At 40.2% G+C, this 72,089-nt stretch overlaps 1 pseudogene, besides 2 other annotated features; it reads left to right on the forward strand.

Annotated features, from left to right (window-relative positions):
• DSTNP5 (DSTN pseudogene 5) lies at positions 16,240 to 17,015 on the forward strand (annotated as a pseudogene).
• Positions 31,108 to 32,307: an enhancer, noted in NCBI's record as "MED14-independent group 3 enhancer chr2:205186360-205187559 (GRCh37/hg19 assembly coordinates)". NCBI's record gives its function as "activates an origin of replication core promoter dependent on BRD2, BRD4, P300/CBP and CDK7 cofactors, and independent of MED14, by STARR-seq in HCT116 cells {active_cell/tissue: HCT116}" and the evidence as "EXISTENCE:reporter gene assay evidence [ECO:0000049][PMID:35650434]".
• Positions 55,752 to 56,295: an enhancer, noted in NCBI's record as "NANOG hESC enhancer chr2:205211004-205211547 (GRCh37/hg19 assembly coordinates)". NCBI's record gives its function as "activates a minimal SCP1, AML or CMV promoter by ChIP-STARR-seq in naive H9 embryonic stem cells {active_cell/tissue: H9 hESC(naive)}" and the evidence as "EXISTENCE:reporter gene assay evidence [ECO:0000049][PMID:30033119]".

Consider the following 72,089-nt stretch of genomic DNA (forward strand, 5'->3'; position numbering starts at 1 on the left):
GAGACGTGATTAGTTTTGGGCTCATCTAGTAAATAGATAGAGAATGTATTGCTGGGAACCAGAGTGGGTGTGGGGAGGTTACAGTATTATTCTGAGCTAGGTAGCTTAGACCAGAGAGTAGCTGTGAAGATGGAGGAAAGTAAATGTCTTCGTGCATAGGAGGTAATATATTGGATATTGGGGAAATAAGATTAAGACTTAACTGGATGTATGATGGCCTTATGCAACCTAAACAGTCAACTTTGAAAGAGGACAAGGTGGCTGGGTGCAGTGGCTCTCACCTGTAATCCCAGCACTTTGGAAGGCTGAGGCAGGTGGATCACCTGAGGTCAGGAGTTGGAGACCAGCCTGGCCAACTTGATGAAACCCCGTCTCTACTAAAAATACAAAAATTAGCCACGCATGGTGGTGGGTGCCCGTAATCCCAGCTACACAGGAGGCTGAGGCAGGAGAATCGCTTGCATCCGGGAGGCGGAGGTTGCAGTGAGCCAAGATTGTGCCACTGCATTTCATCCTGGGCAACGGAGCAAGACTCCATCACAAAAAACAAACAAACAAGCAAGCAAACAAACAAACAAACAGAAAACAAGGTTTGAGGGAGGTGAGAAGGGAAGATCATGAGTTCATATATAAAACTGTTAGATTTGAGTTGCCTTTGAAACATCCTAGTGATAAACATCAGCAGCTTGTTTCCTAAGTCTGAAGCCCAAAGATAGGACATAGCCTGGAAATGTATATTTGTAAATTATCTGCTAAGCTGGTAATTGAAGGCTTGTGCCTGAATAGGGTAATCTAGGAAGAAAATACGGAGTGAGAAGAGAATTTAGGAACTAGCCTCTAAACCCAGCTCTTACTGGCCAGGTAGAGCATGATGAACATCCAAAAGAAATGGAGTGAAGCAATCAGACATTTAAAAAGAAAATATGCAGTGATCAGAAGCTATTTATGACTGATACGAATGGTGAGTGCAGAAATATTGGTTGAATGAATGCATGAAGAAATCTCTGAACTTTTTTTTTTTAGCCTCCTTAGGTAAGATGCCTGTTAGCTAGTTAACTAACCTCAAATCCATTCTCAACCTCCTCCCTTGGCTGCCTCTACTACAGTGGATAGTATAGAGGAGAAAACAAAATTTCTTTCCTTTTCCTTTTTAGGTTCTTAATTGATACACTTTCCTGAAAACAAGTTAGACTAATAAAAGAAAAACAAGTGGAAGTTTGTGTGTGTGTGTTTGTTTGCTTGTTTTTGAGAGAGTCTCAGTCCATCATCTAGGCTGGAGTGCAGTGGTGTGATCATGGCTCATTGTGGTCTTGACCTCCTGGACTCAAGAGAACCTCCCACCTCAGCCTCCCAAGCAGCTGGGACCACAGGCATGTGCCACCATACCTGGCTAATTTTTAAATTTTTTGTAGAGCCAGGCTCTCCCTATGTTGCCTAGGCTAGTCTTGAACTCCTGGGGTTAAGCAATCCTTCCTTCTTGGCTTCCCAAAGTGCTGGGATTACAGGTGTGAGCCACTGAGCCCGGCCCAAGCAGAAATTTATTAACGCATGATGTACCCATCACAAGGGAGAGGACTCAGTTCAAAAGTGTTTCTCAAGGTAGTGGCTTAGAGGTCTTGCTTGTATTTTAATAGAGAACCATAAATCTTACATAGGGACAAGACAAATGGGACAGCTTCCAGTCTTTTAAAAGGCAAGAAAATGGGAAAGATGGTAAGATCTGCTCCCAGATTACTCTGGTGCCAGCTGGTGCCTTCTCTGGGCTGATAAGCAAGTGCTGTCTCTAGTAAAGAAGGATTTATATCCCGCCATTAGGCAAATACAGCCTGAGGCAGAGTGCTCACTGGAGTTTTCAGTGTCTTTAACAATCCTCAATGTTTTGGGGAGAAATATTTTGGTTTCTGTCAATAGTAAAATCAGTCCCACTTGCTTGTAGTGGCCCACATGGTCCAGTAGGTTCAGTGAGAGGTAAGCACAAGTCTGCTGGGAGACTTTGAGACTTTGAAGGCATTTGCTTCTGGGTAAGGAGGGGCGTGGCAGGTGCTCGCTCTGCCCATCTTCCGTCCTTTACATGTAGACATGTTGGTTAAAGGCACAGCAGCCATCTTGTGATTATCAAGCACTAAACATGAGGACAAAATGGACGTTTGCTGAAGATGAACAGAGTCTGTTTAGATGATGTTGGGGAGTAATTGCCTTGGTCATCCACCACCACCAGACTTGTGGTTACATGAGAAAAACAGACCCTTATTTGGTTAAGCCACTCTTCATTAGGTTTTCTGTTACTTGTACCAAACATATTTCTAACAATTCAGACCCCTTTCAAAAAAAGGTTAACTGATATCCAACAAGAATCTTTGATACTCTTGTTAGTAAAATTTAACATTTACTTTAGCATTTGTTTTATTGTAGAAATAAATGTCATGGGCATTTGAGCTAGATGGGCCAGTTTCCCCCTTGGTCTGATTACCAAGGAAATGAATGATTGGCTGAGCATGTCTTGCTATGGGACTCCAGTGCCTGGATCCCTCCCACCAAGGTGTCACACCATGTGATGATGTGTGGGCCTCTACCCACCCACATTACTATTTTCTTCTCACAGACACCCCTACTTACAAATATACTGAGTTCATTTACAAAGGAGGAAAATGGCTGCTTCAAAACAGAGCAATGAATTACCTGTCACATCCCTGAGATCTTTTGCTTACCCATATTGAGATTACTTGATTTATCTTCTCAGCCCAACGTTTCGAATTCGTGACGATGTTTTTACTTCTTGCTCCTGTGATATGACACCTTTAGGATTCTGCTAGCTACCTCATGGTATACACAGTGGGCATGGAGTTTTAAAACAGTGCTTCCTAGCTATCACCAATGGAACAAAAGTGCTTCCCGTTTGTGGTAGAAATCACCCCATGTCGTCATTTGTCAGCTAGTTGCAAAGGAGCTAAAAAATTCTGAAATCCTGTTGTAAAAGACAATCCTCTCCAGACTTGTCCAGCACTTCCACTTTGCAGCCAAACTGCAAATGCCATCCCAAAGGTATTAGGTGGCTCTTTTTCTATGTTCATGACAAGAAACAAGAAAATGAAAAGTTGCACGAAGCTGGGAAAATTGCAGAAACCTGGCAGGGGATGACTTTCACCTGAGCAATTTGTCAGTTCCAAAGGGACATGTAAAGCAAGTTTTAAGAATAAGAGGCATCCGGTTCTCATTCTGACTGGTTTGCCTGGCCATAATTATTGCAATGTGGGCTAACATCCCCAGCCCTGCAATGCACCTGTGTAGGCTCAATAAACACAACTGACCTGCAGTATTAGTTAACGTTGATGACAAAACTCAGAAAGATCTTTATTTATTACAGTATATTCTCTTTTTAACTGTGAACATATTGTATTTTCCCCACTCCAGTCTGTCAAAATATGCTTACATATTTTCTCCTCTCACCTCAAGGGAAGGAGCTCAGTGCCCTCTGACTCCATTACTAGGCTTCCTTCCCCAGGACCATGAGGGAACTAGCCCAGCAATGGTGCAAAGTGGTGCAACCACTCCGACATATGAATCTCCTGGGAGTCAAGTCTCTTGGTAAATATATGCCTTAGACTTGAGAAGTCTAATTTTAATTCTCTCCTGCCCAGTCCCCTGGTCCTGCTAGATTTGTAAGGACCTAATAGTCTAAGATAATACCCAAAGTGAAAGGTCAACTTTTTTTTTAAGTAGTAGATTTGTAAAGAATTCAGGGTCAAGAACTGTAGATACTAATCCTTATTCAATCACTAGTTTGCAGGCCTCTTCAAGCCTCTTAATTGTTGTGCCTTTGTGTGTGGAAGAACTGGGACTGCCCTACCTTACGCTAATGCTGTGAGGATTAGTAAGTGTCGGAAAATCCCTCTGCAAATACGAAATGCTTTGTAAATAATAACAAGCTACTTGAGCAGTTATTATTAAAGAGATCTTGAACAAGCTGCCCCTATGCATACACATACACACACTCAGACACACAGGCACACACACACACACAAACACTGTGGATGCTAAAAGATTTATTGATGATGATTCTCATGTGGATAAATGGCTTGAATGCAGGCTTACCTCATGGTTGCAGCAAACACTGGTTGACCTCCTGAGGTCCTTTCTTGACCTATTAACCTGTTGTTTCATGTTGATGATGCTAAACCTAATGAATTTAGAGTGGGAGCCATTTCTAAATGTACCCTCAGCAGTAAGGACAATATTTATCAGTATTACTGAGCTTTAGGCTTCATTTATAAAGTGTATTAACATCAATCATTTTACAAGTATGTATTTCTCAGAATGGCTGCACTTTGCAAAACAAACAAAAGAACTCTGGAAGAATCAGTGGATATTATAATATATGGCACAGTGCTGAGGTAACAAAACAGTTGTATAATTATTCCCAGCATGACATGTTGATGTACAAAAACTTTGGTTTCCTTTAAACAGTGTCTGTCAATTTTCCCACATCAGTGCAGGAATCACTGACATGCACAATTTTCCCCATCAGTATGATGCCCAATTACTTGAAAAGGGTGAAAACTTTATGCCACTTTCCAGCATGATGGACATAACCTTTAAATATTGGCAATTGCTGAGATGTTTCATGTTGTAAATTTTCTGAACATAATTGTGAGTTTTCCCTTGCCATCAGCTTTATTTTCTATTCAAATTAGGAAGTATTAACAAAGTTTTGCTTGTCTCTCTTAAGATTCAAATTTATAGCCACAAAGTATGCTTAACTCTACTAGAATGGTTAAATGAATGCTAAAGGAGATTGTGGAGTCAGCTTTGGGGATATTTTAAAACAAGAGTTTTCCTTCCTGAGCATTTTATGTGGAGAATAGCCTGAACACAGAGTAGAGTTTTGCATCAACTCTTATGGTCTGATCTGGATATATTATCCAACATATAATTCCCATTTAAAACTCAGACCTAGTCACACATAAAATCATTAGATACTTTTGGCTTCATGTTGACCTGAAAGAGTGAATAGTCTTCCTTAAATGGAACATCAGTTTTTCAAAATGTGAATTTGTATAGCAAATAATTACAGCTGCGCATTGTGTATTTCAATAAATGTGTATTACGTTTTGAGTATTTATGTAAATGAAATTTAGAAACATTCCAGGGCATGGATGACCTCCTAACTACAATGCCCAATGACCTTTTTTATTTCTCTTCTTTGGTATTTTCCCATTTCCTTTATATCAAATAAACATTTGACACTCTTCTCTTGGAAATTCTTTTTGTTTTTTTTGAGACAGAGTCTTGCTCTGTCACCAGGCTGGAGTGCAATGGCATGATCTTGGCTTACTGCAACCTCCACCACCTGGGTTCAAGCAATTCTCCTGCCTCAGCCTCCCTGAGTAGCTGGGACTGCAGGCACACACCACCATGCCCGCCCAGCTAATTTGTGTGTGTGTGTGTGTGTATTTTTAGTAGAGACGGGGTTTCACTGTGTTGGCCAGGATGGTCTCAATCTCTTGACCTCATGATCTGCCCGCCTCAGCCTCCCAAAGTGCTGGGATTACAGGCATGAGCCACTGCGCCCAGCTGGAAATTCTATTTACTCTTAGTGGCCCTGCACAAGCATGGCTTCCTCTATGACTCTATGACAGGCATTGGTTGGATTTTTTTGACGAACTAATATCTAAATTCCCTTTCTAACTGGGGGGCACCCACTGCAGGAGTAGAGAAGCCCAGATAATTGTTCTCCAAGAGCCCTGGCAGCCAGGGGAGGGCTCATGACCTAAGCTTAGCAGATCAGATGATCCATCCAGAACTCTGTTCCTGGAGCACGGAAAGCAAGAAACCGTTTAACATCCACTGTAGTCGGGGAAGTGGGTCTATAACCGGTGTCTGGAACAGTGGCGGCCATGGAGTCAGGAAACCAGCAGCGCCCACTGGGGAGGTCGTCATAGGGGTTTCTGATCAGACAATTCCTGCAGCACAATCAGCTGTGTTCTCAACATCTTTCATTGCTCACTGCCCAAGGCTGTTTCTCAGTCTTCTTGTGGATTCTCTGAGTGACCAAGTCAACGTCCAATAAGGGCCTTTACAACTTAAGTGAATCAAGTTTTTGTTTGCAAACAAACAAATAAAAAAATCCAAACTCACCTGCACAAAATCACACGCCACCTCATGTGCTGAAAGAAATACCTCCTTATTAGAGCAATTTGGGCGTCTTCAATGTCTTTCTCAATTATCTTCCATCTACATTTTCTACTCTCCAGCCAGATTGAACTAGTCAACATTCTCTGATCACACTTTTTCCCATCCAGGTGCCTCAATTTGAATCAATTTTCTTGTTTATAAGAAGTCCACCTATCATTCACATCTACATTATCTGGCTGGGAGTGGAGCCATGTTTAATATCTGCTGTAGCGACAGGTACGAGAGGTTTCAAATTCCTCCAGATGCCAGCTCCACTCCCCCCCAATCAGACTTTCCTGTTTTCCTGATTGCCCCAAACCCCAGAAAACAGATGTGACCTTGATCTTCTTTGACCTCTCATAACATTTTGCATCTTTCTTATGTCAAATACCACATTCCACATTGGAAAAAAATGGTCATTTGTTTTTGTATTCAATCTATTCTAGATTGTGAGTTCTTAGTAATATAGTAAAGGTTATAACTTGTTTTATATCTATATATTTTTTAGCAGTGATCTTGCATGTTGGTTGAAAAACAAAATGGATATGCATAGATCTTTCTTGCTGAAATGAAGATTATTATAATGCTTCTAATATACAACTTCCTATGTCTCTAAAATTCTACCTACCCACTGTTTAACTTAAAAAAAATGAATTATTATGCAATCAAAAATTATGTTCTATGATCTCTACTTTAAAAAGAAAATAATACATTACACAGTCAAACATTTAATAATTAGGTTTTTTAGGAAGTGAATAAGTAAATTAATTACTTTATTGTGGCATATTTAACTGGATATTTCAGATATTTAGCAAACAATTAATGTGTCTGGATATGGTTTTGGGTGCAGACAGTCTATGTAAATAGAAAAGCATTGTTTTTCATGGCAAACATTCCTCATTATAAGTTTGTTCCTAGACAGAAAATGTAATACATTCTTTGATGTACACAGAGTTTCAGAGAAAGGAATAAAGGAATTTAGATAAAACTTACGGGGGAAAGTCAGTTATTTATACTTCTGTGTTTTATTTCTCAAGGAAATAGATTTGAAGAAAGCATAGTTTTACACCATTAACAGCTGATACGGATAAGATAGAGTTGCTTGATAGCAAAGAACAGATAGGAAAAGAATCCATCTGTCTAGAAAGATCTTCATGGAAATGGATAAGTAGTGCCTATTCGGGAAAAAATTACTACACATATAATATATTTCTGGAAGGTTTATGTGAAAAACATATTTCCTGTCAGTTTCTTGTTTTCTTTTTAAAAAAGAAGCTTCTTTTGGGCCGGGCACGGTGGCTTACGCCTGTAATCCCAGCACTTTGGGAGACCTAGGCAGGTGGATCACCTGAGGTTAGGAGTTCGAGACCGAGCTGACCAACATGGAGAAACACCGTCTCTACTAAAAATACAAAATTAGCCGGGCGTGGTGGAGCATGCCTGTAATCCCAGCTACTTGGGAGGCTGAGGCAGGAGAATCACTTGAACCTGGGAGGCAGAGGTTGCGGTGAGCCAAGTTTGTGCCATTGCACTCCAGCCTGGGCAACGAGAGTGAAACTCTGTCTCAAAAAAAAAGCTTCTTTCTTCAGTTTTTTTTTCTTCCATGACTGCATTTAGAAAACAGTGACAGGGTAAGTGCATTTGGGCTCTTTAGATAGAATCAATTCTGGATTTCTTTTATTACTTTGTCACAGTGCTTCAATGATGGTTCTAGATTAGATAAATTGATCACATTTGAGGAGGGTTTCCTGCAATTCACATATGAACACACACGCACACATATGCTCACACATACACATACTCACACATACATGCTCTCACACACTCCAAACATTCTAACCCAAAGCTGTCTTTGCTCTTTGCTTTCAGCATGGCTTCCATCCAGAGCCAATTACAGAAAACAACAGCTCCTCAGCACTATTGCCAACAGTAATCTCAGGGAAAGAATTGCACCTACTCAAGCCTGAGAACATATTCAAGAAGTTAATTATTTTCCTAGTGTAGTCCTTGGAGTAGCCTTTTTTTTTTTTTTTTAACTTTTTCCCTATAAAGTGCCATGGGGTATTATTCCTGTGGAACATATGGGGTACTATATAAAACCAAGTTGTTGCTGATTTTACTTGAAATCAGTTTTTATTTCCTGTTTTATGTCTACTTGTTTACAGCACCTTGAAACATCTTCTGTGTGTTTGCCCGGTGCTGAGGGCTTCGCAGTCAGAGCTGAGTCTCCCTGGTTCCTGGTTAGCTCACTTTGGAGGGCTGCGTGTCCCTGCGTGTCGAGGGAAGGAAAGAGGTAATGCCAGAAACTAATTTTCAAATAAAATGGCAACATGATTGAAACGTATTCCTCTAAATTCAGTATCAATTAAGTTTAATGGTCACAAGTCTTTCATCGATTTATAGAGCTGTGTATATCATGATTTTTAGAGAGAACATTACTCCCTCGACAGCTTTCTAATTGAGAAAAGGATTCTATAGCACAGAGACCTTCGATTAATGTTCTATAGAGATAATTTGTAGCTTTTTGTTCTGCTGGTCACTGCGCCAGTCATACACCGACTTCACTTAGCAGGTTTGGGAAATTTAGTTGCAGCCACAGCAAACAAAGCCCAATAACTGTGTTCTCCATGACAGCAGAAATCTAAAGAAATAGTTAGTAACTGATGGGGCTTTTGTTCTTGTCTCATTTCCCATTATGGCAGATCCTCAAGGTAGTATGGAAATAGCAAATTTCTAGTTGCTATTTACACAGATAACTGCCCCCAAAAGACCAAGTAGAAAAAGTAGCCAATGGATTGTGCCATTGGTTTTATTCAGGAGCATGTTTCTAGAAATGAACAGGTTTAGGACTTACATAGGCCTGGGTTCCATTGCTGGCTCAGTGATACACTCGATGTGGACAACGTGACATAATATTGATTATTCATTATTGGCTTTGGAAGTCATGGTGAGTAACTTACATACAGTTGCACAAATCAGTGTCCTTACGTGGTAAGCACTTATCAAAGGAGACTTCCCGCTCTACTTCCTAACATCTGAGGGTCAACGTTTACTACACTTATGGGATGCAGTGACTTCCATGTGAAGGGTAACCAGTTAGAAATCTCAAGAAATGGGTGAGAGTGGCATGGGAGTGTCCCTACACCACCCGCAGATGATTACATTCTAGTTGCCTTCTGGCTTTTCTGTTTTTTATTGATTGTTGGCAGCATACCATTGCTGGACTTAGTGATTGCTTACAAACTCAGCTTCTCCTAAGAACTAACAAGCAAATTTGAGCTTCCCAAGAATGCAGGGTGGTGACTAAAATGCCAAAGGCATGAACCAGTTAAGCTCTAAAGAAGTCCAAAGACAGAAAGCAAAAAAAAAAAAAATAAATAAATAAATAAATAAAATAAAACTGAGAAAGATGGAAAATCTAGTGACACCTCAGGACTTCACATACTTCCTTGGGCAAGGCAGTGTCCCAAAATTCATGCTGGCTCTGATGGAGGGAGGGGAGAGCTGGGACAGCAGCCACCACATGGCACTCTTGGAGTTCCATGCCTTGGTGCATCACACAGAACTGGATTTGGACCTCATCTCTGCCACTGGCAAGCTGTGTGAGCTTGAGGAAGTTATTTAACCTCTCTGGGACTTGGTTTCTATCTCTAAAAGGAGTACTTTCTTCATAGAATTGCTTTGGGGATTAGGTAAGAAAATGCATTGAAAACAAAAGGCCTAATGATGTGAAAAGTATTACAATTAAGACTACTGGCTTAGAGAGCTTCAGAAAATCTCTCCAAGGTTCTATCTCCTCTCTAAAATGATTATGATAATGGTTCCCACCTTTTCAGGCTGTTGGAAGGATTATGAGCTAGCTCATGACTAGCATTTACAAATATTCCCTGGCATATATTAGGTTCTGCATAAATATTAGAAATTTATGTCCCCCCTATTTTCCCATTCCCTGGACCATTTGCTTTTTTCTCTACATACCCACCCCCTAGCACCATGCTTGAACTCCTGTATATGTCTCTCCTCTTATGTCCAGCTAGTCTTCTACAAAGAGCCTTAGAAACCAGACTTCAAATGGACACCATGGCTTCCTAGTGGGGTAATTCTCCTATCTCTGCCCCGATAGTCATGATCAGCCATTTTTAGGCTAATTTCAGCTTTTCCTAGGAGCAATAGCCATTAGCCAAGTAAATGTGACATCTCACTCTCTTTTATAAAAGTGAGAAGAGTGCTAAAAATATTGCTGGTTATTTCACAGTTAATCGGCTTCCCTTGAAGAGGTGGTATGCCTCTGTCCTTGTGGGGAGTCTCATGTTCACTTCTGGTCACCTTGTTTCAAGAGAAGTGGGAGTGAGATTGAAAAGTGCTGGAGAAGGGTATGAGCTTGCTTAGAGGTGGAGGACGATTTACGTACTATGATAGGCAACAAAGAAGAGGATTAGCAGAAGCTTAGGATGAATTTGATAGCAGGGCTTAATATTACAAGGGTTTAATAAAAACTTATCAGTCCCCCTTTGTCAACATAACAGCAAAATATGAGTGCAAGTCAATGCTCAACAATATCAAAAGGCGGCAAATGAGAATCCACACTGGAAAATAGTTATTCACACAAAATGTTTACTTGTGCAAATCTCCGATGTCAAAGACATTTCTATAACCAGGATTCTGTCCCTACACTTTAAAAGACTGAACAATTTTGTGCAATAAAAATATGTGATTATGCAAGTATGTCCAATATGGGTAATTAAATTTCATGCTTCAGGAGACAAATTAGTTGTTGAGGGATATCTGGAAGACAGTTCTTCTGCATGTATGTCATTTCACAGCTAGCCAGCCTTCCCAATGGGACTTTGCTGTCCTACTAGGAAAAGAATAGGGGCACTGTCTAGAGAAACATTTAACAAAGCAAATTCCTTTTCATTTACTCTCAACATTTCTTACCCTCAATTTGAGTGTTGATTAGCCCTTGGAGTTTGAGCTTATGTTAGGCAGATCCCAAACTAAAGGACCTTGAAGAGACCAGGTTTGTTGTTGTGTGTAGTTTCCCAGAGTGGCCTGGAAAATCTATTTGCAGGTTCTTAACCAAATTCTTAAGATGACCCCAGGCAAACTCCATCTTCCATTAAAGTTCTTTAGGCCCAAATGAATAAGGTAGAAACCATCACTGTGGAGCTTTAGTTTGCAAGAATGGAGGCCCAGGAAAAGAGTTGATGATTCCTGGATTGTGGGCTTTCCAGAGTCCTAGTTAACTGCATCAGTGAAGAATGCACATTTGTATTTAGTTACCCATTCCTGGAAAAATATAATTCTTCGTTAAAAGTGGAAAGTGGATTGGGAGGAATTGGCAATAAAATTTTACCTCTCATGAAAGAAAACTGTATCTTCTGAGAAAAAAATGAATTTTTTTGAGAAAATTTTCTCAAAAATGATTTGAGAAGTGTCAAAAGAAAGGCTCCTCGTCAGAGAGATGTAGCACAGCCCCCAAATAGATGATGTTTGGCCCAATAGACAGCATTTTCATACGAACTTACACGTGTCAAACAGAAAGATTAAAAAGTAAGAAAACTTTTTAGATCATGACACTATTTGGATAAATTGCTTCTTTCTTACGTCTATGTTTTCACATTATTTTACACATTATTTTGGGAAGGATCGAACCATTGTCAATTTTAAGCTAACTTTTGTATTAAAGTTAGTACTAACATAAACTTAGTTCCCAGCATTTCATGTGTCCCTTCACTTATCAATTAGGTGACAACCTACTGACTTCAGTTAAAAGCTCTATAGATCTAAAGGGCACTGGGTCCTGTCTGCTAATGGTCAGATTCCCGTTCTGGACTTACTCATAGCAGGGGTTACACTCTATGCCCTAATGTTCGGGGAGAAATTGTGGCCATAACTCCAACCACCATAAATAACTCAAGAACACCCTCGAAGGCATATGTGGGAGGATAGAAAAGATTACTACACTCTGTTGGGTTAGGATCTTTATCAAAATCATCTCTTTTAATTTTCACAACTGTGAAAAATACACACCATAATGTGTATTTGCATTCCCATTTTGTGGATAAAGAAACTAAGGCTCAGAAAGGCTGAAAAAATTAGCTGAATTTATTGTTCTATTATTAACATCTGCCGCCTTCCTCCAAGTAAGACTTCAGAGGCCTTTGAGCTGACACTTCTTGGAACAGAGATGAACTATAACTACCAGGCCCAAATTGCAGATTTGCTAGCAAAAAAAACAAAAACAAAACAAAAAACATTGCCATTGTTTTAAGCCACCACATTTTGGGATAATTTGTTATGTACCCATAGTAATAGTGACAGTCACAGAAAATATTAACTCCATACTTAGAATCATGATTTTAGCACAATAGGTTGGATCATGCTAATATACATGTATGCATGTATATGCTTGTATGCATAAATGTGAATACATACATGTGGACACCCTGAACATGGCACTAGCAGAGCTCATGACAAGGAATCATAAGCATATACCTCGCCTGCCTGCTCTATTCCCTCCCTACCTCCCCGCATTTCAGAGACACTTCCAGAGGAGTCAAGGAGTAGTGACCAATTTGCATGTGATTGTTCAGACAGTTATTCTTACAGTGAACAGTGGCAGCTATGGCTCCTATCCACTAAGTCTGCTTTTTCATGTCCCTTTTTCTTGTTCCTCTGGAGAGCTCTTCCTGCACTCCATGTCGTCCCCAGGAGCTATCAATTCTAATGCCCTGTTGTCCATCATTAACAGCACTTCCATAGAATGCACTGGATCACTCAGGCGGGCAATTCAGTTCCCCACTTGCATCCTAGAGATTGGTTCAAGGATGGGCATGTTACTCAACCAAGGCGGCCCATTTGCATGTAAGCTGAGATTGATAGCTGGATTCCGGAAAAGAGATGTCTTCTGTGGATGACTGATTAGTCCCAGCTCTTTACTCTTCCTTCTATCTACACTCTTTGGCCTGTAACTTTGCAGTTCTTCCAATTAAAATGTAAGACATATCTCCTTGCCCCTTGGCTTTGGACTGGGCTACATGGCTTATTTGGTCAATGGGATATTAGTAAACATAATGTGAGCAAGGGCTTGAAATTTGCTTGTGCTTTGGGATTTGTACCTCTGCTTTTGACTTGAGAAAAGCTTCCTCAGGGGAGCTTTATTCCTTCATCGTTGGCCCAAGAATGAACACAAATGGAACAAAGCTACTCTGGCTGCCTTAGAATGAAGTAAAGCCTCCCTACAGTCAACCTTCAAATTGATTAAATAAATTCTTCCTACACTATTGAGATTTTGTGGTTGTTACCTAGCATTTCTGAAAAACAATGAGTAACATACACTTTCTTTCTGTGCAGCTGCTAAGCCAGAGAAAACGTAAATTCAAGTTACAGTGTCTGTCTTGTGGAGACAGCTCAGATGACAATAAGGCTAGGTAGAGGTTAGCAGAGTCACGAGATAGAGAGAAAAACAAATCCATTTTGTTTGGCCCACGGACCCAGCTGCCTAAAGCGGTTGAATCTTCCTTTGTAGCTTCCAGTTACAGGGGTAACAAATCCCTTTTAAAATTAGTTATTTATTTATTTACTTATTTAACTTCCTTGAGGTCAGTTTGAATACAGCTTCTGTCACTTGATACAAGAATAGCCTAGACTAATGTGTCGTGTAAACCATCTCTGATGCCTTCCCTGCCTCTAGATTGCACTCTTCGCTGCTACCCACAGAGCTGTTTCTGGCACCTGAATAACTGGCTTTCAGCCAGATACTGTGTTGGAGGGTATAAAAGATTTTCCACTTGAAGTTTTCTCTATGAATTGTCCCATCGGCCCACCCTTCCTCCTGCACAGGCTGCAACAGAGCGGGGCCTACAGAGGACATGGCTTGGTTTCCATCAGCTGTGGCAGGGTTTCGCTGTCATTTGAAAAGACTAACTAGATTTTGACTCTCTTCAGGGTCTTGGAAGGACAGGAAGCTGTGGTTGAATGCAGGAGACTTCAGCTTTCTCTTTCTTCCTAGGGGCGGGCAGTATCTAGCCAAATTTGGTGCATGGGGTTGGTAGCTTCATGCTTGAGTTATAGGTTCTAATCCTAGAAGGTTGATTTATGTCCCAATGATACAAGATTCACGCCAGAAATAGAGACCCCCCACCCCCACCATATGTATACATATGTATTTTTCTGCTGTTTCCCAGCTCTTGGGGTATTTCAGAAATGTAAGCCGTAAGATACTGTGAATATGTCCTACTCTGTGTGAATAGCATGTGAATGCCTGAAGGGCTCCATTTTTCTTACCAGTGTGTGAGATCCTAGTTTTGTGTCTTTCTCAGGTTATTCTCTTCTTGCAAGTCTCTTCCCGCTCCCCGCTCTTCCATCACAGGGCTTCTATCCTACAACTCGCCAGCAAGAGCAAAAAAACGGCACCTCATGCACACACATTTGCTTGATAAGAAATTGGAGGAGGTTGAATCGCCATGGTGAACAAAGGCCCCGGGCTCCTGCCAGCATGTGGGGCCAGACCTAGAAATCAAACATGACGTCCCTTCCGTGGCAGCCACTCCACATGCTAATGACAGGTCCAGTGGGCTTGTGTTCTTTCAATTTTAATTATGAAGCAGAAGTGTAAAAAGATCGTGTGGCAGGGAACGCTGTGGAGCTTGACAAGGTATTTTATCAACATATTATTATATTCAGAATTAGGCAAGCCCAGAGGATGGTGCAGGGCTCTGAAACCAGCCGAGGTCTTGGCAGACCCACTGTTTCCTCACCTGTGGGAGTGGCTTCAGGGACAGAGGCTTAACCACCCTGAACATGAGTCTCCTCAGGCCTGGGAATTCAGGTCAAGAGTGTTGACAGAAGGTGTCATAGTCCCCTGTGGAATCCTTCAGTGTGGATTTGGTTTTCTTCCTGAACATCCACACTCATGGCCACGTGAGGGATGTGGTCCCATCAAAGTCGTGTTGTGAAGCGACCTGTTAACAAGCTCCTTGGATGCATTAAGCATTCTACATAAATGTCTCATGTAATGCTCACAATGATGCTGTGAAGTAGACCGATGTAAACACTGCCATGGCCTCCAGGATCCGTTTTCCCGTTTATCCTCCCAAATGCATAGCAGCCTGCTTTTGTTCAGATGGACAATATCCCAACTAAACAAATTTGATTTCTTGGGCTTCCTCAGAGCTTCGGGAGACCCTGTGCTTCAACTCAGGCCAATGAGTAGTAAGTGTGAATTCCCTGGGGAAGGCTCTCTGGAAAGCTATTGCTTTCAGACAAGAAATGACAGATTCAGTTGGCTTGTGCCCTTTACCTGCTACCTACCATCTTCCTTTTTGTCTGTGTGAAAGATCAAGATGCCTGGAAGGACAGCAGTCTCCTCACAGTCATGCATGACAGGACAGAAGAGGGAGGAAGAGAGAAGGAATCCAGAATCCTGACCAGTACATCCGTATCATCATCTCCATTTTACAGATGGGGACACTGAGGCTCAGAAAGGTGAAGCCGTTTGTATAAAGTCACAAATTCAAACCTCCATATCTCTAAATCCAAATTCCATGCTCTTTCCATAAGTTCTGATTAGAGTATAGTCTTAAGATCAGAGATGTTAAAGAATATATGTGTGCATTTATTTTTATTTTTATTTTTTTTTAAACAGAGTCTTGCTCTGTTGCCCAGGCTGGAGTGCAGTGGCATGATTATGGCTCACCGCAGCCTCCTTCTCCCAGGTTCAAGCAATTCTTCTGCCTCAGCCTCCCCAGTAGCTGGGGTTAGAGGCACCTGCCACCATGCCCGGCTAATTCTCCCATTTTTAATAGAGATGGGGTTTCACTATGTTGGCTAGGCTGGTCTCAAACTCCTGACCTCAGGTGATCCACCCGCCCCAGCCTCCCAAACTGCTGGGATTACAGGTGCGAGCCACTGCGCCTGGCTGCATTTATTCTTAACTCTAAAACATACTGTTGGTTTTAGGTGGGGCTAAATTCCTGGGATAGGGAAGCTACTTAACAGGCAGGCATGGATGAGAGGTCAGTGACCATGGAGGGCTCAGAAAATTCTTTCGTGGTAAGATTTGGTCCACAGCCCTGAGGAGGATGCTCAGTGCCCACTGGCTCTCTCGTCCTGCGACCCTGCAACTACTGCAGAGAAGATGGCCTCAGGAGTGCAAGTTAGTGATGATGTTGCATTTTTTATGACATGAAAGTTTGGAAATGCTCCACACCAGAAGAAATCAAGAAAAGGAAGAAGGCTGTCATTTTTATTTTTATTTTTTTTTGTTTCAGTGCAGGCAAAAAGTGCTTCATGGTAGAAGAAGGCACAGAGATCTTGGTGGAGATGTTGGCGTAACCACAACTGGTCCTTTCAAACATTTTGTGGGAATGCTTCCTGAAAACGATTGCTGCTATGCTTTGTATGATGCACACTTTGAAACTAAGGAATCCAGAAAAGAAGAGTTGATGGGTTTTTGTGGGGTTTTTAAAATTTTTTTTGTGTGTGTGGGCACCCAACTAGAACCTATGAAAAGTAAACTGAGCTATGCAAGCTCCAAAGATGCAATCTAAAAGGAATTTTAAGGCATAAACATGAATGGGCCAGAAGATCTCAATCGGGCTTGTATTGCTGAAAAGCTAGGTGGGTCCTTAATTGCAACCTTTGAAGGATGCCCTGTGTAGATCATCATTCAGTGCCATACATTGAGAGCTTCCGTGTTTAATGTTATTCTTTCACTATATAAATAAAGCATATATATTTAGGCCAGGGTCTCACTGAGGGGGAGCTGTCTTGTCATTTTTTAGAGTAAATATTCTAGAAACACATGCAAACAGTCCTAAATAAATCTAAAGTCTAAAGTTAAAAAAAAAAGATTGGGAATTTCTGGGTATAGCCTTGTATATACTAACAGCAAGGCGATAGAATTAAATAAAAACTACCATGAAGAAAGAAAGAGGGAATATCACTAAGTGGAAGTTGTATGTAAATTCGAAGGAAGCAAATGAATTCCTATGGTGTTCTAGTGATAACACACAGGATTTTTACTGTCTTCTCTACCCCTTTCTTCACGCCAGTAAAATAGATTTCAGAAGCACTGTTACGCCAGAAAGGAAATGAAAGAGATTGCATTTGAGTTTAAGACACTGGATTTTAAAATTTTTGCTATTCAAAAGGTTCTGTGCCCTTTACACCCAAGTAGGGGTGAAATTACACTGAAAAATCACTTTTTTATTATCTTTAAAATGGGGTTTTTACAAAAGGGTGGCAGGAGGGAATCTTGTCATGGACTTCTTTTTCTTTAATGAGCTCTGGTTTCTTAATGTATCATGGATCTGCCTTAAAAGCCTCTTTATTCACATGTAGTTTAACTTAGGGAGAATTAAGCAGGTCAAACCCAAACACGTTTTTCACTTGTACCAAGAATAAATGATTTTCCCCTGGAAATGCCTGAAGAAGAAAATTATAAAGAGAGATTTGATTCTAAAGTCCAGAACCCTTGAGCCCTGAACTTCAGGGATATTGTTCTTGCTTTGATCACAGATACAGAAAAGAAGAAACAAAACCTCATATGTTCTTATCTGTTTCTTGCCTTTAGAAGGGAAAGACCACACTGGGTTTCTCCCAAGAAGTGAGAAAAGATATGCATAATTTAAAGGTAATTTCTGGAGGGATATATGGTTTAGGACCAACTTTCCCCCAGTCAGCTGACTTAGGACTGCATTGTCCCCAATCAGATGGCTTAGTACCATCCCTTCTAAATCATCAAAACTGCCCACAGATGTCTGGGAGTATCCAGCAGATATTTATCTAATTACTACAGTGTAGTGAGAATAAATTCGATGCTAAAGGAAGGGAGAGATAATGGAAGATGTGGCGTCGTATGTCAGGACTTCTAAGCCAATCTGACAGCCATGGTTATGCCAAGGGCATGTGCGGTCCAGAGCAGGCCACTGCATGCACTCCCTTCTCCATGCTGCAGAATGTTTATTCAGGTGAATCCAGGTAAAAAATGAATACACCCTTAAATGGTGAAATCGTAAGCAATGGCTGTAAGCAGAAGTGGTTCAGGGCCAAAGAAGCTGTTTGAGGTAAAGGCACCTCCCAAAGACAAGGGACAGGAACAGGAAGGCAATTGATGCTCAGAAGATAATGCCATTTCCATTCATACTGGCTGGGAGAGCTGGATGAGGTGTGCAAAGGAAAGAAGGCATGGCTAAGGCTGACACATGCTCATTTGTACAGATATTTTAATAATAATAGCAAACAGTGAGCCTTTACTTGTGCTAGGCAGTGTGCTAAGAACCTTTACATGGAGAGCCTCATTTTATTTTCACAAACAAACTCTATGGAATTCTTTCTAGATCCTTTAATAGAGAGGAAGATGAGGCTTAGAAAAGTTAAGTAACTTGGGCATTACCTTGGCTTCACTATGGTAGTTAGGGTAGTTAAACCATGATTCAAACGTGAGCAGCCAGATCCTCGACTTGACCTCTTAACCCTCACTAAAGTCATGATTTTTACTTTGTGCTAGTCAATACCTTGAGCCCTGGGAATACCAACGTGATTGAGACATTTGCCTGTGTCTTGGAGCTGATTATATTTTAACTTATAGATTTGTAACATTAAATAGTTCTGCCATGATAATTATCTTTCTTTTGAGGACTACACATATAATCTACCTGATACATTTGGATTCTTTCTAGTCACTTTTCACTAATTACCAGATTTATTCCCTGCCTGACTTAGCATCTTGTCCCAAATCAGATAGGGAGGAGAGGGGAAGAAATGGAGGTTAGAAGCCTCAATTCACCTCACCATATGGACACGTACAGAGAATCAGAAGCGAACAGAACTTCTAGAATAAAAGCAAAGCCCATGTGTTATAGATAGGAGGCTGGAGGAAGGGGAGATTAATTCTAAGTGGGGGAGATGGGGAAAGCATCCTAGGAACAGTGACATTGGGCTGGGTATTGAAGCCTGGTACTGTCACCTGAGCACCTGTTTATCCAGCCACCTAGACCCTGAAGCAGATTCATTTAAACTTTGTGGCCTGGAGATGGTACTGCTTGCCACATAGACTTACCCCACCAAAACTGCCCAAACTTCCTTCATGTCCTGGGAGGAAAGGAAGAAAAAGAGGAAGGAAGGAAAGAAGGAAGTTAGGAGGGAAGGAAGGAAAGAAGGAAGGAAGAAGAGGGGGAAAGGAGAGAGGGAGAGAGGGCAAAGGAGGGCAAAAGGATGGAGGGAGGGAGATGGCATATAATGAGAAGAACAAAGGACAAGTAGAGAAAGAGCCTAGTTATTTCTTGAGCTCTCTCAGTACTTAAGGGCTCTCTCTGCCTCCAAATCCTAAATTTTGGAGCCACCTTAAAGAATCCCCTTGACACTGATTGTCTCATTAGTCAGTCTCAACCTTGGCTTCAAGGAAATCTTGATCATTTTCAGGAGACATTGTCCAGGGATGCATTATTTTTGTAAATTCCCAGGTGATCTAATGTCCAGCCAACATCAAAGACCTTTGCAATGGACCGCACAGGGCAGACAATCCCCTCTTGTGATTGTACTTCTGCGACTCTGCCAGGCTTTTGGCCTCACTTGGATGCTGTGTGGCAGGTGAGCCTTGTCCATGTTCAGATCATCCTCAATGCTGAATTGGAAACTGCCTTGCTCTCTGTTAAGTACCAGGGCCCTGTAGCCATATAAAAGGGTTGAAGTCTGGAAGAATTCATGAGGCCCAGTTCTCTTTTTTTTTTTTTTTTTTTGAGACAGCGTCTGGCTCTGTCGCCCAGGCTGGAGTGCAGTGGCGCGATCTCGGCTCACTGCAAGCTCCGCCTCCTGGGTTCACGCCATTCTCCTGCCTCAGCCTCTCAAGTAGCTGGGACTACAGGAGCCCGCCACCGCTCCCGGCTAATTTTTTGTATTTTTAGTAGAGACGGGGTTTCACTGTGTTAGCCAGGATGGTCTCGATCTCCTGACCTCATGATCCACCCGCCTCGGCCTCCCAAAGTGCTGGGATTACAGGCGTAAGCCACCACCCCCGGCCGAGGCCCAGTTCTCACAATCTGGTTCCGCTTAGTTAGTCTTAAGCAGGAGTGGGGAATAAAATTTCCAGTTAATAGCAACCTCAGGGTTTTACTTCTTGTTGAACTCCCCTGGAAAGCACCAAAGAACCAGTAGAAAAGACATGACACTGTTTGAAGAGGGTCATTTGGTCCTAATGAAGAAGATAAACAAAGTGGGTTAGTTGTTTCCTGCTTAGAGAAAGGTCACTGGGGTGACCCTGTGAACGGGTCTTGTGAATTGATATTTTTAAAACCTCCATCTTATCTTCCTTATCAATCACTTTTCACAATAAACAATACAATTTTATGTAGCACATGTTATTTCCTCTTTTCAAATGGCTCTCAGTAACCCTATTTGGCTAAACAAATAAATAAAAAGTCTTTGGGAGGGCATGTTGATGTAAATTACCACCAACTAATGAGGCCAGCTGGGATCATTCTGACCAGGAATCTTTAGACCTTCTACAGTGCATTTACTTTTCTTCAATCCTCCACCAAACACTGTGCCAATGGTCTTCAGGCTTTAGCTTATTGACTAAAGTTGTCATAAAGGTGCCAACTTGAGCCCTATCATGGTTGTTATGTGGCTGTTGACAGTCACTGAATTAAAGACCCCTAGACCTGCTGCTCACCCAGCCAACACTAGATGTGTAACAGATGCCCAGCATGCTTAGGAGCTACCTTGAATGGATTCATTTCTATCACCACATCCTCCGTGTGACACTCTGACCTTGTTCAAGGAACACCTGTAGCTATTTCTCAAGGCATTCAGCAAGAACATGAAATGGTCTCAAGTTCAAAGGTATCCCATAGTTTTTGTTCTTTTATTTAAAGCTTCTTGATGTCTTAGTCCTATTCACTGTGTGATTTTTTATAATAATTACATACTAAGTCAATGGCCAAATATAAAATGCAGGAGAAAAATCATGGAGCTATATAAAGCCCGTGACTTAGTGGACTCATTTTGTATTATAGTAAAGATGTCAGGAACATGGGAAATGTTAACTAACTAATGGTGTTCTGGAATCTTCCAACCCAAAAGATTCTCCAGCGAGTCATTTTCAAAGAGCTCTTGAAATAGTTTTAGAGACTTTCGCAGGCTAAAGAAGTGGGTACACTGAATAGGAATAAAGATATTCGAGAAGGCTTTTGCCAAATACCCTGTTGTTATTCAGGAGGCATTTTGGCATTTAATTTACTAATTAATTACCCGTCCAATTCCTTGAGAATGTCAGATTTCTGAGTGCCAGTGCGAGGACATCATCAGCACTCGGAGGGGGAGTGAGTGCTGGCCTAATGAGGTTTGGTGCTTTCCTCCCTTTACCAGAATCCCCCACCCCAAGAACAAAGGGCCTCTTCTCTCCAGCCCAATATCTCAACAGAAACTTTGAGTTATGTGGGAGAAGGCAGAGAGACGATTAAAGGCCTGGAAAATGAGACCTATGAGAAATAGTGAAAGGAGTGGGGATTACTGAACCTGTGGAAGAGAAGGCGGAGGAATGACTTAACAGTCTTTCCCTACTCTTTGAAAAGCTCTCACGTCGAGGAACGCAGCCAGCTGTTCAGCATCTCCGCAAAGACCAACTGGGAGGAAGCCGATTCAAGCTGCAGCATTAGGGATTTAGAACACAAGAAAGAATTTCCTAGCTTTGAGAAATGTTAAACATCAGGAAAAGTTACCCATAGGGGTTGAAGAATCTCCTTCTCTTGGGGTATTTAAAAATAGATGTTCTTAGCTGTCTCGAATGATTTAAAGGTCCTACCTAACACTTGGGGGAGGGGGTGGAGGAGATACAACCAGATAATCTCATTCTGAGTATCTTTTGGTTTTAAGAACTAAGAAGGTATTTAAAAAAAAATTTCAAGACATTTAAATTAGACTTACACACAACTGTATGAAGAAGCATTAAAAAAGGAGGAAACACCAGGATTAACGGCAAAACAAATCTCAATTATAATTCCATCTTTTTAAGCTATTTGTTCTTGAGAAGATAAAGACCTCCACCTCAGTTTCCTCACCCATAAATTGGAGCCCAAACTACCTGTATTACTGACCTCAGTTGCTATGAATATCAAAGAAAACATGAAAATACTTTCAACAGTGCAAACAATTATATAAGTGGAAAACATCATTATGGGGAGGTATTTTTTTTACATAAACCCCTCAATATTTCTCTGTTTATTTCATTTCTGTAGGAGCTAAGAGTCAGGCCTGACAAAGTACAGCTACGCTCTCCGTATCTCTAACACACTGTCAAGAATGAAGTGGAGAGGATTTTACTTTGAAATCTGGCCTTGGAATATTTCCTGATCGTCTGACAAACCCAAGGACTTCCAACTAGAATTTCAAACTTGGGCACACATCAGAGCTCCCAATCGAGCATTTGGCGCAGTGGGATCCAGGTGAACAAGCTATGATCCTGTTCCAACCCTTCTCAGATAATTTTCATAAGAAAAGGAGTTGGAGGGGATTCATATGGCTTCAAAAAGCAGTCAGGGAAAGTTGCAAAGAGACCCTGACACAAGTTCTGAGGAATGAGTCCTTACAACATGCTGTAGGAAACTCAGCCTCCTCCTCTCTCTTCCTGCAAGGTCTCTTTAATTTGGTGAGTGTCTGTTTGGAAAAGTGTTGATTAAGAAACCACATCACTACTCCAGAGCCAGTTCCCAAGGGGCCTGGGTTTCACACAGAGGGGAAGCCATTGTCCTGCCACTGTGTGTGTTCCCGCCACCCTCCAAGTTTCCCTGTCATTTTCTTTTTTCAAAACTGCCTCCCATGGTGAGACAACTTCCTGGAGTCCTGGAGTTGGTCATTTCCAAGGTATTGGTGTTGTTTTACTAGAGAAACTGCATTGGGATTCTACTCCAGAAAAAATCCAGTTGTGGCTATAGTCAGGCTTTCCCTCTTGCTAATGTAAAAGTGGATTTATCCCAAAAATACTAGGCAAAGAAAAGAAGGAGAAAAGAATTTCTTGATGGAAGGAGTGAGTGAATAGCTAGAGAATCAAGATAGGAATTACCATGAAAGCTTCAAACTCAGGGAAAGCCTGCTCCCGAAAAGGCAGAGGAAAGAATAACAGGATGGCCTTTATTCTGCAGTGATCTCTACATAAACCTCTGGAGTTCAACATACCAGCAATCCCGGCAGCAAAAGCAGTCCAAGAGAGGCAGAGGACCCCCAGATTCACCCAACTGCCTCACAGTTGGAACCTGCGTTTGCAGCAAACAACAAAATCTCAAAAGGGAATACCACTGAGCATTTTCATTTTTATTTTCAGAATAGTTCAACTTTTTCTAGGGCCTGACTCTTGAAGGCATATATATATATATATATATATATATATATATATATATATATATATTTTTTTTTTTTTTTTCTCTCTTCCTGCTGGTCCTCTGGAAATTTCGCAGGTGAGAGAAGGAAAACAAGAGTGATAACAAATGCTGCTTCGGGGGTGAAGTCACATTCCAGGTGAATTCCTGTTACTTAGTTCATTCCCATTTTGTCTTTTTTCCTAAGGGGAGAGGAGTGTTTTTATGGAACGTTTTTTAGCCCACTCTACATGCTATGGGGTATTTCTTGCCATAGTGAAGCTCACACCACATCAAATGTGCAGGGGGCCACTGAACCATGATTTCTTGAGTCATGCAGTTTTAGCCTTCAAACAAATACCTGTAGGGAAAAATGGGAGGGTCCCCCCAATATAGTTAACTACCATAGCAGGTTGTTGGAAGGAAGTTGCATTGATGAAACAATTAGACAGTGATTAATATGCACCATAACTCATGGCGATATTCCTGTTTCAGCATTCGCGCCTTCACAGAATGATGTCCAATTACTCACTATTGATCAGCAATTGCATTGCACAGAATAGAATGGCAGCATCAATCCATTTTGTCCTATTGAGTTTCAGCCAATAACAATTGATATTTGGCACATGTTTCCCAGAGACATTTGTCTGCCATCAGGGAGTTGATTAACAGGTTGGCAGTTTGTATGTTTGTGAAAAAGGGAGGAAAAGTGTAAATCCTGCTTATGAATTTGTTCTCATACCTGATGTGGAGAATAAGGCAGTCGTTACAATCAGCTGTTTGCCCTGCCAACCTGTTCACATTCAAGACTGTTCGGCCCTTATTTTTTATTGATAATCATGTGAATAATTAAAGTCCAACTACATGAAACCCACATAAATCATCTTCAGTAGGCACGTAATGGACCTGGGCTCACCCATTGCTCACAGCATAAATTAAGGCCAAAATATTCACAGTGTAAACTAGGCATGTCATTGCCTCCCGCAGAATTCACAGTAACCTGCTTGTCACTCAAAACCTGTCACCTTCAAGGGAGTCAGTATGCAAAGGACTCTTCTCTCTCTAACTATCACAGGGACCACTGGCTACCTTTTGCCTTTCATTTGCCTCAACCATCGATGTTACATAAGCAGATGACATGCTATTTGTTTTGAAAATTCCACTTGCTTCATTTGGCCATTCCTGCTGCAACCCTCGCATTTGTTCTGTGCTTACTTTCAAAACGTCCAAGCCGCACCGTCCAGAGCTATTAACCTCTCCCAAGAATGTCATCAATCATGCTTGGCACGTGGGCTTTGCTAGACAAATCTAACAACATCTGCCATGCATTCTGCAACTTCCTTTTGATTCCTCACACTTTATTTTCACTTTCATCTCTGTGTGCTGGTGAGATTTATGTCTGATCCCTTTCAGATGCCAAGGAGTTGGTAACGTGCCATTCCTCCAAAGGGCAGTGTGCCGTGCGAGAAACTGGGACGACCGCTAGTTTGGGGCTGGCAGGCATCCCGGTTGCCAACATCCAATGGCCACTGAAGCGTTTTGCCAGGAAACCTCCTGGATTCAGTGGCCACTGCACCTGAGAAACCACTCATACGTGTACACATGAACAGCTGGCACATTAAAGGCATGCCTGGAAAAAATCATTTTATTTAGAAAACAGGCTATACACATCTTCTGCCTAGACCTAGGCATCATCCAAGAGCACAGTGTTAGCCCAAACCCTGCTCTTTGTTCATCTGAACCTCCCCTTCTCCCCTCCCAATGGGAAACCCCACTTTTTTTGTGTATGTGTGTTCTCACAACACTCTCAAGACCAGCCCTGGCATCACAGGATCACACCTGCTGCCTTGATGGTGGCGTTCAAACATCTCAGATGACACCAAGTCATTTACTCTGACTGACGTGTTCAGGAGCTCAAAGACCAATAGCTGTGGCTCCTCCTGGGGTTGTTAATGATTCCCCATCTATTTCCTTACAGGCAGACATTTCCTCTGGCCAATGTTCTTAGGACTTTTGGATCGACAATCTTAAGAGAAAAATCTAAGGTCCTGGAATATTCATCAGGCCTATTATTCTATTAGTCACCTTGTGAAAACTTAAACTTGTCCACAGCCTTTTGTGGCGGAAGGTAAAGAGTATGCAGGAGAGATAGATGGACTGTTAAATAAGAAATATCCGCTTTCATGAAAATGTCATTAGTAATGAAGAATGCATTTAGGGTTCTCTACAAGGCATCCAGGGCTATTTAAATGATCAAGGAAAATGAGCACTCATACCGCAAAGAGGTTTTTTTTTTTTAATATATTCTGTAACTTCACTCTTGGCTTACAAAGCCTAGTATTTATCTCTTTCAATGAGCATCATAAATTGTGAATCTTTACAAAAGAAAAAAATACATGTTTATATAGTTTACAAGCCTACACATCTTCACTGAATAAAAGTTACTTTTTATGATAAGGCTGTAAAGTAAGGAATAATATTTTAAGGTCCTCCTCATCTTAAAGAATTCTTGAATTGCCGGTGTCTGGGTGAAGAGAAAAATGAGAGCGCTGATTCAGGCAACACTGATGCAAGTGTATCCTAATTCTAAAGAGCTCTCAAATATTTAATAATCAAAAAAAGTTCCATAATAGGCTTAAGTGAAGTAGGTAGTGAGACACGCATCATATGATGCCTATGATAGAGACCCGTAATTGAGGTGGTGAGAAAGAACAGCCACTGCCCTTAAATACATTGATATTACATTTTTTCCACTTGGATGCCCTCCCCCCACACACTAATCCATGGATCTGAGGGGGAATAATCCACTGACATCCAATTTCCTGGGAGAATTCTTTTTTTTCCCTTCCTGAATGAGGCAATTTGTTCGTGAAGTAGTGTAGGTATTAACTCTTTCTCAGCTAAATGATCCTCACAAAAGAAAGATTAATTCTGGCATTGGAGATTAAGGTCACTAATTCAAAAAAACTAGTCAGATGCCCTCAATTTCTAGCCACATCCCCTCTTGTCTAGAAAAATAATAAGAGAAGCTGTGATTTCCCAGTAAAGCAGAAATAACAAGAAAAGTTCAATACTGAACACACAAAACTCTTACAAATAAAATGGAGCAGCAGTTCAAGCAGACTCTGGATCCAAATATTTTCTCACTCAAAGACATGCTTAGAAAATAGTTTTAAAAAAATCTAGTTGGTAGTTCTACAAACATTTATTGAGCACATACTGTGTGCCCATTGTGCTTGGTTTAGGAAAAATAAAATAGCACAAGTTGTTCAGAGTGTAGGGGAAGAGACATGTATGTAAGCAAATTATAGAAAGCCTGAAAAGTATTAAGAAGGCATATATAAAGGATGCTATGGGAACACAGAGGAGGGTGTATTGGGCTCTGCCTAGCAGACATCAGAGGAGACTTTTTTCCCAGGAGGGTAGGATTTTAGAAGGAGAACATGTCTGGGGACACAAGCCAGGAGAGAAACAAGCATGGTGCCACCAGCAGCCTAGCAGAGTCACCAGGGCAGGGAGTTTAACCTGTCATTATGCGTCATTTATGACAATAACTTACTTTTCAAGATCTTTTTCCCATATTGCAGAAATGATGCAGAACCCAACACAGAAGTGGAGCTCTCTGCAAATTCACTCCTCTCACCCCTTATCATCCAGTTTCTCTGAGTCTCCAGGAGGTATCTCCTACGTGCCCAGGTCCAGTGAGTAATCATATGGCTTCCACTGCTTCTTCCTCTTCTCCACTCCTGCTTTCCCTCTGCCAGCAGGCCGTGGGTCTGGCGGGCCCTGCGCCGGCTCCACTGCCAGTGGTGTTGAGTGCTGCTGCACCAGCCAGGCCCCACTTATCAACTCAGCTTCCCAAATCCTGACAGATAGTGTCTTCCCACAAGATCCTGCCTCCACTGCTGCTATTTCTCCTTCATCCTTCACCTGCTCTAGTGTTCTCAAACCTTGGAGATGGTTGGACCTGCTCTAGTGTTCTCAAACCTTGGAGACGTCAGGACTGGTCTCTATAACTGTGCTGTAGGCTACAGAAAGTACCAAAACATACTGTCGGCTCTTAGAAAATTTGCAGTGAGGAATTCTTTACATGTTCACAAATGGTCCTCACGCTCTGAAGACTCCAACTCAGGGAACTAGGGACAACCCTGTGCAATTCCCAGAATCACCCCACCCCCAACCAGGCCAAGCACATAAACCTGCCTTCCTTCCTTGAGGGGCTGGGCTTTTCTTCCAGACACAACTCAGCCCCTGTGTGAACACACACATGGCAGGCCTACTACACCACTTCACAAGGTGACTGGACATATCTCAGTCCCTGTGATGGCTGTGGTTTATGTTCAAGCTGAGATACCTGCCCCATGCATGATAATTGGGGAAATTATATAGTGAATTCCTTCAGAGGCCTCATTAAGTCACTATAGCTGAGAAGAAAAGTCTTATATAAATTAAGATATTTAGTTGCAAGAGGTGAGAAAACTGATCTCAAATAACAAGGAAAATTGGCTGGTTCGTAATTGAACAGTGGAAGATTCTACTTGAGACACAGCTTGATGCAGCATTCATACAAGGGATCAGGACCCAATTTCTCACCTCTCGTTCCTTGACTCTCCTTCTTTGGCTCTGTTATTAGGCTGGTTGATACCAGGGTATCTGCCAGCATATCCCACTACTGTATTCAAATCTGTTTGTAACCAATAGGAAAGAGAGAAGGTAAATTAACTTCCTTTTCTCAGAAGCCCCGGCAAAATGTCTTCTTGTGTCTTCTTGGCTCTGACTGGTGAACTTCCCGAGCCATCATAATGGCTGGAATAAGGCAGTGTGCTGAATGGATTAGGAATGTGATCACTGCTCCACCCCTGCATCTGGGGATGGAGAAACTCTACCTAGAAGCACATGACTGAAAGTGGATAAAGGAGCTATTTCCCAAAGGAAAATCAGAATACTGTTTTGTAAAAAGAGAGGAGGAATAGAAGTTAAGAGGCCAAAATTCAAAATATAAATATTACACTACAATTTATGTTTCTAAAATATTGCTGTCATATTGGCCCAAAGGTGATTTAACAACCTTGAGTAGAGTTATTTGTACTGTGGAGAGTTTGATGAATATTGAGACTCAATGAAAGGTGTGTGGGTATGGGTAAGAAGAGGGAGATGGCTTAGGCAGACTCACCTGGGTCTCTGGATACCTGGAAGAACATCCAACAATGACCTATCATTCAGCTAATATGGGAGGTCCAACACTACTTGGATCAATGAGATCAGAGACCAGAAAAGAATCAGCTGGAAACCACTCAAATTACACAAGATAAAAATTGTGTACCTAAATGAAAAGGTAAAACAAAAAATAATTCACAAAAATATAGAACTACAGATATAATCTAGGAGTTAAGAAGAACTTCCTAAGACTAGAAATTCAAAGGCTAGATAAAAAAGGATAGACACATTTGAATATGTAAATATTAAGAGTATTCCTATGGCAAAAGATCCAATAAATAAAATCACAGTCAAATATCAGAGCTAGAGAAAAAGGTTTATATCAGATTTAAAACAACTGGCACCTGTAACATACAAAAAAGCTTTTAAAATTGTCAAGAGTAAGTCAATCCAGTAGAAAAGCAGGTAAAAGACACAAATGGACAAATCACTGAAAAGTAAATCTAAATGGCCAAGCACCTTCTTTTAAATGCTCAAATTCATTTATAGTCAGGGAAATGCAAATTAAAGTAACAATGAGATGCCATTTTATAGCCATCAGATAGACAAATTAGTAAGAATTATCACATCCAGTGACGGTGAGCTGGTGGGGATGTGATAGAAAGGGTACTCACACATATAATGGCAGAAATATGGTGTCTTACAGCTGTTTAGAAAAGCAATTGAGCAATAATTATAAAAATTGAAACAACATTTACTATTCAATTCAGCAATTCCACTCTTGAAAATTTAGCTCATAGAAATGAAAGAACCAACACATGAAGCTATTTAAGTATGCGTGTGTGTGTGTGTGTGTGTGTCATCATTGTTCGATGAGGCAAAAAAAAACTGGAAACAAAAATTCATTAATAAGTGAACAGCCAAAATATTATGGAATATTTACACCACGGAGAATTATGCAACCATTAAAAAGAATGAAGTAGTTATGCCAGTTAACCTGGAGGGATGGTCACAAGGTTTTGTTAGTGAACAAGTCAGGTTGCGGAAAAGTGTATGTAATGTCATGTAATGATGTAATGTAATGTAATGTAATATAATTGATTACTTTTATAAAACACTGGTAATTACAAATCTGTGTTATATTAATACAGAGAATGATATGGAAGATCATACAGTAGATTTTTAAAAATTGATTACTTGAAAAAGAAACATAGAGGTGTGGAGGGGTGGGTGAGCAACCATCCTGGTTTGCCTGGAACTGAAAGGTTTTCTAGGATGTAGCGGTTTTACGGCTAAAATTGAGACAGTCTCAAGTAAACAGTGATTGTTGGTCACCCTATGGGTGCAGGTGTATAGGATGGAGAGGGAAGGGAAAGGCAAGCCAAAAAAGGGGAAAAGATATGACTAAAAGTCATGTAATCATATATGCACTCATGTAAAATTATTTATCTTGGTTGATGTTGGTAAAAATAAGTTTTAAACCTGTTTATTTTCACAGGTTTTTATAATAATTGAGGAAAGACTTTCACTCACAGACTCCTGTGGTTTTGAAGAAGCTACTTTAGAAATACAAGGGCTAATGGCATCTTCGATGAGCAAGGAAATATCATTTATTTGTTTAGTCAAAAACATGTTCATTAAACATTTATTCCACGTATTAATTTACCTATTAGTAACACAACACATAGAAGGCAGTCAATAAATGTGTTGAATAAGTAAGCAAATGCATGACCATAATTATAATGCATATAATTCATGTAATAACCACAATATATTGTAACATATATACAGCATGAGAACATATTACAATAACAATGCTTTAACAGAGGCAAAAACAGAAGCCCAAGAGAACACAGAAAAGGTGCCTGACTTTGCCTAGTGAGATCTTGGAAATACAGCAGAAGAGAAATATGGAGAGTTTGAAAAAATGAGAGTTTATGGCTAGGAAAAAGGAAAGAGGAAAATCCAGAAAGCAAGAACACCCCATACAAACCCAGGAGTCACAGAAAAGCAAAGTGTATCTGGGAAAGAGTGTGACATTCCCCAAGGCATGCATAGGGAAAAAGTGGAAGTTGGGAAAGGAGAGGTGAGAAGATGAGGCCGCACAGGAAGGAGAGGTGAGATGCTTTAGTTCCTAGGCACCTGCCAAGCAGTTGGCATTCATTTTGAAGGCACTAGGAAGACAGGAAGTCTCACATCAGAGAAAAGCCACAATTGGATTTCGTTTTTAGGAAGATAACACGAGCACCAAGATAGCAAATTGACTTTATGTCAAATGCCATTTCCAAGTGATTAGTCATGAGAGCTGAAGGATAATGTTAAGAAAGACTGGGTGGTCACCTATGTCTGGGCTTAGTAGTTAAAGTGCCGTGAGCGATTAGCAATATCTACTATGGACAAGGGAGAAGGGGAACGGTGACAAGGTTGCTATGTGTTTTCCAAGACCGCGCCTACTACCAGCAGTGTGGAGGAGGGCCCACATGGAAGAGATCATTGTCAGGGAGAGCGGGTGATCTACTAATCCATACAAGAGGTGACGGACATCTGGAGAGGTACAGTGCAGGAACCAGACTCATAGGAGATTTCAGAGGCGCAATCAGGAGGCTCTGCTGAATGAATTTAGTCATGGATGAGATCCAGGCACTAAGGGCATCTCTGGCAAGCGAGCAAATTTCAGATGAGGATCGCTTTATGGTATTGGAACCAAACCCACTTGGCCCCATATACACCTCAGAGAGGATAAGATGACTCGGCAGTTCTGGGAACTGCCAGGGCACATTCCACAATTCTTGCCACCGAATCACTTTCTGATGTCTGTGGCCTCAGCTGCTTAGCCCAGCAGTTCTTGTGATTTATTCTCCAGAGCAGCTCCCAGAAGTTGAAAATCCTCCTAGAGCCAAAAACAGGAAGCATCCCCCACTCACCTGGCCCAGGGTCCAGGAAGGAATATGTGTGCTCTGACACACCCATGGTGTAAGTTCCCATTATGTCAGCAGTGTTTACCATCTCCAGGCACTTCCTATGACATAGGAGCACCGCCAAATCTCTTCACCAGCAGAGGAAATGACTAACTCCAGGAAGTCATCCCTTCTCCCTCTATCCCCCCAACCAAAAATGGAGAGGCTGTTGGACTTTCACTAAAAATATCAACACCATCTAAAAATAAGGTTCATCAACTCTGCCCTTGCCCCAGAATTCCTGACCCGAGCTCCTCTGACATCACCACTGGCCCCTGTCAACAGAGCCTCTCAGAGCCACCTCCTAGCTGCCCTCTTAGCTTAAAGTTCATTTTGAAATCAATCCCCACCAGCCTTCCCACCAATGAGATCACGAATAATAGCTGGCCATGACTGTATCAAACAAGTGTTTTCCCAGGGGATGGAAGGTCTTCCAAAACTCTTCCACAAGCACACGCACCCAAGCGGGTTTATTTCCTGTCTGGTTGGCTTCCTCCAGGCTCATTACGGTTTCAAGGTCATTTTCCAGAAAAGGAAAGAGAGTGCAGGAGTGTGACCTTTAGCAGTCTCGGGTGGACATGCAGCGGCTGACCTGTAGGAGAGTCTAAATGAAGCCATTTGTTAGGAAGCCATTGACAAGCACTTGGGGTATTCAGTAGTGGCACTGTTCCTACTGATGGTTCCTGGGGCACTCAGCCTGCTGCAGAGCTTTCTATTCTGTCTTGAGCTAAGAGACCCCAGCTGAAAATTGGCATTTGCTTTGGCGGTGGTGGTCTTGGTTGTTCTCAACTGATCTAGAGGAGAGTTGGGAAGAAATACCTAATCTTTAGTCCAAAGGAGAAGGATGGGAGAAATAAGACATAATTCTAGATTCAGTTGTGGTTTTTTTTTTGAGTCCCCAGGCTGGAGTGCAGTGGCGCAATCTCAGCTCACTGCAAGCTCCACCTCCTGGGTTCACACCATTCTCCTGCCTCAGCCTCCCAAATAGCTGGGACTACAGGTGCCTGCCACCACACCTGGCTGATTTTTCTTTTTTGTATTTTTTAGTAGAGACAGGTTTTCACTGTGTTAGCCAGGATGGTCTCGATCTCCTGAACTCGTGATCCGCCTGCCTCGGCCTCCCAAAGTGCTGGGATTATAGGCGTAAGCCACCACGCCCGGCTAGATTCAGCTCTTAACTCCTATATTGCTGGAGGTTTCTCTAATGACTGAACTGACTTATTAGCTTTGCTCCCCAAACAAGGAGGCAAGAAAGTCTCAAATAGCAACCCTTCCTCCGAGAGGAAGTAGCACAGCATAGTGGATAAAAGCTTTGAAGTTAGGGTCTCTGGGGTTAAATTCTGTTCTTGTTACATACAGCTGTGTGACATTTTAGCACGTTATTAGGCTCTGTAAGACTCAAGTTTGTTTCTCAGACGTAGACTGGGGTTTGTTATGAGGATCAGTTAAATAAGAAATGAACAGTTTATACACAGTCAGTGCTCCATAGAGGTACCTACCTGTTTTCTTTATTGAGTGTCTTGCCTTGTGCTCGGTGTTCTTCTAGTGCTGGAGATTCTACAGAAAACAGGACAGACAAGGCCCAACCCAGAGTAGGACACAGAGGTAGCCATTTGTGGATGCTGAGTGGCTGGTTGGTGGAAATGGCATGTAAGCTCAGGAAATGAATTGAAAATAGGACTGGGTGGGGCAAGACAGTCTTTCATTGTTAGTCCTCACTCCAACATCCAAAGAGCTCTGGAGGAAGGAGAAGGAAACTGACATACAGAAACATCCAGGATGTGTGCACATGTGAGGCCACTCTGGTGGGATGGTTTCTTCTCAGAGCTCCCCATCAGCTTGAGCACGATCTCAGGAGGAGCCCAAGGGATGGGTTCAAGGATGGGGGGACACACAGTGGTCACTGCAAGTCTTGCCCCCAGCAACTTTGTAGGCAAGGGGACTCCAGCTATCTCCAAGGCACACCAAAAGCAGAGGAGGCTTGGCCATTATGTCTTCAAGGTGACCATGAGGAGGGAATTATGAATATCAGGAGGCAGCTTAGGAGACCAGAAGGTAGGTACAGAATGATGATAGTGACAGAGTTTATGAGGAAAGAAATACATTGTAAGTTTGTGGGTTCAAATGGAGCCATTGAACTGAATCCATTAGTAACTTTGGAGACCTTACTTAATTAGAAGTTAGCTTGGTTCTTCTGTGTGCCTCAAGCAGCATGGTGGGCAAAACTTTTTTGCTCTAAGGGTCTTCATAGTCCTTCTCTCTCCTCCACTCCGGAGCCAAGATAAGGATCACATGCTGTGATGTATTGTAGTACCTTCTCTCTCTCTCTCTCTCTCTCTCACACACACACACACACACCCATTCTTAAGCTCTTTTTTCCTCCAAATTAAATGTTTTCTTGGTCATTTGTATGACAACATTGCAGCTTGTATATTGTTGAATGTTTCTTTCTCATTTTGAGCAGCCACGATATGTTCAATTTGAAGTTGTACCTAGGGAAGCCCTGGCAGAAGACACAGGAGACGTACGGAATGAAGCAGGATTTAAGACAGACGACAACAATGGGTTGGGGGTTGGTTTGCGAGATACTACTCTCTTACTCAGTTGGTATGGCTCCAAAAGGCCTGGAAAGATGCCAGGAATGAGCAAAGACCCACCAAAATAAAACAAACAGACAACAAAACCCTACCATAAACAACGAGAAAACAAAAAAGACAGAAAAACAACCCATCAGGTTGTATGAGGTTGTAACGGAGTTCTGTCTATGAGATGCTTTCGGGGTGACCAGGGTACACTGGCTGTTCTTGTCTTCCACCCCAAGGCAAGTCAGCACCCCCTAGAGCCAAGGAAAACTCACCGGAAGCTGAGGGGGACAGCAGGGAGACAAGAGTGGGTGACTACCATATTACGTAGAGTGTCAGCTCCATGAAAACAAGGATTGCCTTTCTTGTTCAGTGAAAACCACAAGTGCTGGGGACATAGTAGCCTCTCAATAATTATCTGTTGAATGAATTTCATCATAATGTTGCTAACATTACCCTGCCATTCCTTCAATACCTTAAGTTGTGGATCTACTGTATGGGATAGGAATGTGTCATTTTTTTCTATCAACAAACACAGGGATTCATTTCAAATGTAGATTATCATTCTAGACTCTCACTGTGTTAATGCCTTTTCCTAACATTTGAGGGAAACAAATCCAGGTCACATATATCATGTTCTATTTCACAAATTCTAGTAAGGCTCAACAGTAGTGCATGTTATTATTACCTAACTTTAGAGTGGACCAATAGTATTTACAAAGCGGTATAGGATGTTACAGTCAAGGTTTCAGCCCTTTTCCTTGAAGCCAATTACACCCCAAGAGATTTTTTTTTGTTTTGGAGGGTCATGACAGAGGATATCCCCTAGGGGGCAGTGTGTGCATATGTTTCAACCAAGCAAGGAGCGCATTTCATGGCCCGAGGTAATTGCAAAGGCTACAGGAGATCGGGGAGTCTAAGACACGAATGCACTATATGAAGTTGTCCTTTAGGCAGAGCAGAGTGGAGGCGACCTGAAAGAATTGCTCAATAGAAAAAAACCTAGTGACACAGCAGAAAATTGGGGGATGGTAACTTTCAAGGCTCCAGCCACCTAAATGCTTAAGGTTCAACACAGGAATCATTTGACACGCTCCTTAACATTTGCTAAGGGGTTTTTAATATTTTTATTTATTACATTTTATATTTCATGTTTCTGACATCCATACAGAATTGTGTTTCATTTTCTTGTCTATTCTAGGTGGCAGTTCAAATTCAATTAAAGTTAACCAGTTTTAATTGAGTAATAATAGTTGATAATGTATTATTGAGTGCTTATAATGTTCTGAGTGTTTTACTTACATATTACTTTAGTTAACGTTTCCACATCACCATGAGGTGAGGACTGTTAATATTCTCACTTTACAGATGGGAAAACTGTGGCATAGAGAGTTTACACAACTTGCCCAAGCTTAATAGTCTGAGTCGAGGACACATTCTCTTAAATATTTTACTATGTCACCTCCCAAAGAAGTGCCTCTCTAACTTTTTAATTTAATTTAATTTTACTTTTGAGAAAGGTCTTGCTGTGTCACCCAGGCTGGAGGGAAGTGGTGCAATCTTGGCTCACTGCAGCCTGGACCTTCTGGGCTCAAGTGATTCTCCCACCTCAGCTTCCCAAGTATTAATAGCTGGGACTATAGGCATGTACCACCATGCCCGGCAAATTTGTTGTAGAGACGGGGTCTTACTATGCCCAGGCTGGCCTTGAACTCCTGGTCGCAAGTGATCCTCCCAACTCAGCCTCCCAAAGCACTGGGATAACAGGCCTGAGCCATGGTGCCCAGTTCCTCTCTAACTTTAATGAGTTCACATATCACTTTGAGACCTTGTTAAAATGCAGATTCTGATTCAGTAGATCTGGGTGGGGCCTGAGAGACTGTTTCTAACAAGCTGCAGGTGATGCCAATGCAGTTGGTCCGTGGACCACATTTTGAGTAGCAAGAACCTAAAAAGGAGTGTGTATTGAGGGTAGAGGGATGTGAGGATATAAAGATGTGCATGGCGTAGTCCCTCCACTCAAGCAGATTATATCTGCTAGAGAAGGTTAGGGCAACTACACAAGTGGTGTATATTATGAAAGAAAGTGTATGTCCAGGGCCACAGAGGCACAGAGCAACTCAATAGGTACTAAGTGAGGGACTTTCTTCTAGGATAGGACAATGCACTTCAGGAAGGACAAGCAGGATGAATGAGGTACAGTTCCTGCCTGTGAGTCGTTTGCAAGCTGGTGGGGCAAGGTCAACAGACACATAAATAACCCTAGTACGGGCGTAGGTTTTACAAAAGAGGCTGCCCAGGATAATTCTGGGAACAGGAAGGAGGGACAAAATGAGGGAGGTGAGCATTTCTTTTTCTTTCTTTTTTTTTTTTTTGAGATGGAGTCTTGCTCTGTCACCCAGGCTGGAGTGCAGTGGCGCCATCTCGACTCACTGCAAGCTCTGTCTCCCAGGTTCATGCCATTCTCCTGCCTCAGCCCCCTGAGTAACTGGGACTACAGGCACCCACCACCACACCAGGCTAATTTTTTTGTATTTTTAGTAGAGACGGGGTTTCACTGTGTTAGTCAGGTTGGTCTCAATCTCCTGACCTCATGATCCTCCCGCCTCGGCCTCCCAAAGTGTTGGCATTACAGGCATGAGCCACCGTGCCTGGACAAGCATTTCAATTGTGAATTGAATTAGAAAGCTCAAGGAACAGAGCTCTCATCTGGCTGCAGACCTGGAGAAAGGCCTCATGAAAGAGATGGGATTTGAGATAAACCATGAAAGACAGATGGGGTTTTGACAGTGCATAAGGAAGGATATTTCAGGGAGGAAAAACCAGTTTAATCCAAAGTTCTGAAATACAGAAGTACAAAGCAAATTTGGGGCTAAGGGCATAGTCTTATTTTCCTATCTAGACACCGTACGGAAGTTGTGCTGAAAACCATGCTTTAGAGCAATGATTCTCAATCCATATTGAAAAAAATCACTTAAGGAGTGAAAAAAAGATTTCGATGCTGGGGCCTCATCCCCAGAAATTCTGATTTCATGAATCTGAGTCAGAGGTGAGAATCCATATGTTTTTAAATCTCCTCATTTTTATTTAGATAATACGTATGTGCAGCCAGATTTGAGAACCATTACTCTAAGCAATGATTCTCAAATTGTGCTGCCTGGGTCAGCAGCCTCAGCATCACCTGGGAACATCTGGAAATGCAAATTCTCAGGTCCCACCCTGGACCTACCGAATCGGAAACTCTGGGGGCGGGGCCAAGAACCTCTCTTCTAACAAACCCTCCAGCGATTCTAATGCAAGTTCAAGTTTGAGAACCAATGTTCTAGAGCCTTGCTCCTCCAAGTATAGGCCACTGGAAGCTTACTACATGCATGGAATCCCAGGCCGCCCCTCAGGACTGTTGAATCAGAACTGCAGTTTAACAAGATCCCCAGGTGATGGGTGTGTACATTTAAGTTTGGGAAGCCTGGTGATTTTCAGGTGAGAAGTCTAAACTTTTTAAAGACAACAATGGGAAGCAGCTGAAAGTTATAAAGTGGTGGTATAACTGATGAGCGCCCCAGGAAGAACCAGTGGCTAACTGAATGTAAGATGGATTGAATAAAACAGATCCTGTACAATACACCTTAAAAATGGATCCTGCACGACGATCCTAGAAAGAAGTCCCAGAGAAAATCCCCTTGCCACTTACACTTCCAGGACCTTCTTCTCCTATTCTTTCCTTCTTCGAGGCTCCAGGAGAGAACAGTGCACTGGGGCCTCTTGCCTCGCTGCTTGGAGCTCCTTTGACGGTGGAATCTTGCCAGCCATTGATCCAACACTGGGAGTTATCGCGGCAGTGCAACTGCAGTCAGGCCTCAGCTCCAGCTTGTATAATATTTCTGATAATAAGAGAGCCTAAATGAAGCATCCTTTAAAAGGCCTTCACTGTTAATTTGGCACAGGGAAAAAAGCCAGCACATTATACTAGGTTTTCCAGTCATTCTGCCTGTGCTATATGGACTCTTTGAATAGATGTCCATAATGAGATTACTCAAAATGGAATTCATTACCTGACTTCGGATTTATTGCTTTTTAACTAGAAATATAAGGCTACACACACTCTGCTCCCAGCGTTAGTTGTGTGACTGCCCCGCTTCTCCATTCCAGAATGGGTACGGGAAAGCAGGGTGAAGAAAATGCCCAGGAAGCCTGGGGGTCGTGGACAGTAAGAATGGAGCAAACAATGTGCTTCATTAGGACGGGTGCATTGGAACCCCGGGCCTCTGCTGCTAAGTTCTGCTTCCACAGTCTCACCATGGGGATCACAAGCCAGTCACCTCCTCACTAGCATAATTGGAAAGACTCTAAGGGGCCCCGAAGTGCTGAAGTGCTGTAAATTAGCAGCGTTCAATTCTGATGAACATTAAAGGGAGTGTGCAGTTAATTCCTCCGCACATGCTGATCGCAAAGTCTTCCCACTGGGGGCTTTTGGCTTGGAGCGTTACAGGGCCATTTGTTCTGCATGGCTTCTCCACCAGGGCAAGGACCTCAAGGTGAGTTAATAGGCTTGGCTTCTCAGCACTTTATTTTAATCTGTATTTACCATCATCATATATATTTTAACAAACCTCTGGTGCATGGCATGCCATTGAGCACTGCACAAACTAGATAAGAGAGACGGGGCCCTGGTTTCACTGGCAGAGGGCGGCAACTACATTCAAGGGGGTAACTGAGAAATCCTGCCTTGTATGCTAGTTGGTGGCGCTCCCTAGTCGCCACTGGCTCTGCTGTCTGCCACATGTCTTCCTAGACCTTTGCTTCTTTATGCTGGGGCCACCTCCACTGGACTGGCAGGAGGAAAGTGAGGTCATGTCTATAATATCACCTCTCACAGCCTCGGTTACCATTGCCCATTCTATTTTCTCTGTCCTCTCATTCTTTCTTCGTCAAACTCTCTGTCTCTCGCATGCAATGTAAAAATATTGCTGACAGTGGCTTTCCATGAGATAATAATCTTAAATAGATGACACATGGATAATAGGATAGAGTAAAACAGGATGGGTAAATTGATAATTGCAGATTAGAAGGAAATGCAATCAGCAAACAAAACAAAAGCCGAATTTAGGGGGTAATAAGCATGATGTGTTAGAATTGTTAAGAGTGAGGTATTTTCATATACAAGTCTTTATCCCTGAGGTAAAACCAAAGCGGCATCTTTACATGTTGCAGAAGTATGTCTGAAATGGCACATTCTATTTGTTTGTTTACACATTTCACATTTTAAAAGCAAAAGGAACTATCATTACAGATATTTTTCTTCATTGCTATAGGAACTAACAGGGAGCAAAATGTTATCATGGGTTATAATATTGCCCTGGACAATTGCAGGGCAAGCCACTAGCCTGAATTCTTGTTGTTATTTTAATTTGTACGTAAACCTTGTCAGATGTCTTAGACATATCTTCAAAAATGCAAACTAATAGCCATCATCATCTGATGTTCCTGAGACAAATGTGACAATGACAATATGTTGTTAAAGGCCACGCTTGGACTATCAAAATAATGAGACTGTGGCCCAAGCTGCCTGATAATTTCACAGCTATTTTTTAGTCAATATGGGTCATCACTTGGGTAATACTACAGACAGACCTGATATCAGCTATTTATATAGCTAGAGAAAGTCACATTTTCCCCTTTTTGGTGAGTGCAAAGGGGTACAACTTTCTTTGTGTTCTGTGACCTTCCAGTCTTACACAGATTATACCTCTAACACCAGCCTTCAAGAATTACTGAAGTGCTGGGAACTAGCCCATGGTACATTTGCCCTGGCTTGCAGGCAAAGATTTAGCATCAGGTAAATCTTTTTGAATATACTGAATGCCCATGAATATGAATTCTTTGGATGCCCAGGGAGGCGTATGTAAGGATATGGCATTTCTTCTATTAGGCTGGTGCAAAAGTAATTGCGTTTTTTTTTTTTTTGTGGTTACTTTTTAGAAGAGCCGTCCTGTCTTCTTCCTCCTCTTAAGCTTGAGGCTCCTTGGAGATCAGATGGATACGCTTATTAGACTCTCTAGTGAATTTTCATTACTGTCCTGCTGAAGCCTCAAAATATAGGACAATGAGTTCCCCACTTGCTATTGCCTGGGCCAGGAGCCACTAGAATTATCAATATGATGTTTCCAAATGACACATTTATTTTGTGGAATTTTTGAACAGAGGACCTAAAATTGCTGATTTTTGTTGTTTGTTGGTGTGGTTGTTCCTTCTTTGTAACATATCACAGAACAGAACTAAGACTCTTATCTGAAATAATTATTAATACAGTCATGCATTGCTGAACAACAGGGATGCATTCTGAGAAATGCATTATTAGGTGATTTCATTGTTCTTCGAACATCATAGAGTGTACTTACCCAAATGTGGATGCTGTAGACTATTACACACTTAAGCGATATGGTATAGCCTCAACTTACACAGCATATTATTTTACTGAATACTGTAGGCAGTTGTAACACATGGTATTTGTGTACCTAAACATAGAAAAGTACAGTAAAAATGTGGATTGTAATCTTATGGGACCAACATCCTGTATGCGATCCATCATTGACTGAAATGTCATTATGCAGTGCATGACTCTATTAAGTATTCATTGTTGAAATATGCTTAAATTGCAGAAACTGGCTAAAGGTTTCAGGGGAAGAGGCTGAAAAAAATTTAACAAACTCCTTAAAGAGGAAATATCTTGTACACTAACGTATCTGAAAAGTTTATGGTAACACGGCCAGGTGCGGTGGCTCACACCTATAATCCCAGCACTTTAGGGGGCCGAGGCAGGCAGATCACGAGGTCAAGAGATTGAGACCATCCTGGCCAACATGGTGAAACCCCGTCTCTACTAAAAATACAAAAATTAGCTGGGCGTGGCGGCATGTGCCTTTAGTCCCAGCCACTCAGGAGGCTGAGGCAGGAGCATCACTTGAACCCGGGTGGCGGAGGTTGCAGTGAGCTGAGATGGCACCACTGCACTCCAGCCTGGCAACAGAGCGAGACTCCACCTCAAAAAACAACAACAAAAACAAAACAAAACAAAAAAAAACAAAGTTTATGGAAACACAAACACACTTTTGCCATTTGACTATAGTCGCTAAAATGTTCACTTTTCTTTTTTATTATGTAAATAATGAGTCCTTTATCACTCTAAAAACATCAAACTCATATAAACTTATAAAGCAAAATTTGAAAATGGTCCTTCATTCCCTTGCCCTTTCTCCATCTCCATCCTTTCTAAACTCTCACATCCATCCCAGGAAATTATATGCTTCCTTCCAGTTTTTATCCTATGCTTTTATAATATTCACGTACATATGTATATATCTTTTAAAAATGTAAATGGGATCATATCATGCATATTGTTCTGCAATTCAATTTGACCACTAAATATGACCTGAAGGTTTTTTCCCCATCAGTAGATACAGCACTCTCCCGTTCTCTTTCACAGATGCCCAATGTTCCATATTAAGGATGAATCATAGTTTATTTGCATATTCTTCTGCTGACTATTAATATGATTTTTTACATTTTTCCTATTTTACACAGAAATAGGAAAATGTCAGAACATTTTGGAGTCCATGTGCAAGCATGTCTTTAGGATGCATTTCTTTTTTTTCTTTTTTTGAGACAGAGTCTTGCTCTGTCGCCAAGGCTAGAGTGCAGTGGCACGATCTCGGCTCAGTGCAACTTCCACCTTATTAGTTCAAGCAATTCTCCCGCCTCAGCCTCCCTAGTATTTGGGACTACAGATCTGTGCCACCACGCCCGGCTAAATTTTGTATTTTTAGTACAAGCGAGGTTGGGATGTTGGGATGGCTGGTGTCCAACTCCTGAGCTCAGGTGGTCCGCCCACCTCGGCCTCCCAAAGTGCTGCGATTACAGGTGTGAGCCACTGCATCCAGCCTTAACATGCATTTCTAATATAGAATTCCTTTCTCAATTTTAGTAACTACAGCCACTTCTCTTCCAAAAGGGTTACCCAGTGATATTACAGTGATATTGCTGTATTGCCAGTGGTTTTGCAGTTTCATAGTCAGGGCATCCTTTCAAATATGTTCTGCTAGAGATAGTAAGCTCAGTACTTTGGAATCAAACAACCCTGAGTTTATATCCCGGGCAGTTCAAACACTTAGCTCCCTGGGCAAGTTACTGAACCTTACTCAGCTTCCATTTCCTGCCCATAAAATGAGGATAATATAACGGATTCCTGGGAGTTGTTGGGAGGATAAGTATAATAACGCCTAAAAAGCACTTGGCACATAGTGGGTGCCCAATAAGCCATAGGTATTAATGAATCCAGACATAACTTGAATTCCATAACTTGAGAGAAGGAATACAGTAACCAGCAGTTTGCAGAAAGAGATTTCCTGAGAAGAAAAATATTCAGATGAATCTATCTATCTATCTATCTATCTATCTATCTATATATGCCACATTTTGTTGGTTTTGTATTTTATCTGTGTTTTTATCTTTTTATTAAAAAGATCAGCCAGACATGGCAGCACAAGCCTATAGTCCCAGCTACTTGGGAGGCTAAGATAGGAAGATCACTTGAGCCCAGGAGTTTGAAACTAGCCTAGGCAACATAGCAAGACCCCATCTCTAAAAATACATGTTATATATGAAAAGCCACTGATTATATGTGCTCCTTCAACCTTTGATCTACATCTGCGTTCAGTCTCAGAAGTAAACTTGGTGCGGACAATATTTCTCATTTATTTCTGTCTATTTTGTATAACGTAGAGGTTTGTGCAAGGAGTTATATTTTGCTAATTATATTTTTACAGGTTAATATTAAAATGAACTGGCATTCCCTAAGCACACACTGATGTAGATGTCCAATCTAATTTATCACTTAGTCCTCTGGCTTAATGATGAAACCTGTCTTTCCCTGACCCACCTCCCATGGCCTCTGTGGCCAGGGCTATCTCTACCACTGGCTCTTCCTGAGCCTTTTGGCTTTGTATTATGGGGTGGTTGCTGGCACCAGTTGCTCTGCACATCTGGGGGACCCTTCTAAGGGAACACTTTTATTTTAAAATTAATTTACCTCATTTGATTTCCTAGTTTTCAGCTGTTGTAACAAAACTGTTCATGTACTCAATCACTCAGATTTGGATGGAATTATTTGTCCTATTAGCCTGAGTAATAGCTAAGGCAGGACGCTCATTTACTCCTAACAAACCACCTGGGACTTATAAAGAAGAAATGGTTTCCAAATCTCTATGTCCAGTAATATCCCCATTGCCCTAAGCCTATCTCAATGAAAGAATTAAAATTTGTTTTCTCAGCTGCCAGCTGACATCCCCAAAGGAGAAGCAGAGACAAATACAAAGGGATACTTGTGAGTAGCCCCTTTTATTTAAAAAAAAAAAAAGGCTTTTCATGGTTTTAATAAGAAAGATACAAAAACAGCACTGAAATTCAAAACCAACAAAACGCTGCCCAAGCAGACCTTCGGGCAGAGGATGGCATGGTATGGAGAGGAGAATAGCATCGTAGCTAAAACATAGTCCCTGGCCCACTCCTCCTTGCCATTTTGCGAGTCCATGACCTTGAGAATGTAACATGACCTCTGTATACTTCATTAATTGCACCAATAAAAATAAGGTTAATTACAGTATCTACCTAATAAAATCAATGTGGAAATTAATGAGTTTCACAAATACAAAGCACCTAGTGCCCCATACAAAGTAAGCGTTATATATATGCTGGCTACTGGAATTTGTATTTAAGAGCTTAGGATCCAGAATAGGCTGCCTGAATTCAAACCCTGAACCTGCCACTTATTACCTGCATGACCTTGAGCAGGTTACCTAACCCTTTGAAATGTGCTCCTGCGTATGTTAAGTGGGGATGATAATGGTATGTCAGGGAATTCTTTGAGAAGCAATGGGTAAACTATACAGTGTTTGGCATTTAGAAGGTGCTCTGATATTAAATATAATACCTACTGACATTAAATATACAAAATATAATGTATTATATATAATATATAAATATATACAAATTTATATATAATATATATTATATATTTAATATAAATATATAAATAAATATAAATATAATATAATATATTTTAACATATATTTATATATGAATATATCAGTGCATATTATTTTTGGTAAACTATATTGCAAGATATTTGTGCCATGTCTACAACAAACTCTTCTGGTATGAGCTGACATGGATTCCTGCACTCTTTCTTTCTGCCTTTTGGTTTCTTACAGTTTGGTTTTAAACAAATGAAGTCCCACAGAGGACTATGTGGCAGCAAAGAATGCCATTCCTTATTAATACATCATTATTGTATGGATGAGGCAATGTGCAACCAGGGGACCTTGGGCCTCAGCCAGAGCAGTCATCTCAAGTAACAAACGGACCTAATTATAAGGTGGTTTTACCTAAAAGGTCAGCCTCAGCCCTGTCACAGGAGGCTGGCATCATAGGAAGCGTCTACTGTATTATATTGCACATCAATATTAACATGTGTTCTAAGACTGTTATGTGAATGTTATTTAGAGGACTTAGCTTTCTGCTCTGTGTGCACAATCATGCACACACACACACACACACACACACACAAATGCTTTTAGTGGATGCAGTAGACCCTCTAAGTCCCATAATTCTGAAAGCTGACTTTGTTTGTTGCTTGGGGACTGATTTTGCAGGCTAGTTGCACTGTTGAAATGAGTCCTTGCTGCTTGTAAGTCTTGTTCCATAATTTCATTTGGCTGAAGCAGGAGACAAGTACCTCATTTTAATTAGAATTTCAAGCAAACTGCATTATGTCGTTATGTGTTATTCTACAAAAAGATACCGTATCAAGGACAGCTGTTGATGGAGTAAAGCATCCTGTTAACTCTGCCTGAGAAACAAAAACACTTTCATTCACTTCATCAGTTCTGTGACTGTGCTGCTTCTGACACATCCCATGGAACAGAAAGATGTGCCCTGGAGCCCTCCAAGACAGCAAATGTTTGAAACAAGGTGCTAGGTAGTAATCCCAGGGCCCATGAAAATGTGACATCACCATGTCATTAGAGGGCAAATTGCAGGTCCTATCCTGCTCTCTGTCTCTGCTGGCTTGCTACAAATCACAGTACTCTCTAAGGAATCCACTCTCTGCCTATTGCTCTGAGGAAAGCTGTAGATTGTGTTGAAGAAAAATGGAGGCTATGCTGCCTTAGACCTGCAATTAAGTCCCTGCTGCTCTCCAAACCAATGAGTCCTTCCAAGTAGTAATCTAATTTATTTTTCCCATTTTCTAAGTAATGCTAGGGTAAGCGTGTTCATCATTTTAGACTCACTGATTCTAATTCCTAATTCAGACTTGTTTGTTCAGTAGAAGGTAAACAACCCCTAAGCTATCACCCACCCTCATTTATTTGGAAAGAGAGAGTTTCAGTGGGAGAAGATAAATAGCATGTCAAACATGGTTTGGAGGGGCTGCAACTGAATAATTTCTAGTTTCCTATGTCTGTCTCCAGCTGTTGTGGCCCAGTGTGACTCTGGCAGCTGTGTGCTGGTTTGGCTGAGCTGCTATTCTGTCAAATCAGATCAATACTTGTAAGCATTTGTTTGATATAACAATCTCAGGCCAGTCCAAGAATTCACACGTTGAACCACATGCATGGAAAGGACTGTTTTCCAGTTATCTGTCTGTGCATACAAGATCAACTGGTTGATGCCTGTAATCCTAAAATCCCCTAGAAAATTAAAGGAAGACCACATTTAGAGGATTGGTGGACTCGAGTAGCCCTGGGGATGAATCAATTCAATTCCATGAACATTTATTGGGTGCTACTATAGACAAGGAAACATAGGATACATAAAGATCAGCAAAACACAGTCCCAATTCTCGAGTATAATTTAATACCAGGTTATAAAAACATCAGTAGTTAATAAATTATTATTTAGACTTGGCCTTGTTCCAAAAGGACTTAAGATGTAAGAATACTCTTGAAAATATATACAGTGGGTCAAAATGAAATAAAATAAGATTACATGAGAAGAGTTTAGGGAAAATTAAGGGTGGGGAAGTTCAATGAAGCTGGAAGTTTAGAAAATGTAGACCATGAGAAATAATGCTTACTTACCAGTGATGGATCATAAATTTGTCTCAGAGCTTCTCAGAAGCCTGAATAAAACTGGAAACAAAATGAATTTTTTATGTGATTGACAATGTCTATGTTGATCTTGCTCACGAAGGAGGAGGGCTATACCAGGTATGGAAATGACACAAATCTTTCTCACATAAAGATGACTTTGATTTGTTCTAGTCAGCAACTACAACATACTTATGTAGAATGCAATGATTTTCATAGGCTGGTAGCAAGGACTGTTTGTTGCTTATGTAACAGCCATTCCTTGTCACCTTCACCCTTACTGCAAATAACCCCCTCCACCATCATGTGCACACACACTGAAAATGCTAGATAATGGCTCTTGCAGACTCCCCTGGACATATGGCTTAATCATGGCCAATGGAACCCCAAAAGAAGGATGCTGGGAAGCTCCTGGTTAAGATTTTCCCCTCTGATAAAAAGACACACTGAGGGAGAAGCTGCCTTTCCTACCTTCGGATATGGTTATAAGAAGACATACCCTGAAAGGTGTCATCATCTTGTGACCAGGAGGGGACGAGCTTCTGAACTAAGCCTATATGCTGAGTTGGGAAGTAGGGCAAGTGTTTCATGAAGCCACAGAAAAACTAAAAGCTCAGATTTCTGCTCCAAAACTAAGATGGGCAAGAAAACTCATGCCAGAATTGAAAAAAAATTTGATGTGCATTATAAGGAAATAGATCTGGATGAGAAACATCTACTCAGGTTTCATAGAGATGATTTTTTAAAAAGAAAGATGTTTTTATGGCCCAATTAGAAAAGCTAAGTATTTTTTCCACCTTTACTATATGATGTTATTCTATGAAATAAGCAGAGTCCTGTTGGCCTTGGCCCTCCTTCCCATCTTATCCTTCTACATCCATGTTGAGAATGAAAACCCCTGTAAACAACTGCATTTGTGAGATAGACTGGACAGGAGGAGGGAGAAGAGGCAGCAGCATAGATAAGCTGGGAGAGGAAGATCTTAAAATCCTCATAGGTAAAGTCTATGGGAAGAAATAGGCAGATAACAATCATTGCAGCAGCACAATCTCTTGTTTTTCAAGCAGTAAGCCGACTTGAATACCAAATAACCAGGCAGTAGGTGATGGAGGAAATGACACCCTGATAGAGCAGTGACACCCTAAAAACTCTGATAGGGACAGAAAATTAGACTAGAAGATATTTGTGTCAACCTTCCCTCCAGCTCAAGATCTGAGAAGGGAGTTCAACCATCAAACAGCTAGGCAAAGAGAGTAATTCACTCACCCTGTCTTGATAAACATGAAGTCTGGATATATTTATCCATGTTCTAGCATCGGTAAAGATACTAGAAACACAAATGAGGCTGGTGAAAACATTATAGCATAAAGAAATGGGAATATTTGGCTCAAAGGAGTTCATCTCTGAAAATGATCTATGACACGATTAAGAAGATATTATCAAGAAACCATTGGGAATCCTTGAAAGAATGCCAAAAGACAGGCCACTAGAAATTAGGAGCTTAAGGAGAAAGATAGCTCAGATTAAAGGTGAAATTATAATTTAGATTAGTGAAATTAACAAGGAGCCCCAAAGATCTAAAAAGATCTAAATGGGACTTCCAGGTAAAGATGGAGCTTTGAACAAACACATCTAATTTTGCTCCCTCGGCAAACCCTTATAACACTATAATAGAGAGATTTTGTTTGGTCTTGTTTTCATATAGCAGCCCACATAGGTACAGAAAACGGAAGAAAAGAAAAAGTGGCAAAATTTTGATGCCATAAAACAGACAGACATATGGAAACAGACTTAACAGATCTGAGAAAGCGGAATCCTCAACTGTAGGTAGGGAAAGCTGAGAACTAACCCAATTTACACTGCAGTCCCCCTCCAGAGACTCAGAAATTAGCAGCACTAGTCCTTCTAGAAGCCAGGATGAAAGAGTGCAGGACAAAAGATTAGGAGGATTGAGAAAATTAGGAAGAAACTAGATCTCTGTGCCTTCCCTCTCCCTTAGATTGCCACTGGATGCCATCTCTTATCCCCAGCAGAAGCCTGGAGGTTTATATTATAGACAGGGTAAAATAGAAACTCTCAGCTTAAAGACAACAATGGAGAACTCTCAGGTTTTGTACCAAAAATAGGAAGATTAAGTATCTGTTTGCATACTGACTGCTGAGCACTAGTTTCTTCTTCCATTGGCTCCCAGAATGGAACTTTATTTCTCATGAAAGAGATGGATGAGTCTTCTCTAGGGGACATGATCAGCCCATGGTGCTGAAAGCCCCCAACATATAGTTGGCTCTCCTTTTTTGTGGTTCCTCATCCACAGATTCAACGAACTGCAGATTGCAAATATTCAGGAAAAAAAATGGTGCACATAAAAAAACCCAATAAAATATAACAAATATTTGCATAGCATTTACATTGTATTAGGTATTATAAGTAATGTAAAGATGAGTTAAACAGGAGGGTGTGCACAGGTTATATGCAAATACTACACTCCATTTTATACAGAGGACTTGAGCATCTGTGGATTTTGGTTCCACAGGAGTTTTGGACCAATCCCTGCTTATACTAAGCGATCACTGTATTGACAATGGGAATGGTAAGCACTCTTCAGTGATTCACAGAGGACAGTCTGCATCTAGGCACTCAGAGTTTCAGGCAGCTGTTTAGCCCTCTGCTCTTTAACATAAGCAAACAATCAAGGTTTTCCATAAATCCAAGAAAAGCAGGTAGTATGGTGGGGAGCGGGGGAGGAGAAAACAAGAGAAAAAAGGAACCTGGATGAAAAAGGCAATGTGCAGGGAAAAGAAAACATTACAAAGTAAACTGTAATTAGTATCTTTCAAAATATAAAAGATTTGTATACATGAAACAAGAACAGGGTGCCCTAAAAATGGAACAAAGAAACAAACAAAAACATAAAAAAGCCTTGGGTATAAAATGCAATGGAAAAATGTAATTTACATGAGTGTTAGAAAAAATCTGAATGATGCTGTGAAACTTCGAATTAGTCATATGAAAGTTAAACTTGAAAAGTGTTCCTGGATTGCAGAAGCAAAATCAAAGAGATTTAAATGGCAAACAGAGGATAGATATGGAAGATATGTGATGGAGAGCAAACACAGATCACTGGTGTTCTTAGATCAGTATAAATAGAAGAGAAACCAAAGCGAAGACGAGAAAAACATTTCTGAGCTGAAAAAAAAGATCTGTACTTACTGATTGAAAGCACCCACTACCTCGAAGCAAAATGAATTTTGAAAGACCCAAATGAAAGTACATCCTGGCCAAACTTGAAAACTTAAAAGAATGAAGGGGATTTATGAGCCTCTTGGCAAAATAAATGAATAGATTGAAAGGAATGCAAATAAGACTGACCTCAAATACCTTTTCTGCAACTTGACATACCAGAAGACAGTGGACTAATGTCTATAGAATTTTAAAAATAAACAATGGCCGGGCATGGTGGCTCACGCCTGTAATCCCAGCACTTTGGGAGGCCAAGGCAGGTGGATCACCTGAGGTCGGGAGCTCAAGAGCAGCCTGACCAACATGGAGAAACCCCGTCTCTACTAAAAATACAAAATTAGCCGGGCGTGGTGGCACATGCCTAGAATCCCAGCTACTCGGGAGGCTGAGGCAGGAGAATCACTTGAACCCGGGGGGGGCAGAGGTTGCAGTGAGCCAAGATTGTGCTATTGCACTCCAGCCTGGGCGACAGAGTGAAACTCCGTCAAAAAAAAAAAAAAAAAAAAAAAAAGAAACAATTATCATGTAAGAATTTTGTACGTAGCCAAATTTTGTGTGTGAAGGCAACAGAAGAAATTACTCACAAATATGCAATGTATCATTCATGTGAACTTCTTAGAAAAAATTATTTGAAGCTGTAATTGAAATGCCTGAGAGAAAAAACAAAATTTTCAAAGTTTCGAAATATGAAGATAATTGTATAAACCATCTGGCTGCAAACATTCAACCATTTAGAATTGAGAGATATCCAAATTAATTTTTGTAAATGTTATTATAAAAGTGGATGCCAATTTCAAAACTCATTTTTAAATTAGAAGATATATAATGGTTGGAAGGAAAAAAGAAGAGCGGGTGGGAAGATAGAAGGGAAAGAAGAAAAGGGAGAGGGAGAGCAAAAAAGTTCACTTTCGTTTTGATTACATGAGTGATGACAGAGAGGTGGCAGGGTAAGTCTTAAAATACTGAGTTTAAGAACAATCTAAAATTGTTCTTAAACTCAATAGTTGTCAAATGTTGTGCATTGGAATCAGCTGGGGATCTTTATGAACCACTGATGCCTGGCTTTCACCCTCCGATGGTTTCGTTTAATTGGTATGGGGTGCCCGAAAGCTCCTCTGCCACTTCCAATGTGCAGCAACATTTGGGATCAACTGGCTTAACTCAATAAATAGAAAAAAGTAAGAATGGGAAGTAGATTTCAGCTTGTGTTCCAACCCTTCTTAATTGGCAATGACTGCCCTAGGGCTTTGCTGGGGTCATATCAGGCTCAATGGGAAACTGCTCTGATTCATTTATACGGTCTTCACTGGAAAAGGAGAGAATGACATTACACACTGGCCATCTCTGGGTTGGAGAAGATTTCTAAACTAAAGTAACAATTAATAGATTTAAAATAGACCAGGCGCAGTGGCTCACGCCTGCAATCCCAGCACTTTGGGAGGCCGAGGCGGGTGGATCACGAGGTCAGGAGATCGAGACCATCCTGGCTAACACGGTGAAACCCCCGTCTCTACTAAAACTACAAAACATTAGCCGGGCGTGGTGGCGGGCGGCCACCCCAGCTACTCGGGAGGCTGAGGCCGGAGAATGGCGTGAACCCAGGAGGCGGAGCTTGCAGTGAGCCGAGATGGTATCACTGCACTTCAGCCTGGGCGACAGAGTGAGACTCTGTCTCACAAAAAAAAAAAAAAAAAAAAAGATTTAAAATAATGATAGATTCCTTCAAAAATATTGGAGAAGGTAAAAGTAAAAATCATATAGTCATATAATAAAAGGCATTAAAAAGGAAGGAAGGAAAAAAGGAAGGAAGGGAGGGAGGGGGAGGGAGGGAGGAAGGAAACATAAGGAGAAATTTTAGAAAAGGTGGTGAAATAATGATCAAATATGTTCATGAATATAAATGCAATTGGGGGAATCCCCTTCATTAAAAGAGAGTATCTTTAGATTGTATAAGAGAAGGGAAATCCACCTACGTGACATTTTCCAAACACCCACCTACTATGAAATTACTAAATAAAAAATACATTAAAAAATTAAAACGTGGGCAAACATATCAGGCAAAGACAATAAGAAAGAATTCCATTACTAACAACAAATATAGAAATTAAAGTAGAAATATTAAATGAGATAAAGATATCCTGTCAGAAAGGATATTTCACAATGAATATAAAACTGTCATGAATTTTTATTCATCAGATAACATTATATCAAAATACAAAAAGTGAAATCTGCTATAAATTAGGAGAAATGGACAGAAGTACAATATCAATGGGACATTTTAACATACCTCTTTCTCTTTTTGACAGGCCAATAAAAAATATAAATCAGTTTATACACATAATCATAAAATACACCTTTATTTTCAATACTAATAAAACACCTACTAAAAAATAAAAAGATCATGCATCAATACAATTACAAAAAGGCAAAAGTATATAGTTCCTGCTCTCATTTATTGAATCAAGAAGAGAATTAACACTGCAATTTTTTTAAAAATTAGAAATTAACAATGATGAGAATAGTACATATCACAAATGCCCTACGACAGATGTGACTATGAGAAGAATGTCATTTTAAGAGGAAAGTTTAGGTTGATGCTGAGGGTGATGGTGATTTCAGTATATAATAAAATCTGCCCATGCCTCTTATGTTCCTTCTTCTGAAGAAAAAATCTTGGATTCCAGTTCTACCTCTAGAGCTACAGTGATATTCTTCTCCTTTCTTCTTCATTTTGGATTTTGTGAAAATGTTAAAATTCTGCTCTGTGAAAGCAATGTGAACAGAATGAAACAAAAAAAAGCTACAGACTGGGAGAAAAATATTTTGTAAAACATATGTCTGATAAAGGACTTGTATCTAAAATACACGAAAACCTCTTAAAACTCAACATTAAGAAAGCAAACAACCCACTTAACAAATGGGCGAAAGATCTGAAACAGATACTCCACTACAGAAGATATACAGATGGCCAATAAGCATATAAAAAAGATGTTCAACATCATTTATCATTAGGGAAATGCAAATTAAAACAAGAAAGCAACACCAGTACATACCTATGGCTAAATGACTAGAATCCAAACAAACTAACAATTCCAACTACTGGTGAGGATGCAGAGCAACAAGAACTCTCATCCATTGCTGGTGGAAATGCAAAATTTACAGCCACTTTGGGAAGATAGTTTGGTTGTTTCTTACAAAGCTAAATAGATTATTACCATACTAAACAGCAATTGTGCTCCCAGATATTTACCAACTGATTTGAAAACATATGTCCACATAAAAACCTGCATGCAAATGTTTATGACAGCTTTATTCATAATTGCCAAAAACTAGAATAACCAAGATGTCCTTCAATAGGTCCGTTGATAAACAAACTGTGGAACACCCATACAACTAAATATTATTGAGTAATGAAAAGGAATGAGCTAGCAAGTCACGCAAAATATGGATGAATTTTAAATGCAAGTTCTAAATGAAAGAAGCCAACCTGAAAAAGGCTATGTATTATACGATTCAATTTACATGACATGTTGGAAAAGGTAAAACTATAGATATGGTAAGCAGATCAGTGGTTGCCAGTGTTGCAGGGAGCCAGTGGGGAAGGGCTGGATAGGTAAAGCCCAGGAGATTTTTTAGGATGGCAAAACTATTCTGAATGATACTGTTACAGTAGGTAGCTAGTCAGGCAACAGCAGTGCAGGAGAGGGCTCCTCCTCCCCACCCCCAACCAGGAGTGTCAGGTGACTGTCAGGTGATGGTCAGGTGGTTATTAACTGTCTCTCTAAAATAATAATTGGTCATAGCTGGCGCCAGGGCAAGGCAGTCTCCCAGTAGAGGAAACCTGAAACTGGTGATCGGCAGCTTCTTAATAAGATCTCAGGAGCTGGGTGAGTGGGCTCAAGTGTGCACATTAAGAGGCAGAATGGCAGAGTTTAACTGGTATATGACCTTCTAGGAAGATTCAGCTAGTAAGGGAAGAATGCCTCAAGTGAGCATGTGTACAAGTCCAGTAAACACACTGCACAGGCTCCCCTCCCAAGCACTAGCAGACCACTGTGCATGTGGACAGCCCACCCCAAGGGAAGAATCAGGGAAGTAAGAGATGCAAGACCCCAGAGGCATGCCAACGTATCAAACCCCAAGTCAAAGTTTAAACAGGGCATTTGATCTCGCAAGTCACCTGCTTGGCCCTCTTCCAAGTGTACTTTACTTCCTTTCATTCCTGTTCTAAAGCTTTTTAATAAACTTTCACTCCTGCTCTAAAATGTGCCCTTGTCTCTCTCTCTGCCTTATGTCCCCTTGAATTCTTTTTTCTGAGGAGGCAAGAATTGAGTTTGCTGCAGACCCATACAGATTCACTGCCAGTAGGTAACAATACTGTAAGGGTGGTTCCATGGCATGATACATTTGTTCAATACCCATAGAACTTTATAACAAAGAGTGAACCTTAATGTATATGCATTTAACAACAACACAAATCATTAGGCAGATGGGGCATCCTAGGATGGAATGACAAAAGAATCTAACTGCATCTCAAAAGCATGTAACAGCATTACCAATGTGTCAAACAACCCCATGGAAGAGGATAGGGAGAAAGATATTGACCCAAGTAACTCTGGAAATGAGTGGGGTCTGTAAGGCAAATGAAAGTGCACAAAACCACTATACTCTAATTGATAAAGTTGTTCCACATAGAAGTGTGGAACAACATAACAACATACATGTATATTAGTATTGAATAATAACAGTAAATGGCTGGCAGATAGTGGGAGCTGGATTTCTCACTGCAGGCGTGGTGGTTTCCAGATGAGCAAGGGGAGAAGGCTAGAATGAGCCATGTGGAAATCGATTAGAGTTGGAGACGTCAGTATGAACTCATGCTGACATGAGAGACAAAGAGACAAATATTTATAGATACTTGTATATGTATGAGTTAGTATGTACACATCTATTTCCTTGCTCTGTTAGTTGAGAGGGACTAGAAAGAAAGACATCCCAGTAGCGACAAGCATACCTAACCCAGATTTAGTTTATAACTCCATTCTTCAATAAAAGGAACCAGGACTCCTAGGAGAAATGACTATTGTAAGCCTGAGGAAGGAAATATACAAGATGGGTCTGGAGTATCTTGTAGTGCCAGAAACTAGAGAAGTAAAACAAACAAACAAAACAAAACAAAACAAAAAACAAAAACCGCCACAATAACAGTGGTATGTCAGAGAAACTGAAGGGCTGATTGAAAGAACTTTCAGTGGCCACAGCCAGAACAATTTCAGAGGAACAAAATAAATAAAGTAGCATTGTTTATAATCAACAAGAAAAGAGACAAATCTCCCAAAACAGCATTCCAAATAATTTCTGTACATATTCTGCCTTCAAGCAGGTGAGAATAAATCCCATTTCATAAGGGTGGGTGGTGCATAGTGACTTTCCCACAAAGTGTACATTATGGATGGGGTGGAGAAGAGAGGAATTTTGCAGTGGAAGAACCTGACAAACACAGTCTTAGCAAGGTCATTAAGGCTAACATCAGCAGTGATAAGTTATGCTGATAGAATGTGTCCTTGATATGATGCGATGAGAATGGCACCTTATCTCTGTGGTCTTCCTCCCTAAAACCCAAACCCCAATGTGATCATGAGGAAAACATGAGATAATTCTATGTGAGGGACATTTACAAAATAGCTGATCAGTGCTCCTTTAAATTGTCAAGGTCAACAAAAACAAGGGAAGTCTGAGAAACTGTCATAGCCACCAGGAGCCTAGGGAGACACGATGACAAACTTTAATGTAGTATCCTGCTTGGGGTCCTAGAACCATAAAAGAACACTAGGTAAAAACTGAAGAAATCTGAATAAATAAAGTATGGGCTTGAGTTAATAACATATCAATATTAATCATCACAAATATACCATACTAAGGTAAGATGCCAGTAGGGGTGAGTGGGTGAGAGGTATATGGGAACTCTCATATTCAAAACTTCTCTGTGAATTTAGATGTATTCAGAAACCTTTTGTAAAATAAAAAATTTATTTTATAATCTTTAATGAGAACTAAAATCTAAATCTCTGTAGTGAAAAATGTATAGATTCCATTACACTGATGTTATTTTGTACCTGCTGTCTTCAGGGTCACCTAGCCACCAATAAGAATGAACCAACTGAGAGCCTGTGCCAAGTGCCAGACTCTGAATCTGGGCCAAATAGACTGAAACCCTTCCTCCACATCTGTTTAATGTTTTTGACATTCCTTGTATCCTCCTTGCTGAATCTACATAAACTAAAACCAAAAACTGCTGCTGTCCTAAAGCACCTGCAACTCCTCCTCACCCCATTCCCTCCAATCAGACCCCTCAGATGTAGACAACAACATCAATCAGACTCAATGGGACATGATGATCAGTTAATTTCCCCTATTGCTAGCTCACTCCTTCTTCCCTGCTGGGAGCTTACAGCATGCTGAGTGGCCAAGGTCAGGCTACTTATGATAGCGTTGATTAACCAAATTAACCAAGTGCCTTGCTTGTGCATATTTACTTCCTACTGTTTACTCTTTGGCCATTTTAGTACTTGTAAATATATACCAAAGGCAGCAATAGCAACCAGCCCTGAGCCTTTGACATGGCATCATACATCAAGGGGCACAAAATACATACATGTATATGTATTAAAAAGAATCTTCAAGAAATCACATTAAGCAGTTAATAGTGGCTAATTCTGGGAGGAAGAAAGGGAAGGAATAAGAAAATAAATTTTGCTGCATTCTATTTGCTTTTTATTGACATTTGTAAGGATTTCTTTTTACACATTTCTACACTGGATTTTTTTCTACAGTGAACACAATAGTACTTTCGTAATTAAAAACCTACTTTGACTGTGGGATATACACTGTTAGTTAAAATTGTTGGTGCTGACTCTCAAGAAAGAAAGTATTTCTATTGTACAATGTGGATAGAATTCAAGGAATTTTGGGGGTGTCTTACATCATTACGGCCAAGGATAAAAGTTAATGGAAAACTGGTATAACCTACAAATAGGCTCTCTCAGGGCTCAGAACTATACCAAGCAAAGAAACTAGGCAAGATAAGGTTTTGAGTAAAGGTAAGACGATGATGGAGTAGATAATGAAGAAGGAAGGTCATAAGTTGCACCAATAGCATTAAGAACTATAGCTTCTGTTTCTCTGCCCTTGCTGCTGGAGTGTTCAAAGGCTTAATAATTTCATCCATCATTTTCCCTTTTCTCTTTTCCCTTTGGATTAGGAACTATCATTGTTCTTTGTATCTTTTTTCTTCCTTTTCTTCATACTACTGTATATCAAGTATGTTGGTATAATTATTTGATTCATTCACTGGTTGAAGAAAAGAGTAAAGAAGGAATCACAACAAAAGTACAGAAGAAATGCGAATCTGAGGGAGATCATGGTCTGTGAAGGGAGTGGTCCATTGACATCCTGTACCTACATATTGCTCTTGGTGTGACCTTGGGTTACTTCTTGTTGGAAAGTTTTTATGACTGCCTAGAGGAGTCTCTTTAGGATTGTGTGTGTTGACAAAATTATGTGTGCTCTGAGCAATCAAAGGGTAAAACAGCAGAAATTGTGGGTGTTTCAAAGGGTAAAACAGCAGAAATTGTGGGTGTTTCTTCCCAGATACATGTACAATTCTAGAAAAGTCATATATCAAAAGTCAAAGAAGTCACATATCTCCTTTAAGGGAACTTCCCCAACTTATAGGGGTAGGACTCCTTAGTGGTCGTGGTTCTATTCTGCGATCCTGTCCTGTTGACCATAATGAATTGAAACAATCCTAAGTCAGACTGATTAGTGATGGTTAGGAGGGTGGTGTCATGTGAGTTTAAAAATGGCTGCCGAGGACACATGACTTTAAGGAAAGGAAAAGACTTTTTTCACTGACTGGTCAGACGTGTCCTAAATTAACCTTATTAATTTTGGTAAAGGGTATTCAATGGTATATGGTAAGATCAATACAGAATTTTCCTTTCAGAAAAATACAATATAGCAGTAATGTAAATAATGATTTAAAGTTCTCCCAGAGAGATATGTCTCTATTAATGTATATCTATGTATAATGTATATAAGATTTTTCATAGCACAGATATATTAGCTATATATAAAATAATTGACTTCATACACAAATCAAAACAGAAAAGGAGTGAGTTTGAGAGAGTAACAGGATAAGGATATTTTATTTTTTAGGTATTTCAACTTTAGTGAGCTCTAATTTAACATACAACAAAATGTACATACATGCAACACATGTTAGGTGTACTGTTTGATGCATTTTAACAAATAAATATGCACATTTAGTAACCCAGTACAATCAAGACAAAGCATTTCCATCACTTGCCAAGATTTGTGTCTCACACTCATAATTTTTTTGAAAATTATTTTTTTAAAGCTGCTATGAACACATGTTTACAAGTCTTTGTATGGATATTTAAAACAATTCTTCTCAGGTCAAATCTTAGAAGTAGAATTTCTGGGTTGTGTGGTAAATGTATAGAAACTGCCAAGATGTTTTCCAAAGTGACTGCACATCATTCTACATTCTCACCAGGATTTTATGAGTTCAGTTGCTCCACATCTGTATTAGTTTGTTCTCATGCTGCTAATAAAGACATGCCTGAGACTGGGTAATTTATAAAGGAAAGAAGTTTAATTGACTCACAGTTCCACATGGCTGGGGAGACCTCACAATCATGGTCAGCATGGGAAAAACCTGCCCCCGCGATTCAATTACCTCCCACCAGGTCCCTCCCATGACACATGGGGATTATGGCAGCTACAATTTAAGATGAGTTTTGGGTGGGGATACAGCCAAATCATATCAACATTCTTGTTGTTAACACTTAGTATGTCAGTCTTTTCCATTTTAGTTGCTTTAATGAGCATCACATTATACTTTTAATTCACATTTCCCTGATGATTAATGAAATAGATATTTTTTATGTGCTTATTTTCCATTCACATGTCTTCTTTTATAGAATATAGGTTCAAATCTTTTGCCCAGTTTTTACTGCATTGTCTTCTAATGATTGAATTGTATGTGTTCTTTATATATTGTGGTTACAAATCCTTTGTTAGATATATGTATTATGAATATCAGCAACCAGTCTGTGGCTTACCCTTCTGTTTTGAGAGTGATTTCTTATAAAGAGAAAAAATGTTAATATTAAGACCAATTTATTAATATTTTTCTTTTATAGTTAGTGCTTTTTGTGTCTAAGGAATCTTTGCTGATTCTAAGGTCACAATTTTTTTGCCTATATTTTTTCTAATGGTATAATTTTTTGCTTTTATTCTTAAAAATGTGATCATTCAGATTAACTCTAAAGGGTCAAAGTACAAGCAAGGAAGGGGTCAAAATTTGTTTCCTTTATCGACATCCTGTTTCCAATATTAAATTATTGGTTAAAATGACTACTTTTTTCATTGAATTACTTGGGATATTTGTTGGAAATCATGTGTGGGTCTACATCTGTACTCTTCATTCTGTTTTAATTATTTATATGTTAATTCTTACAAAAATATTACCATGTCTTGATTACTTTAGCTTTATAATAAGCCTTGAAATCAGAGAGTATAAGTCATCCAAATGTGCTCTTCTTTTGCAAAATTGTCTTGGGTATTCTAGATCTTTGTTTTGCAATATAAATTTTAGAATTAGCTTGTCAATTCTACATAAAACCCTGCTGGGGTTTTTATAGGGGTTGCATTAGATGTAAAGATCAATTTAGAGGAAAATTCTTATTTGATCTTTGATATACTTCCTCATCTGTTTATGTCTTCTTTAATTTCTCTTAGCAGTGTTTGGTTTTCAGTGTACAGATTTTGCATATAACTTGTTAAATTTATGTCTAAGTATTTCATGTCCTTTGATATGTTTAATGGTACATTTTAAATTATTTTTTCAGTTGTTTATTGATAGTATATAAAAATGTTTGATTTTTAATACTGTATACTATTACCTTGATAAATTTGACTTATTCATTCTAGTTTCTTTTTTTAATCTACTTTAGAATTTTCTACATACATGGTCTGCAAATCAAAAAGTCTTTTTCAAATCTGTATATATCAGACTGCTTTTCAATTCTGTATGGCTTTTATTTAGTTTTCTCCTCTTATTGTATTGTATTGGCTAGCTCTTGCGGTACAATCTTAAATATAAGTGGTGATAGACAATCCTGCCTTCCTCTTCATATAAGGGAAAAACTTTTTTATCACTAGGCGTGATATTTGCTCCTTTTTTTAAATAGATGCCCTTTTCCATATTGAAAAAGTTATCTTCTATTCCCAATTCGCTGAGAGAGTTTATCAAGAAGACGTACTAAATTTTGTCAAAATTGGTTTTTTTTCTGCTTCTGTTGAGAGATTCTTATGTGTTCCCCCCTTATTATGTTAATGGAGAATTGCATTAATAGATTTTCAAATGTTAAACCAACCTTGCTTCCTGAGAATGGCCCTTTTTGGTCATGATATATTATACTTTGTATATACTGCTTTGCCCTATATCAAGAATAAATCAAGGATACATATTGTAGGTCTTAGAACAATCACTGAAAACATAGAACAAAGAGGCTTAGAGAATAAGACAATAGTGGAGTTGGAATTCATTATTGGAGTTGTTTGTCTTCATATCTTTCTCTTCTCCAGTACCTTTTCTTACAAGACAAATCCCAGCTACCTCATCCTGCCCAAATTCCAATCTCCATGTTTTAAACTTAGTAAGACCACTGTATTCCTTTTGGGTTTCCCCTCCCTCAGAAAGGAAAGCAGAAAGCTAAGGGATGTGTGTTCTGTGTTTAAAAGAACAAAGAGTTAAATTGATGATTGTTTTACATTCATGCATTAATTAATTTTTTCAACAAACATATTTAGAGTTAGGCCTCAAATATCTAGGCAAAGATAGTTAATTTTTATTATAGCATTTAACATTTAAATTTTTCTGCCATTTAAAAAATATAAATGCCCTACCCATTGTGTAGTACATTTATATGTTTGGGACATGTACTAATGGAGGAATATACATGTAGGTTGGACTAGAAATACCTTTTTAATGCCAGAAAATGCCCTCAGATAGAAAGCCAGTGTGAGGTGCAGTGGCTCACCCCTATAATCCCAGCACTTTAGGAGGCCGTGGCACGCTGATCATCTGAGGCCAGGAGTTCGAGACCAGCCTGGCCACTGTGGTGAAACCCCGTTTCTACTAAACATTAAAAAATTAGCTGGGCATGGTGTTGTGCCCCTGTAATCCCAGCTACTGGGGAGGCTGAGGCAGGAGAATTGCTAGCACCCGGGAGGTGGAGGTTTTAGTGAGCTGAGATCATGCCACTGCACTCCAGCCTGGGCGACAGAGTGACTCCATCTAAAAAAAAAAAAAAAAAGTCAGTGTGAGTCTAGGGCTCCACTTGTTTTTGGCCTTCTACTGTGGATCATAGTACTGTATTGCCTATTGTCTAAAAACAGCTGGAAAAGTGTCTTGCTTTCTAGTTATTTTCTTTGGGAGGGAAATTCTAATACCAGTAATTACAATAATGGCCAAAAATGAAAATCACATAATAGTGACTTTTAACAACATAATCATTCTACGAGTATTAATGTACAAGTAGGTAATATTAATACATAAGCCTGTGATGTTACTGTTACCTGGAATATACAGCATCAAAGATTCGAACTCTTTTTTTTTAACAGAAGTAATTTTTTAAATGGCATAAAAATAAACTATCTTTGCCCAGATATTTGAGGCCTAACTATAAAAACAGTGTAGGTGAAATGATGGCTTGACGAGGAAAGTTCAACTCAAGACTGGGTAGCTATCCTTTAAAAACCAGTGAAAAGAAAAATCCAGTTGAGAGAGGGAACATGACTAAGCCAATTAAAAACGTACTTGTTAATTACTGAAAAACAGTGACCAAAGTTGGGGGGTTTTAAAAGATAAAAGTGAAATTAACTACTTTGAAGCAAGTCACTGAGGGGAAGAAATGATGATCATTAGTCTGAGAACGTTTAGGTTAAGGCAGAGGGCTAGAGCCTCAGACCCCTTGAGAACTTTTCTGATTTAAAGATTCTATGATTAAAAACAAAAATTTTAAAAGCCATTACATTAATAGGCCTCATTTATAAGCCATCAACTAAAGTATCACGTATTGACATCCTATTTCTAGTTTTTAAGAAAAGGAAAGGGAAAGTCTTTTCTTCATTGTGTAGTGCACTTATATATTTGGGACATGAACTAACGGAGGGATGTAAATGTAGGTTGGACTGGAGATACCTTTTGTAAGATATTATAAAATCACATCATTATTATAAATACCACTCTACTTTCATATTTCTCATCTCATTAATTCTGCTCTACTTTCCTGTATTTGAAGAAAAACAAGAAAGTAACTTTCTGCATAATTCTCTATGCCTTTGTTTTTTACTTTTTCTTACTTCTAAACAGCAACCATAGCTATCAGCAGTAAGCTAAGAGATGAGTGTTCTGTGTTTAAAAGAGCAAAGAGCTAAATTAATGGTTGTTTTACATTCATGCATTAATTTATTCTTTCAACAAACTTTTTTTTTCTGCTGGGTCAGGAATGACAAATGGATTTCATATTTAATGTCATCTCCTAGTGACTGATAGTAGCTGATTGGAACCCTGTACTGAGAATGAAAACGCCTTTCTGGCTCAGCCAGATTGATTTTCAATTGAATCCTGCCCTAGACAATGAAGGAGGAAGTAGCACAAAGGTGTATTGCCATCTCTTCACAAGTCACCGTACTTGGTTTAAGGGATATATGGTGTATAAGACAAAATCCTGTTCCTAAGACTAATGGGGAATACTTCTTGGAATAATGAGAACTATAAAAGCAATAATAGTGTATCAATGAGGGCTAGGTCAGAAAAACAGAAATCAGAGCCAGGCATTTCAAGTAGAAAGGGGCTTAAGGCAAGAGATTGGGTAGTTATAAAACTATTGGAAAGGCTGGGGGAAAGCAAACCAGAGAAAGCTACCAGCTAATCTCAGCTTTGCTTCCAGCTTTCAGAGAGTGAGGAAATTGCAAGATCATTTGAGAAATGCTGGCGCTGATTATAGCTGCCTACTGCATTGAAGTACGTGAAACTCAACTTCAGGGAATCAAGCAATTTATTCAGCCGCTTATTTGAAAATGGAGCCAGGAATAGAACTCAGGTCTTCCTCTCAGTTCACCAATCTTTCTATAATACAGTTTTGTTTCTTCTCATTCAACTTGCACTGTCATTGTTCTGATGTACATACCCAAGTCTTTATCATTGTTTTGCTATGTCATTTCCTCTTAAGTCCCAGGCTTACTTTTTAACACACACACACACACACACACACACACACACACACACACACACTTTCCTGTACTATTAAAAACTATATAGGCTCTTGGAAATGTTACTTCTGGAGGTTCCACCCTACACCAAAGCAAATGTATTAATGTGCATCTATTTTTTGGATAGAAAAAATGTAATTTTGCTTTTGAAATAATTTGGCTACAGATAACTAATTTAATTTGAGATTGGCTATGATTTCTTGGCAATTACTTCGCATAGTTGGAAATTCTTGCAAAGTGAGAAAAATTTAATCTTCAAATTGTTTTAAGTGCAATGAAATATTTAGGAGTAGTAAACATGACAATTAATGAAGTTGGCCCAATGTTACATTTTGTAGATGTTTAAATATTTGTTAAATTCAATTTTGCAGTTTTCCTCTTGGAACCAATGCCTTTTTTTTTAGGTCCATAATGCTAAACTCCAGCTTTTCTAGTGCTAGTTGGCAGAAGTGGCCCAGGGCTGTCTCTCATGGATATCACCAAATATAGCTTTCTGTGAGCCTCTATGCACGCTGCTCCCACGGAATGGAATTTCATGGAATTTCAATCTTGTGAGTGGTGCAAGGTCAGAGATAATGAGGTCCACACGTGTTTGTGTCTGTGTCTTTCTACAATGGCAGACTTCCACTGATGCTATTTAATCACAAAAGCCATGGACTACATGGTTCCCAAGGAGGCAGTTCTCCTTAGTACTTTCTGTTCACTCAGCGGTCAGAGCCTTGGACACACAGGCTCAAGTCACTTCATAATTCAGTATACATAATAGTATACTTAATCAATATATAAATGCTATAGATTAAACATTCCACAACAAACAAAGTAACATTTAACATCAAGAGAAAGGGGATAGGAAAAAGGGGTTAACAAACTAGTCCAGGAGGAGTGACAAAAACAAAAACATCTCCTGGTCTGAGCCAAGAGGTCCTTCAGTCTTGCAAGGAAGAGTCTTTGATGTGGGCAGAGCCTTCAGCAGGAGATACTGGGTTCACCATGAGTAATAGGAAGATGGTGTCAGCTAAGACAGCCATATCGAACTCCTGAAGCCCTGCTCTGTTTATGGCCACAGAGTCCTCTGGTGAGAACTGGTAGTGGAAGGGTGTGCTTGCTTATATCCTTATCTGGTTGGATGCAGTCTTTATAAATCGGGCAAAACATCTTATCCCTGTTGGCAAAGTGCCCTGTGAAATGTAAGATGGAGTCTTTTTCTAAGATGGAGTTACTTATGGCAAGGGTGTGCTATATACTTGTTATCCCCAAACCCTCCCAATCCTAGTGCACACTCTTCAGAGTTTACCTTCTCATCAGCTCTTCTTAAATCCACTCACACCACCACCTTCCTGTAGGGCCAATGCCTTCTTCTTCTATCATGAAAAATGTGAAGTTTGATTGAGAGTTATTTATTTACATGTCTGCATCCCTTTTCAAGACAGGAATATTTTGAATGTTGTAAGAGTTTATTATCTCAGCACAGTTCCTCATGCATGTGCAACACACTACTAAAACATTGTATGTTAATGTAAATTCATTAAAGACACATTCAAGCACTTTCCATGTGCAAGATACTAAAGGGAGATTATCAAAGAAGAGTTGACTACCATTCTTATCTTCAAGACACCTCCAATTTTTCTTGAAGAATTTTAATATATGAGATAAGAATAATTTCATTTCTTAGATTTTAATTTCTTGATGAATTTAGTCACTAGATTCACAATTCTGTGGTCAGTGTTGTAAGCGTAAACATTTGTAGCTTATTTTCGTATGGCTTCTTTTTAAAATTCAACAAACAAGAAATGTGTGGACAAAAGAATGTGGCGAAGGGGTTAAATTGTGTTATTCTGGCATATTGACTATTTAAGTTAAAGGCACTTGAAAAATGCAGGTATAAAAAGGTCACTTTGACCTTCATGTGTAAGATGAAATTCTTGTGTGAAAAATGCCCTCCCCATACTAGAAAGATACAACATTCTCCACAGGAGGAGAAATCAAAACCAAGAGAATACTGTACAGACCTTGTTAGAATAACGCTTCTTTTAAGCTTTCCTACATAGTTTAGCTGCTTCTTTTCCCAATTCACTATATAAGTAACTGACTCTAACTACTTCTTCGGCTCTTCATTTCCTTCTGAGGACTCCTATGCACGTATAATTTGTATTATGCTTTTCTCCTATTAATCTATGTTATGTCAATTTACTTCTTAAACCCAGCTGGGAACCTAAGATAACAGAGGTGGGATTTTTCTGTCTCTACAATGGTATAATAATAATGTGTTACTTTACAGTAGGTTTTAGGATACCAAAACATGTTTAGGTACATAATTTTATTTGATCCATACAACTATGTGGCAAAAGCAGAGCTGGTAATATCATTCCCACTTTACAGATAAGTAAATAGAGGCTCAGAAGGCTGACAAAAGGCACAGTCAGAACTTAGGTCGACATCCAAGCCTAGCTTCACACTGTCACTACACACTTTGCCCCAGGTTCTAGAATGTTAAATTTAAGGCAGAATGGTTATAAATTAGCAAGTTGGATAATTCAGCAGTGAATGTAAATGAGAGTTATAAGATAAATGACATTTAGTGACATTAATTAACTGATTAAATTAAACCTGATATTTTAATCAGAATTTGTTTGTGCAGTGCTAGATAAAATGAAATGTAGTTTAACCTAGTTACTTGAAAAAATTCCAGTTACCATAACGACTTCTTGTGATTTCAATTAAAGGTGGTCTTTTCTTTATATTATTTTTAGAACTTTAGTTACCATAACAACCAGATGCCGTGTATTTGATCAGTTAAATCATTCCCAAACAGTTAAAATATGATGTTCTCTTGGAAACAATCAAAATATGATAAGTGGTGTGTCAGGAATTAATGCCCAAATGGCAACGCAGACGCAATTTTTCAAGGAGCTCACATGTGAAATAAAAGACCAATGAATCTTCCTTTGTATGTGGGCTTATGATGTTTCTCAGTTACAGAAATCAAAAAGAGATTATTTATCAATTGGAGGAAAGTGGAGATGTCAGGTTCTGGGGTAATATGAATTGTCAGAGCTACAAAGAGAAATGATGTAAATGATAAATTCATTTTCACCAGGTTTGGGGGCTTTGCTGGAAACAGTATTACCAGAGCTTTGCCCAAGCTGAGAGTGGGGAGAGGAATTTGGCTTTATATAATAGAAAACAGCTCTGCCTTTCTGTGTTCATTACCTCCCCCATGCCTCGCCCTGTAAAGGAGAATTTTTAAAGGAGTCTCTTCCTATCTTAAGAAACTGGTTTCCTAATATCAATGAGGGGAGCCACCACTCCTATACTTATAGGCTCTGCAGTTATTGAAATAGAGATTGGGAGCAAGATGACCACAGGGGAGGTCCAAAGAGGAAAAAAAATGAAAGCAAGAGAGTTCAGAAATAGGAGAATGGCAGACCAAGAAGATGAAGGAAAGAACACAGGCAAGGGGTAAAGTCCAGGATGAGGCAGCCCAAGTAAGGAAGGCAGAACAGAACAAGGGGCAAAGCAGAAACCAGCCTCACCTGCAGCCACGTGTCCCTAGAAAGAAACAAGGAGGCAGAATCAGTTAAACGTGCTGACGGCTATCTACCTTCAATCATGTGAAAATACTTCCGACATATTGGGCCCAAATGCATGGCAAACGAACATCAGTAAAATTCCCTTGCTCTCCGAATCAAAGGCCTCACCTGTTTGAGGTAAATTGGCCCTTCCGGGCAGATGTCTTGCTTTATTTGATGGGCAGCCATCCACGTGGAAGTGGGTTAAGGACAAAAGATGCATCTGGTTGCCCTGAAGGAAGGGCCAGGTTGCCCATTAAGTGACAAATAAAGATGGCCTCTCCCTGTTATCACCCCCTGCCCATGAAACGAGGAGAGAGCCGCTTGTCTTGCCCACAGCCTGTGCAGAAGCAACAGACGGATGGTGAGAGTGTCAACCGTGGATTCCGGGCTTAATTGTAGTCCTTTTGCTTAATGAGGTTTCGTGAGGAGGAGGAGGTGGGGGATTGGTGTGTGCTCCTGTGGCTGAGGGTTATTTAATTAAAAAACAATAAAGCTGCCAGCTGCCGCTGGTTAACAATCTGGAACCCTCCCTTTCTTCCTCCCAGACGTGAACACAACACAGAGAGATAAAGCCTCTCTAACCGGCTTGTGAGCTGAGGCCCTGTTAGCACCCCCAGATCAAACCACCCCATTTTCTTCCTAAGCTCTCTTTGGTTGCCAAAAACATTGCTAGCTGATCTATGGAGAGTTAAAGACCCCCCTCATAGCTAAATTACAAAAAAGAAAACAAACAAAACTCCTATTCACCCCTTCTCCTTGGTGCTTGTTTTGAGACCAAAAAAATGTACCCTGGAGGCTGGGCGCGGTGACTCACGCCTGTAATCCCAGCACTTTGGGAGGCTGAGGCGGGTGGATCACGAGGTCAGGAGATTGAGACTATCCTGGCTAACACGGTGAAACCCTGTCTACTAAAAATACAAAAAAAATTCGCCGGATGTGGTGGCAGGCGCCTGTAGTCCCAGCTACTTGGGAGGCTGAGGCAGGAGAATGGTGTGAACCCGGGAGGTGGAGCTTGCAGTGAGCTGCGATCTTGCAGTGAACCAAGATCGCACCACTGCACTCCAGCCTGGGCGACAGAGCGAGGCTCTGTCTCGAAAAAAAAAAAAAATATATATATATCTATATAATATATATATATATAATATAAATATATATAAATATATAATATATAATATACATTATCTATAATATAAAAATATATAATATAATATACATTGTCTATAATATAAAATATACATAATATATAATATACATTATCTATAATATAAAATATATATAATATATAATATACATTTTATATATATATACACTCACACACACCCTGGAAATGGACACAGGGGAGGTGATGCAGAAAGGGGGTATCTTCCAGCTCCTGTCTCCTGTGTGTATCCTGATATGAACACATGGACGTGGAGGCTTTCCCAGGAAGGATGCATAGTCTCCTACCAACAGGGTTTCTGTCCTCTGTGTCCAGGGCTTCACCACTTCCAACAGTCACCTGGGGAATTTGCTTTAAAAAAATACCACTTCTCCCAGCACTTTGGGAGGCCGAGGCGGGTGGATCACAAGATCAGGAGTTCAAGACCAGCCTGGCCAAGATGGTGAAACCCTGTCTCTACTAAAAATACAAAAATTAGCTAGGCATGGTGGCAGGCACCTATAATCCCAGCTACTCGGGAGGCTGAGGCAGAGGATTGCTTGAACCCTGGAGGCAGAAGTTGCAGTGAGCTGAGATTGTGCCATTGCACTTCAACAAGAGCGGGACTCCATCTCCAAAAAAAAAAAAAAAAAAAAAAAAAAAACACTTCTGAGGCTCTTCCCTGGAGATTCTGAATAAATTAGTGTCTGAACCTGTATTTTTACCAAGGGCCTTCATTGATGTTTCTGATCAGAAATGTCTGAAAAATTATCTTCTCATTACCTGTTTACCCGAGGGACCTGAGTGGAGACTAGAGAGAAGGGAGTGAAATGGAAAGTTCCTTCAATGCAGAGTGTTTAGCCTTGCGTATATTTCTCAGTTACCAACAAAGGCCCAAAGCCTGTCTGTGATTTTTCTGTTTAAAGAGCTCCCCCATCTCCTAACACCTCCAGCTCAGCTAGGGAAAAGCAATGTAACAAAACTGCAGGGTCTGTTTCTAGGGGGTAAAAACTAGCTACTGATTAGCTGTGGTATCTTAACAGCATTCTTGTTTGAAGCATCCCTGTGGCAAATTATTAACACACTAGAGTGAGGCTTAAACCAGGAGACCCCCATCTCCTTACTAATTAATCAAACTTCAAAAGTTCACTCACTAGTAGGTGACAACCATGTCTTTTTGCCTGAGGCTGTGTCAGTTTTAGCACTGAAAATCCCTTTCTGGGAAACCTCTCAGTCCCAGGCAGACCAGGGCATGGATCACCTCTAGTAACCAGCTCACACTATTGGTGCCTCTCTTGGGATTATTCAGCTTTTCTTTCCCCCTATCCTAGATGCATCATGAATTTCACAGGGGAATTGTGAATCTGGGGATACTCAGGCCTCACGCATGCATTCTCTGCATCTCACTTAGCACCTTCCTCAATTTTCTCTTCTTCAGCACCTATCAATTGGCTAAAGAGCCAGCTTATTCTCTTCCAATTGGCTATAGACCCCACTTATTCTCTTCCCAGCTTCCAATTATCTTTTCCCCTGCCTAGTAAAAAAAGCCCTATATTCTCCAAATCGAGTTCTCTGATGACTTTTGATGTCCTTTTAAGTCCACCAAATAGGCTGGCCTAGGATTAAATAATCTTTGGAATCGCATTTTATTTGCATTTCAAATGTACAATTTGCATGGCATTTGCTTATGCCTCAGTCAGATTGGTTCAGATCTCATCCATATTTATTTAGGGGGAGGGGAAGTATAAGAGCAAAATATTGTGGACTCCTGGTCAGAAAAGCTGACTCCAGATCCTGGCCTTGACATTTATTTGATCAGCAACCTTAGATCAATCAGTTTTGCTTTATGAAAAATTGAGATGGTTGAATTATTTTCCTTCCTAAAAATTATATGCTGAAGTCCTAACCCCCAGGACCTCAGATTGTGATCTTATTTGGAAATAAGGTCATTGTAGATACAATTACTTAAGTCAGGATGAAGTCATACTCATCTAACTCACACTCTTCATTTTGGAGTAGGGTAGGTCCCTAACCCAAACTGACTGGTGTCCTTATAGAAAGCGAAATTTGAAGACAGACACGCATGCAGGGAGAACGCCATGTGAAGTGTGGGGTTACACTGCCACAGGTCAAGCAACTCTCAGAAGGCAGGACCAGAAGGTAGGAGGAGAGAAATCTGGAAGGAACAGACCTTTTCCTTGCACCTGCAGAGGGAGCACGACATGCCAATGCCTTGATCTTGGACCTGTACACCTTGGAGTCTCCAGACTGTGAGGTTTCTGTTTAGAAATAAATTTCTGTTGTTTAAGCTACTCAGTTTTTGGTACTTTTAAATGGTAGCCCTACTAAACTAATGTAAATGGTAACACCTACTTCATAGGATTTTTCTGAGAATTAAATATATAAGAATATTTATGTGAAAGTACTTGGTACATAGGAGTCATTAATGAATAGAAGAAAAAAATAATAGAGAGAGACAGCAGTGAGTTACCAGAAAATGACACCCTTGGAGTTACAGTATCAAAGTTCAAACTCCCTTTCCTTCTCTGTTATACCTTATATGGCAACTGCAAACCACTTCAACCTTTCATCTCTTTGATCCTCATTTCCTCATCTGTAAAATGGATATAATAGTACAAACTTCCTAGGGAAGTTGGGATGATTAAGTAAGAGAACAAGTGAAACTACATCAACCAGCTTTGTAATGAGAGGCCACGTGGCTTTTGTCCTTGCAATGTAGAAGGCACAAAAATGTAAACCTCTCTTCTCTCAGCAATTGCCTCTACCTTTGCCCCCTTAGCCCTCGACTGAGGCCAAGAGCTAAGAGCTGACAGATGGATGGAGCTTGAGATCCTGCCAACCCTTTGTGTGTTGGAGATGATGGCACCACAAGGACTTCCCCTTTCCTTTCTTCCTCCCTGCCCACCCCCAATTCAAGAGCAAATTTCATGCTTCTTTCCTGAGGATCAAAAGAGCTATGACTCTGATAGTTAATGGTTTAAATCCCCTTTCCTTTCTTTTTCAGAAGAAACAATTTGATAGCTATAATTATTGCTGCAGACCCAATTATTTTTTCACAGAAATTAAATATGTCTGTGGTAGTACTTCAATAGCTCAATGTGTTTGCTATGCTATCAAAACCATGTTTTTTCCTACTCTGTTGAAGAAATGAACAATTGAGTGCCAGATTGCAGAACTGAGGTTTTGTTTAATATTTACTGCTAGCAGCCACATTCGCTTCTGCAAAGGTATACTTATATCCAACAAAACCCATGACGGCAATTCACACACAACCTTCCTCCAGGAGTAAGCATATACATACTGAAATATTTGTTCCAGTCTTAAACTATGGTGCCTTTTTACCAAGTGACACCATTTATGGAAATTTATCTTAGAGAAATACATATTCAAGTGCACAGCAATGCACAGCTTTGTGTAACCAGCATATTCAGTGGAGATTATTTATAATTTTTAAAGCAAAATCCTAAATTCTAATAATAGGGAATGGATTTCATGGAGTATGGTTCTCCTATTAGTTACATAGGATTGGCAATCATTGAGCTGAGACTTTCCTGCTACATTATGAAGGTATCAGTTAGTTTCAGCATTAGAACCGTAAGCAATTTGCCATCAATCAGTGTCTCTTTCCATTTTTTCTATTTCCTACTGCTTCCTGGGCTGTCACAGAATCCATGCCATGGAATTCTCTGGAAGTGCCAACAATCTAATAGAAAATGGAAGCTTTGAAGGGACACACAACCCTTCGTGGCTTAGATTTTTCTCCAACAACTTCTATCTCATCAGTCAAGTGACATCTGCCTCAAATGTTGCCATTAAATCACCAGGAAGAATTTTGCTGACAATTTAATTGGAAATATCAATGCTGGCATTCCAATTCCTTTTTCAACATGATAAAAGTCCTCCTAGAAAAGCATCCATGTTGTACCTGTAAATCATGTCTCAAGAGGCTTAAGATTCCATCTGCTGGTGCAAAGTAAAATTTTTAGCTACAAATAGATCTTGTGTATATATCAGCATGTTTGGATGTAAAGGGCTGGTTGAGCCTCTCTGTCTTGGCAAAAGCAGGCAAGAAACAACAGGTATCAACCTGGATACAAGTCACGATGTGGGTTGGGAGAGTAGGTCAACAAACACAAGGGATTATCTACATTATTTATGGACTTGCAAACAAATTTGGGATAAAAGGTATTTTGCAATATGTACACACACACACTCGATAGATAGATGATAGATAGATAGATAGATAGATAGATAGATAGATAAGATAAGATTGATAGATAGATAGATAGATTTTAAGCAAGGGCCCTCTATTAGTTACGTGTACAGATGCCGTATGTCCTGGGCTTGTGCTATATCCTCAAATGTAGACATATGCTACTAGTTCTC

Source organism: Homo sapiens, chromosome 2 (assembly GCF_000001405.40).
Source record: "Homo sapiens chromosome 2, GRCh38.p14 Primary Assembly".
Taxonomy (NCBI): Eukaryota; Metazoa; Chordata; class Mammalia; order Primates; family Hominidae; genus Homo; species Homo sapiens.